This window comes from Condylostylus longicornis, unplaced genomic scaffold, assembly GCF_029603195.1.
Source record: "Condylostylus longicornis isolate FDR11 unplaced genomic scaffold, ASM2960319v2 ptg000001l, whole genome shotgun sequence".
Classification (NCBI taxonomy): Eukaryota; Metazoa; Arthropoda; class Insecta; order Diptera; family Dolichopodidae; genus Condylostylus; species Condylostylus longicornis.
The window spans coordinates 5,256,317-5,314,037 of NW_026577970.1; the positions used below are offsets into that span (position 1 = coordinate 5,256,317).

The following is a 57,721-nucleotide window of genomic DNA, read 5'->3' on the forward strand; positions in this document are numbered from 1 at the left end:
TAAATAAATAAATACAATACATATATGTACATACAGGCTAAATATAGTATTGGTATATGTATATATACATACATAAGTATATAATGTAGATACATGTATGCTTAGTTATTTTTGGGTTTTCCTTTTTAATTAGAATTTTAAATTGAATTATAAAAATTTTAATACCTTGTCATAAATGATATTATTGTTATTGTTATTATTAACGTATTATAAAGCTTGAATAGGAACCTAATTAAAAGAGGTGTATTGTGTAATCAATAATAAGTTTATTCGACAGAGCACTTTTTGTTCGATAAATATTTAAAATAATTATAATTACGTACTTTTTAATAAATATTAATTAAAAATATTCATAATTAATCAGAAATGTGCTTTCAAATTACTAAAATGTACTTATGTACTTACGCGTATATATATACATATGTTTCCATGTACGTATTGGGATTTAAGTTCTAGGAAACTGCTATAGTATTATTAGCAATTGAAATGAATTGGGAAAAAAATGCAATGGCGTTTCGAAGCATAAATTTTGGTATTGAACAAAAAATCAAAGAAATTTATAATCAAAATAAAATGATTTCGCTTTGCTATTATTATTGAATGACATACTGTTTACAGACGCACATACATAATATAATATAATTTTTTAAGTATGTGTGCATAGAACGTTAAATTGTATAGGTATAATTTAAAAAAAGAAGCTCGATCAAAAAGTTCAAAGGAAGTTTAAATGAATAAATGCTTAAAAAATATGTTGAATATCGTAAATTGTTCATGAATATCTACACATTGTCTTTAACCAGCTAGATTTACTTAATCTATCCTGGATACTACAAAATTTGGATATAAGAGATAGTCCAACGAAAGAATATAACGATGTGGAGACGAAAACTTTTTGTAAGTTTGATGAAAAGCGCAATGTACTTGTTTCTTCCTATTTGTCCCTAGTCATTTAATTGTAGTTGAGAAATTTTGACAGAAATTTTGAATTTTATTATTATAACAGTATTCATATGTTATAATATTAAAATTCATAAGAACACATTCTTAATTCTTATAAGAAAGCTTTTCAATACTAAAATTTAAAGCTATGGTTTTTGTTTTTAAATTACATTTATTTTTTTTTTATTTTGTTTTTGTAAAATTTTGAAGAAATGTTTGAATTATGTAATGTAAACAAAATGTAGATTCAATAAAATAAAATTTTAAAAAGTTATAATAATTTAAGTTTTGCGTTTCACATAAAATATATAGAATGTAAATAATTGTGGCGATTACTGTATGTACTTATGTAAATAAATTTTAAATTACGTAAAAATATTGCGTCGCACCTTATAGGTACGATTTTTCATATAAATGTACATTTGATATTATGTATATATGTATGTATGTATGTATATATACATATATATGTATATTATTTAAAAAATTCTGTTCCCCTTAAATTACGCCCTAAAATAAATCGCGCAAATAAATGAAAACGTGAAAAAATAACATAACGTAAAATAAATAAAATAATAAATTTTTTCGCATATGACTCTCATTTATACTGATTCGTTTATGGAAAATCACAGTTCAATGTTATTTCATTTAAAAGTGGAGCTATGACATATTAAAATAATACTTTGGAAGCTATTTTTAAACTCAATATTACATCTAACTAATTTATTGCAATTAAATTAATGGATTCAAAATTTGTAGATCAATTATGTGGTTAGAACATTCACCTTAAATCATTTTTCTCAAACAACCAAATTTTCTGTCCAACTTTGACAAACATGATATCAGACGTTAATTCCATTCCTAATAATGATAAATTTATCAAATTCTGGCGAAAATTTTACATACACACTTCATTTTCTTAAAAATAACAAAATACCTGGTAAAATCCGACCTCTGACTAGTTTCGACACATACACAGATAAGAGTACAAATGAATATTAGTTGCATATACTTATGTATCTGCTTATGATGATGTATGGAGATGAATAGGAAAAGTTTGAATACAAAAATAATTATATGGAAATATTAATTATGATAAATAATAAAATCTATTTAGAAAGAATATATGTATTTATATAAGTACATATGTATTTATTTACGAAAAGTAGTAATATCATACATTGCGAACATGTACATACATATTTCTTATTTATATACATACATACCTATTATATCTTTTTACTAAATTATACGTAACGTACATATAAATTTGAAGTAGGTGTCCAAATTTTTCAAGAATTCTAATTTTAGAACGTCACTAATAAAATACATGACGCAGGGCAGAAATAGATTCTTTTTAACTGATTATCGTATCATCAACTTACATACGTATATAAACACATACATATATCATATTTACGTATGTTTGTTGCGTATGCAAGGTGTGCAAATTCAAATCAACAATAACAGTCTACTTCAGTAAAATGAGAGCTTAATTAAATCAGACCAATCTAAACTACGCAGTGCAAATTCGTGAAACTTTTTAGAAAATACTCAACTATGAATGGATAGAACGCTTATAACAGTATTTTCTTTCTGGCTGAGTTTTCAAATATGAATAAATTTTTATTGATTTTTTATTGCTTTACCAGAACTGATAAAATTTTTTAGTTTAATTTATTTTATAATTTATTTATTTAACAATTACACACAATTTAATTTTTTTTTATTCGCTTTCTTTTATTCTTTAATGTAATTCACGTTTTTACCATTAAAATGCTATCAAATTGGCGCAAGTTTAAAATATCAATAAATTATTTTAATGACCAATAATAATAATTAGTAATAATTAACGATTTAATTTTATGAACTCTCCACTAATATGAAAAAAGGCAGAATTTATACGAAAATCAAGGGGTAATTGAAAGAGTTAAGATAATTATTTAATTATATTTTTTGACGTTTTGGCGTTTGCCGTCAGATGATGAGTGTGAGCTCTCTTAAATAAAATTGGAAAAGCTTGTAGTTTCGTAAACTAAAGTTATCAGCAAAGGTGACAGCTTTACAGAAAATGGAGGTGAAAAAAATGTTTTCCCCTACTGAAATAAACTGTTAATTAATATTTAAAGGTTGGTAAAGTTTTCGACCCTCATAACTTACGGTGGAGAAGAAAAGCGATAGCAAAAATAAGAAAAAAACGGGTTTAAGATAACGGTTAATTTCAACAGCCATTTTGTCATTTCCATGCTCAATTATGCTATATTGAGGTGGAAAAGGTCAGCCTCTACAATTCAACGTTTGCAGAATTTAAAAAATATTTGTGGTTTATAATTGAAAAATAATTGTGGTTTATAATTGTAAAAAATAGTTGTGGTTTAGAATTTAAAAAATATTTGTGGTTAATAAATAATCAACAAATGGCATTTTTTTGGCTATAAATTTCAGAAGCTATAAGTTCTAAGGTAAAAAGATTTTTTTTACGGAAATCAGTTCCTAGAAGTTCCTAGTTTACTAAAGATCTATTTATATGTAAATAGGGTAAAACTAATAAGTACTTTCTATATATATGAATAAGTCTTTACTTACATACTGAATAACTTTTTTGAAATATTATTTTTTAACTATTATATTAACTATTATTAAATATTATTAAATTTATTTTAAGAATCGTATGCGATCCACGAACTGCAGTTTGGATATTCTTCCTCAAAAAGACCACAGGTCTTTTAGTACAATGTCTTATAATCTATTCTTTATAGTGATTTTAAATAAATCACTATAATGTATACATTATGATATTTCTAATATAATTTTATATTTATATAATGTTGTATTAAATAATTGCATAAAAGAGTGGCAATTGAAATAAAATTTTGTAATTTTAATATAAAAACTAGACAAAGAGAAAGTAAAAATGCACTTTGAAGATTCCATAACAAATAGAAAAATACTCACTTAAAAGATCATTAAATTTTAAATTATTAAAATGATAATTATAATTTAACAAATTTATATGCCATCCACACATGTACAAATAGACATAAAATATGCATGTATTTATTATGTATGTGAATTTAATATTATCATAGTATACCAAATTTCCTTCCTTCAACTTGTCTGTTGTAGGTATGTTATGTATAAAATTAAGAGAAGATACACAAAATAATATAGTACAAAAGGTGTACATAATAAATTTAAAAAATAAAAATATTATTTACTTACTTAAAAAAGGGCCCTTAAAACTTTTTATGTTTTTTTTTATCACAAAACCATGATAATACGAGTAATAAGAAGTGAGCTTGGTTTGTATATACATTGTAAGCAAAATATCATGGTAATTTGGAGTTATTTGTTGATATTTTTTTACAGCTACATTTGTATATATATACATACAAACATATATATAACTATAAAATGTAGTACCTATACATTCTTCCTTTTACGATTTCTGCTTGTTGGGAGTAAATATTGCTAAATATTCTACATACATAAATTAATACAAACAATATATTCTATTAAGTTCAAAAATATTGAAGGTTTGTTAAAAAATCAAATTTTTGAATACCATCGCAGATTATGTATGTATTATGTACACACATAATCCTTATATAGTCCTACTACCGCAAGTCCAACATAAACTTTATCAATATCCCTCAGGTATTGTAGCACAGCTTTTCAACACTTATTATCATCTTTTTTATACGTGAGTATGTATGCATATAAAAATTATAATGAATCAGCAAAGAAATTTTATAAGGGGGCTGTTAGCACAAATTTAGCATACATACATTCGCATCGTAAATATTTTTGCGCGTTGATAACGAACAGAACATTTTGTATTTAAGAGAGGGTGCTTTAATTCCAAATTACAAAATGAAATAAGATCCTTATTTTTATATTATTATTGACTAACTATGTATGTATTACTTTTATAAAATTTTTGTGTCTTATACATTTATATGTATATAGGTAGCTATGTACATATTTTAAGAATATAATTTGAATTAATAAATTTTCCGAATGGTTACAAGAGTAGCGATCAATACACATAAACATAATACAAATATAAAATTAAATACTAGTACATATATTTAAAACTCATATGAAATTTAATTTGCTTACAGTTCTTTCATACTTTATGCAAAGATAGTAGAACTAAAGGACAAAATAGGTAAGACATCAATTACCAAGGTTTAAACCAAGGAATCAGTATTTTTTTTTATTGTAGACGAATAATTTTTGTTTTTAAGATTTTTAAATTACTTTATTTTCCTCACTAGATTTTTAATTTTCCACATGTACATGTATATGAATTTGGGACTGTGTTTAATCACCATTACTGGGACATGTATACAACGGTTCATTTTAGATTAAGATCGGAAAAGTTCACAAATATTAATTTGTGATTAAATTTAAATTTAAAAACTAAAGTATTACAATCAATAGCAGTTAATCATATTAAAAAAATCTCGAATTACTGCGAAAACAATACTATTAATGGTTATGCATAGTCACTTATTTTATCATAAAAAAACTATAAGGAATGTCGCGCTGCCCTAATATTAACCGTTATGGAAAATAAGTTTCTCGCTAATTTTCGGAGCAATTTTTCTCTTACATTGCAAATTGGATGTAAAAACAAAGTTTTTGCAGTTTATACTTAGATATACATATAGATAAATATTTGGCTATCCCTCTAAATTGGCAAAATTTCATTTTTTTTTACATTTCATTTCATATTTTTTTCCTCATTTCACCAATTTTTCCAAGAAATTCGAAGAGAAAAGAAAAAAGATTATATATGTATGTATATAATGAAATAAGGGTGTTCAATGAAATGTAATTCGTTTCAATACAATTGGAATGACAATTTATTTCTATTTTTATTGCGATCAATTCTTATGATTTTAGTAAATGCTACTACCATTTTTCGAATTTTCGAAACACATTTTTACATAATATGTATACGTAACGTGAGTATGTAATTATTTCAAAAAAATTTAAGAAGTACAAATTCTAATTTATACTGTTCGAACCATCTATATTAAAACGTATTGAAATTAGTCCGTCATTTTGCAAATAAAAGACCTGAAACAATTTTTTCCAAATTAAAAGCATTCATTTGTCAATTTCGTTATATGAAATTTCAACAGAAAATCTTTGTTCACATTATCGCAATTGCACATCTTCTAAAAAAAAACTATAAGTTCCAATATAAATTACATTTGAATAATATATATTGTGTAAGAATATTATCAGAATATTGTAATATATTATATTATGTATTAAAAATGCAATTTGTTATAAAAAAAAATTATAACATTTTATAATGAAAGTGATTGCAAATTCAAAATATTTACGTAATAGTAAATAACAATATACCCGAATAAACTATATAATAATGAATAAGTATATATTATGTATGTTTGTGTATAAATGTATATTTACTTATGAATAAGTAAAGTTTCAGGAAATATGTATAAACGTATATATATATATATTTTAATATTATTATATGCATCAATATCTTAAAAATAACACTCTTGTAAACAAACATATTAACGAATGTAATAACCGTAAAATTTTAATGCGTTCCTTATAATATAAGCAAGTGTATAACGTATATATGTGGGTATATTATTTTCTGTTATACATAATCGTACTTGTAATACATATTTAAGTATAAATAATTGTACTATTTTTATGTATAAATATGTTGATATTATGTGCATATATGTATAAAATTATTTTTATATAAATACAATATAGTATTATACTCGTATTGTAGTATAGTTTCTTCAATATTTTATTGATAATGCAAAAAAAAATCGAGGATACTTTTTTCTTCCATAAGTTTTTGTTCACCGGGGAAAATTTTCATGAAAACTTTAAATTAAAAACTTTGTTGTAAGTTTAAGACGTTTGATTGATCATTTTGTTTTTTTATTTATATTGTAATTTATTTTTGCAAAGTATTAAAAAAAATGTAACCAATCTTTGTCAAAATTTAATTTATAATTAATTTAATGTTTTAGGACATTGATTAAATTTGAAAAAATTTAATGTGTATAATAAAACTATCTAAATATTATATTTCGCTTTAAATAAGTATATTTAAATTTTATTTAATTGAAAATATTTTCGAGAGAATTGGGTAACCTAAGGTTAGATCAGAAAGTGCATTTCCATGAATAGTAACTTACATTATAGTAATTTACGGGAGCCTTGTAAACGCTTGCATATTAATCCTACAAGGAGTGCTTTTTAAATAAACAAAATGGAAGCAAAGCGGCTACCTGAGCAAAGGAAAATAATTATAATTTAAAAAATAACTGTTCCGTATAACTATATAACTGTTTTAGATAATAAATGTATTGTGTTCGTATTAATGTGAAGAAGCTTTATAATCACAGAAATTGAGGCTATGTGGAATACCCTATGCTCCCAATAAAGTGAAGCAGGAATAAAAAAATGTATAGCGAATGAAATGTTATAAGCACAAATTACTCCTCTACTTTATCATGTGATTCGTTCCATGACAATTCATGTTGCTGCAATTCTATTAAGATATATTTATGGTTATCCAAATATTTATAGAAAATTGGATGATGTATAATTATAGACCCTTTCATAAACACAAGAAGTACATACATATATATCATGTATAGTAGAAAATGCACTATAAACATTTTTTTTAAATTAAAAACAAATGTTGCCAATCTAATTTTTTAATAAATATTGCTAAATTATCAATAACAATATTGAAATTATTATGAATAGTGCATATGAATTATTTGGCTTTTATAAAATTATCCAAAATATATACATATATTTCATTAAACTTATGACCTTTTGTTTTTGCAATATTGTGTGTATTGAAAATCTCTTATATAATATGTAAGTATGAATGAAATGTGTAAATATATAATATGTAATTTCTATAACATCTCTAACCTGACGTACTTCCTAGATATATGTATACCGAATAGAGTTAATTAAAACAGAGATGAATACAGAAATGGTACTGGTAATAAGGAAATTGTAAATAAGAATGTTTCATATTGATTCTACGCTTATACCAAGTGTAAGTTCTAATTTGGTAATAACGAGAAAATTTTTTGTATCAATTACAAATAATTGATATTAAGTTAACTTGCGTTATTTTAGCTTAACACATAGATAATTCACTTTAGGTATAAAAAGTATGTATATATGTATAACATTGGTGTGTTGACTTTAGTGTAATTCCTTTTGGTAAAAAAAAACTTTCACTTTTTTTCATTTTTTCTGAATTAACTCGCTAATATTTTTTTTTATTAAAAATAATTACTTATATAAAATTTTTAAATCTTATTTTATTCTTTTTTGCAAAACCCCAATACATATGTAGTTTGTAATATCAGTATGCATGCATATACATATGTATATCTATCAAATTCATACATATATAGCAATAGATAATATACTTATATTTATGTGTGTATGTACATTATTTGTGTTTATATTGTTGTTACTTAAAAAAAATAATAATATTTGCAAAAACAAAATAATTTTTAGTCAAAAATAAGAAAAATAATAAAACAAAATGCAATAGTAAAATAACAAGAATAAAAAATAATAACAGTAACAATAACAGCTAAAATAATAAAGAAAAAAAACAAAATAAAATAAAATTGGTTCAAAGAACGAAAACAACAAAAAAAAAAAACAAAAAACCAGCTGCATTTGCTTATTATTTTTACCGCTGACTAGAAATAATAATATGTATCTATGTATATATGTACATAGAGTCAGTGTTATTATTGTAAAAAATTTTCTTATTTGACTTTTCATATACTATAAATAACTTAAAGTAAATGCATTTATATTAATACCAACATATGTACATACATTCATAATACTTCCATATATAATACTTATATATAAATGTATATATACTATGTATGTATATAATATATGTTGGTATGTATATCTGAATATATCCATATGTACATAATATAAAATAATGTTATTTTGCTGATCTCAGATGCTTTTTGAAAAATATATAGCAGTGGGTGGAACATTGCATGACTTTTTGTATTACGACATGATGCAGTCATTTATCAAATTTTATTTATAAAATTAAAAAATACAATACATACCGCGATCCATATATACAAGAATATGCATACATACTTATATAAATTTTCTACTTATTGTTAATATAGATGTTCATACATATTATATATTAAATATGTATGTACATGAGCAATTACCTATATATATGTATATTAAATGTGTATGTGTTCATATAAAAGTATTATTTTTTAAAATTAAAAACAAACATCTATTCAAATAATCTCTTAAATTTTATAAAATTATAAATTATATTATGTATAGTATATATATATTATTTTATGTACAGTATAAATTATATTATGTAATTTATATATTCTAATAAATTTTATTTTTATCTCTATTGGTTGAAAATAAATTTTAACAAATTTATATATTTATGTATCTTATAATGAAATTATATTTTTAAATGTACGAGAACAAATTTTAATTAAAGAAACAAAATTTAGTGAAAATTTTTTTTGAAAAGTTTAATTATGCGCCACAGAATTGCAAAGAATAAGTGTTGTTCTTGATGACTGTAAAAAATTCATTGTGAACAGGAAGAGATTTGAGAGAATTTCTGACAAAACTTTTTCTAATCAACTGCCCTTCAAAGGCCTTAATATGCAATTTTTTTACTACTTATTTTAAAGAAACCATAACCTTTTTTTAAATTTTGTAGAGTGGGGTTTTTCTACCACGGAACAACATAAGAAAAACATTGAATGGCTTCTAATTTTAACCGTTATCCAAAACCCGTTTTTTTTTAATTTTTAATATCGTTTTTCTATAAGACCATAAGTTCTGGAGTCCGAAATTTTTGGAGCTTTTAGATATTAGTAAATATTTCATTTCGTTAAAAGAAACTTTTTTTCGGCTTCAAGGTTTCCTTGCGTGAAATTTGGAAAATTTGAATTTTCTGAACTTCACCTTATATTTCGAAAGTGCAAGCTTTTCCAAATTTGTATAAATGCATTAAGTTAGTGGTAAATGCCATACCATCAAAATAATATAACTATTTTTCTTAACTGAATTAAGCAATTTACTCTTAAATTCAAGCGTTTGTTAATGCCTCCTTAAATGTTTTTTTTTTGTTGTATTTCAAAGATTGCATGCATTGCTCAGCCTAAATGTATGCAATCTTTAAAATATTTCGATATATGAGTGAAATTAATTTAAATAACGTAGTAGATTGCTTTTGAAAGCAGTATTTTCACTTGTTGAAGGGAGCAGTCCCTTCCACGCCAAGTTGTCGCTTCACAAAATTAATAATATTATAATTTCGGACTGTAAACTTTACGAAATTTCTATGAAAGCAAGCTTGTGCAGCATTAAATATGTGTTTTCCCTTAAAAATTGTAAATTATTTTTAAAAATTTGCATTAATTAATTAAATTCGACGATTAATGCTTCTTTTTTAATTTTTTTTCTCTCCCCACAAATATGCAATATAATATTTTGTTACCTCAATGAGAATAAAATTTTTTTAAGAAAAATTTTTTCTAAAAAAAATTCATCAATAAAAATGTGCTAATTTATACAAAATATAAGCTTCATCTAAATTTATTTCTTTTAATTTCATTCTTAAATAAGCACGATGCTTTTTAAGATTCTTTTAATAATACCCCATAAGACTATCATTGCGTTCAAAGCTAAAAACAAAAATTTTTCGTACTAGAGGTGATTTACTACTACGTTAAACGCTATAGCATCAATAGTTTTTAAAGCACTCACTGATTTGTCCGGAAATATCATTGATAAACGGATATGCCAAACAATATCAGATATTCACTTTAAATAAGTTTTAACGAAATTCTTAGATTTCAGATATGCAAATGAATTTAAATATTAAATTTACTTAAAATGAATTTAAGTATTAAAAAGTATTCATACAAAATTTAATAATTTAAGTTGAACTTCAATAATATGAATTTTTTTTTTAAATTTCTTTTATGTACAAAAGTCTACAATTTAAAAAAAGTTTTTTTAATGATGTATGTATGTAAAAAAAAATTTATTTCCTTCCAATTTTTATCACAAACTTCGGGCAATAATAAATGAAAAAGGGAAATATGAAAAAAACGCTTAATACTATAATAATTCTTACAATTTACAGAGTGTGTCATATAAAGTTGGACAAAATTTAAAGTTACAAATGATGATGATTTGCTTTTTCATAATTAATTATAACAATTATGTTTTACTGGTATAATTAACAGAGATCAGCCAGAAAATCTCTATGGAATTTCTACCTTTTATTGCTGCATATCTGAGAGGAAAATATCTTAAAATTGATCGTTACTCTGTGTTGAACGATTTCGAATTTATTAATACATAAATATTAATTATTTATTTGAAACATCACTCTGGGATCCATTTTTTAATAGGATTATTGCTTAATTATGTATTTACAAGGTTATATGTTTCAAATAATTTCAGGAATGATTTAAAATTGTAAATGTAACACTCTGTACAAATATGTAGCAGAGCTATATTCATATATATAAGGAAACACTATTAAATGTGTATAATATCCATATACATACATATAGCTACTATGTATACATGTTCTATGGCTAAATATTTAGATTGCAAAATAATTTTATACAAAAAATTTCTTAAATAATAAACTGAAATGATAAGAAAATTTGATAAGAAAGCTTAATTATAACAAAATGTTTTGTAATAATACATACTTATGTATACATACATACATACATATATTACATCAAATGAAATCACTTATAATGATAATCAAAAGAAACTCTTAAAATAAAATTTAATTGAACTTTTTTAGTAAGAAAAATATTAAAATAAAATGCTTTCGTTCAAAATTTGTTCAATTTACTAAAAACCACATCGTTCAATAGTGCGATCCATGAAATACTGTCCTGGACATTAGCTGTTATTTTCTTCATTTGAAAGGTTGAAGAAAATTTTAAAAATTATACTTCTTAATTAATAAATAAACGTCAATACTATACTCACAACTCCGACCAATTGTAAAATTTCTTAACGCACACATTTAAATTTGAAATTAACCATACATGTAAAACATAGGAAAACTTTAACCGGAAACTTATTTCTCCTTTTCCGGTTAGTAAAAAAAAAAAAATCATTTTCTATAGGGTGATTTTTTTTCTGTAAAGTTTTTCGTATTTATGATTTCAATTTGTTACAGTTGTTAGCGTCAAATTAATTCAGTTTGTTTTGGTTGGTATTTCACCATAGAGAGTATGATGTCCACAAGTAAGAAACATTAAGTAAGAAAATGGATTAACTTTGATCTAGCAACGATAACAGTTTTAGAAAAAAAAGGGTTGGTCATGTAATCGACTATATCTCGGCGGAAATGTACGCAACAAATTTAATGAATTAATTCAAATAGAAATTTCGTGAAAATTTACATTTTTTCGGGATATTTTTTTTAAATCCAAAACAAAAATTTGAATTAAATTTAGGAACTTCAAAAAATATTGATTGACATATCAAATCTATCCAAATTGTTTTTAAATTTGAATGGAGCGCTTTGAAAATTATTCTTCTTCACCATTTAAAACTAAGTATGTATTAAGAAGTTAATAGTTGAAAATATGTAAGTATTTAAACATCTATAATAGAAAATAAGTTAGAAAAGTCAAATTATGGAGTCTTAGTTTATAGGAAACGGTTTGGTTATTAAAAAATTATCGCTTTAATTCACAAAAAAATCTATAGTTTTAAAAATAATATCCGGAATTCGTTTTAACCAATAAAAATTAGTAATAATTAAGACATTTTTCTTCCTTTTTTCAGTTAGCCAAATGAATTACTATGATAGACGACACTTCTTGACTCATCTTAACAACAATGTGATTCAATTGACATTTTGCGATACTAACACCTGAAAAGTAAAATGTACTATGTTTCCGTATTGTTTTTTTTATCATATACACCTGAGCTTTTAATTTGTCCAAACCTACATATATAAAATAAAATAATTATAATAATAAAAACTTTAACGACAAAAGCTATAAAATTTTTTTTTTTGTATTTTTTATTATAAATAAATGGAAAAACCAAGTTATTTTAAAATTTAAATTATGATATGCCCATTTTTTATGAATTAACGGCAGAACATTATGAGGATAATAAGAAGCATTGTTATAAAAAAAACGTACTTTGATTAATTTAATTTTACTGGACTTTGAACAAAGACTCAACCAACACCTTTCGATCAAAATACCAACAACTATCCATCGCAGTTACATTTTGTCGCGTTAAAATATTTATAGATTCTATTGCACATAAACAAATTTATTATTTTTTTCAAAAAAAATTTTTTTCAAAATATGAAATCGAGATCATTTCAACATGAAAAATCTCAAACTTTAAACAAAGCTGATAAAAAACATTAGTACGAGGTGCTTCCGTTCCATGTGCATCTATAACTTCGATTGTTCTACAAAAATCTTCTCGAATTTCTCAATTTCCAACGTCCTTAATAACCCACAAAAATCTGTTCTCATTAATTAATTTTTACACTTTTGGAAAAATGAGGTCATTGTTAAATTAAAAATCGTGTGATTCCAAAATTTGAAAAGGTTTGAAAGATGAAATTGACCTAAATTTTCAAAATTGCATAATTAATATTTCTAACTTCCCCAGAAATGAAGCTATCAAAATTTTAGCCCGTTACTCTCTACACAAAATTAGAAACGATGCAAGAATTTTGCTTAATCATAAGAGTTTATGAACTGGTGTATAACAGTGCAAATAGAAGAAAAATACCCAATATAAACAAAAACAAAAAAAACGTGATATATGATTAAAGTTTTGTCGTCATATTGTGGTTAAACTTTCCAAATTTCAAAGCTTGAAAAAATATTTTTTTTTACAATAATTAATTATTATATAGTAAATCTGTGTGTAGAGAATGCAAAGAAAATAAAAATATAATACTTACTTTATTAGAATTGGTTCTGACTAATTCAATGACGATAATTTTAAAAAGAAAATTAATAATAAAAAAAAACCTTTTAACTTAAAAAAATTTAAGCACTCGCAACCTCACATTGGGCTTCCTTAAATAAATATGTACATACATACATACATATGTACATATATGTATACACCTGTTATTTTATTTTAAAATATGGTTATAAAAATCCAGAAATAATCATGAAATTCAATATATGTACCTATGTATATAATACTTAGATAATATTATATATTTTTTATTTTATCGACTGAGAAATACAAGAAAATTGCTGTACGTCTGGAACTTCAATTTTCCTTTATTACTTATTGAAAATAATTTAACATGTAAGATTTGACATACCGTAACTTCAACAATGCAGTAGTACGTAACTAATATACAATGGTACATTTATACTAAATTGTGCATAGCAATACATAATCTTTGAATTTTTAAAGTCACTGACAAGTGTACATTGATATAGTATTTTTGCTATTCTGAAACTAGGAATGCTAAAGTGTCATTTCCTCAATATTAATTATATGTATTATACATATATATATGTATTAAAATAATACATATATAAATATATATATAAATATATATATATATATATATATATATATATATATATATATACATATATATATATATATATATATATGAATTATTTTAAATTAGGGGAGATTTTTAATAATTATGTCCTAATTTAGATCTTAAATACAATGCGCATTCGGTAAATCTAAACTACAAAACCTGCAAAAATAGCATGTTTGAAAATGGCAGTTGCGTTTAAAGTTCTAAAGGAATTACTTAATCAAGAACTTTCAGTGTATGTATCTAATTATCGAAATCTTCCGTTACTCATTGAAAGTACTTATTGTGTAAAAGTATTTCAAACGCACTGCGAAATTTCCAAATCAAATAAGATGTTTGTGAATGTGTTGTGTTTCTAATAATCCTGCTATGTTATCTTGATCCTAAAACCAATTTAAACCAAATTTTAATCGCCCTAAAGCTTTAAGAAATATATTTGCAATTTAATTAAATTATAAAAGAAATTAAGTATGTATGTGTAAGTAAGTATGTATGTATGTAAATAAATGCATATAATTATAGAAACTTCAAAAATGATAAAACTAAATTAAGAGTCATAAATTTTTATTGGAAAACCCAAAAAATGAGAAATTTTACGAATGTGTTTTTAATTTATATGTGCCTGTGTATGTCTACATACATATGTATCTATATAGGTATGTAAGTATGAATATGATTAAAATTGAATTGATAAATATTCATAATTCTATGACATAATTAAAAAAAAAAGAAAACCTTGAATATTTAGGAAATTCAATAAGCTATTATAAAAAAAATTTATTAAAAAAATATACCTACATATGTACATAATAAATTAATAAATGTGTACATAAGTAGTCTGGTATGTATACGTTTTCACACATTCACGAGTTTATAAGTAAACAGATTAAAGTTAAAAATTATTTCAAATTTTTAAGATTTTCAAATATGTTCTTTAAAAAGCTACAATATTTATAGATATTTAATGAACCTTATAATTAAAAAAATTCGAACCTAAAATAATTTGAAGGTTACGCACTTTATATTAATTTTTTTATTAAAAGTAAACTATAAATAAAATAATAACTATGTTAAAGCTCTATGAACGGTTAAGATTCATACAAAAGATATTAGTTCAAGGTTTAGTAAATTAAATTACTTAGTGCATAAATAAAAAATAAAAGTTCAAAATACATATGTATATGTACGAGTATGTATGTATATGTACAAGCTAATTACAATTTAATTTTCCTATTTGATTAAGAAAAGTAGAAATTCCCATATAATAGAAATTATATTTATTTAAGTCTTTCTTTTTCAAAAATTTAGTTTTATTAACCAAATTTAACAGTTGCAGTGAGTAAACTTGAACTCTTCCTCCTTGCTCTAGATATATTCACATTAAAAACTATGTATCAAAAACTTCCGACGCGTTCTTGTAAATTTGTTATTTTGGAAGTTAGACCTTTTTTTATACAAATCTACAATCTAAGATTGGACTTGAAATATGTATGTATGTAAAATGTTAGAAAAAGCTAGTTTTAAAATTATTTTAAATACACAACTCGTATAAATATAGTACCTAAACAAAATGCATTTACCTTTGGTATTTACGGTTACTTCGGGTCAAGAGAACTTTAGTAGAAGCCCTTTTAGTTTACCGTCGATCGATTCGAATCGACCTGCTCCTTGACACAAGCCAGCACAATACATATTGAGGTCGTAAAGAGTAGTGTCAAAAATTATTTAACCTTAAACACCTTAACCATTTTGACATAAATTTTGGCATTCATAATAACGTTCCAAATATTAAATATGTATGTATGAACATATATGTACATATGTACGTTAGTAATCTATAAAAAAAAATACTTCAAAAAGATTGACAGGTGTAGTTTTTAACCATGTACGTCTATATTACTCGCCATAAACATAGGTACGTAAAGTACATACATGTATGTACATATGTATGTGGATCAAAAAATTTTTCAGTTTTTTTGAAAGAATTCTAAAATTCCTCACAAAAATTAAGACTTTTTCCACAACTTACCTATATAATTTTTATATAAAAATTAAATTTGTAAAGCAGATAAATGTGTATGCTTATGCCGTTCTTTTCACATAATATATGAATGTATGTACATCTTTTTCCCATATCCCATAATTCATATTTAAAATCAAATCTTGTTTCATTCTGCGCAAGTTCACAAAATAGAGTGGCGAAGCGCAGATAATAATTTCAAGTATATACATATGTAATTATTAACTGAAAATAATTTTTTTATAAACTTTCAACAAGTTTGATATTTTATCTTTATTTAATTTTATGATTTTTACGGGTTTACAGTTTTTAGTAGTAGATGCATATATATATATATATATATATATATATATATATATGTATATATATATATGTACATATTATATACTTTTCTACATTATATATATATTATTAAAAATGTGTAACCTAAATTTATTATGTCAAAACTTATTCCTAAAATTTCTACTATTTGAAATACAATTTTTCAAACTTTATTTAAATGTCAATGTTAATGAAAGTAGGCAAGTAATATTTTAAATATTATTTATAATTATAGCCTCGCCACTGATAAAAAAAGTCTACTTTATTTTCTGTGTATAAAAAAATTGACATCTGTCACTACATATGTTTTATCAGAATGTCATATGTCAGGTATTGGAACATTTTTTTTTAACCTAAATATTTTACGTATTATAATTGTATGATATTTTTAAATATTATTAGATGATTATTACTTTATTCAAGAGAATGCAACATCTGGTATTTTAACTAGAAAATTAGTCTGAATACTTACAAATTCCATTCTAAAAATTCTTTGTCGTTCATTATATTACATATTGATACTAACAAAACATTTGCACCAACAAAAATATTTATTGAAAATTAAATTAAAAATTAGTTAATTTACAAGAACAGTTAAGTAAGAATTATCAATACTTGATTCTGTATCGCTTAAATCACTTTCACTTTCATATATTTCTGGTTCTGCACCGAGTTTCTCCAAATCATTTTGCAATGTTTGATTTCTTAGCATATAAGAGAACTGAAAAGCTGTTATTCCTGCATATGTACGAATTTTTAAATTTAAGTTACATTTAAGACCTTCGCCTAATAGAAAATTAATCATTTCTTCATTTTTTCGTTCTATAGCTATATGTAAAATTGTGCGGCCAGATTTCCCTTCACGTGCATTAATATCTGCTCCACACTCAAGTAATTGGCGTAAAATTTGAATAAAACTTCCTTGAGCTGCTAAATGTATACATCGTTCTCCATCATAGTTTCTTATTTCTAAAGAATTATTAGTACATAACATGTTTTTTAGCGGTTCATTATTTTTATGGCGCTTTAAATGTATTTCCGTTTCTTTTAATTCACTCTCGTTTATTTTATCTGTCAAAGCCTTAACACATTTAAAAGTTCCCAAACTACATGCTAGATGCAATGGTGTATTTCCGTTATGATCTTGAATAGCAGGATCAGCACCAGAAATTAATAGCAATCTAATAATTTTAGGTTGATCTGCGATTGCAGCGATATGTAGTGCAGTTTGAGCATCATCGTTTTGTATATCCAATAGACACGGATGTGGAACCATACGGATAAGCGCAGCTACAACTTCTTCATTACCCATTAAACAAGCCCAGTGTAATTTTGTATCACCATTGTCATCTTGTTGAAAATAAATTTCCCATTTATCTTTCTTTGATTTATTTTCAATATTTTTACTTTCTTCTGATGTTTTGATATTTAGATTACAAAATTGTTCTGTTAATGTACTGTCAATATTTTTTTCAAGTGCATCAATATAACCTGAATCCATTTCTTCTTGGTGACATTTTATATTTTTATCTGATGTTTTTGGTGTTGGTCGAATATCTGTCACTTCAATTATATGATTTGAACCGGATAAAAATCCTGAATCTGATTCGTTTTCATTGCTTAATAATTTTTCAGTACTTTTTATTTCAGATTTTTTATTTTGATTCATTTTTTTCTAGTTTATTTTAATTAAAACCACGTTTTCAAAATATTTTAAACTCCACCAATTCCAAACAAAAAATTGAAATCTGATCAAAATGAAAAACTCTACTGAGTTTCTTAACACGCAAATAATAAATCTATTTTGTTATATGCAGTAAGCATTAAATATTTTGTTTATAAAAATGTGAATATATAAATTTATATTTCTTTAATGTCTTTGTTTACAGCAAATACATATAACTTTTGTGTTGTATAATATGAAAATGAAACGCGAAAACACTTTGAATAAAATTTATTAAAAATAATACTAGATTCAGACTGCTGCTAACGATAGCGAAACACTCGACGGCAGATAAGCAATCGATTCTGTTTGAAAAAAATAAAAAATATTTTGTATATGGATACGAAGCGATGTGCTTTTTATTATTGTATTGAATAAAAAAAAGTTATAATACAAACACATGCTTACGTATACATGATTAACAGGTTTCTAGGGAATTTTTGTTTGCAGAAATATATATTTTTAGTGGGATAATTTAAAATTAATCTGTCACACAAAGGCAGACGAATGAACAAGGTGCTTTAAAATATCAAATGTATAATTAAAAAAAAATTTTGTTCCGTATATTATGAAATTTACATACATAAATAATACATATGTTTAATACAACAAATCAAATTCGTACAATCGTTTGTGTATAAACTTGGAATGAGTAATATAAATTAGGGACTTTCCAAAAAACCAAAAATAAAATATGGAATTTTTCTTATTAAATTATTTACTAATATGTGTTTCTTTTGTCTTAAAAAAAAAAAAAAAACAAAAAGTGAACCTAACAAAAATTAGTGAATTGCATTGCAATAATTTCGTACATGATAGACATAATATCGTAAATTGTTACACATTTTACATGTACAAAAGTATTGAATTTATTTTGCACTGGGATGCAATTTCATATTTTTTTTTTTGATTTCTAATGGTACTATAGCAAAATTTTAAATTTTTTGCTTACAAAATATATTTTTAGAGAGGTTATGTTCAGACATTAGAATTTAGAATAATGTATGTATTCATTTATTATATATATAGTACGTACACAAACCAATTCTCACAAATCTGTATTAAATACCGTAACAATGTGTGAGTTACGTAAAAATTGCATGTGAATCTATAATTGAGGCATATTTATATATTACTCTGAAAAGAGTTATTATTTTTTACCTTTTTGAATTGGAGAGTGTAAATATTTTTGTTATACATTTTTATTTTACATATGTATATGTAAAATAAAATGTTCAAAAAAGTTTTTATAAATATGTATCGGTCTCTTTTTTATTTCGTGTGTAAAGTTGTTATTCTTGCGCTCTCTCATTGTCATTGCTTATATTTTCATTATTTCAGAACGCAATAATATGTATGAACTATTTGACATGATGAGTAGGTAATACATACTTAATACAATATGTATGTTTGTATTACATTTTCGATTTCGATGTAAGAGAAGTTGACTGAATAGGTCAAGTGATTTTCAATAAATTAAATTTTATTATGTTAATTTTATGCTATTATGCTATTTTATGCTATTGGTTAAATTACTAGTAATTAGTTAAATCTGTATTGTAAATGAATTATTCTTTCTTTAGATAAACATTTGAATAAGGAAAAATTTGTAAGGGTGTAAGCACAGGTTCGCTGAATTCTTTACTCACTTTACGTTCTTTGCTTCAGGCATAATTTTAGTTAAGGTTATGTTTTTTTATATTTTGGGTACGCAAGAAAATATGCAGGAATAATTTGGCACCTTTTCAGCCCCCCACTCATACAATTTTTTGCTGGAAATTGGTTTAAGAATCATCCCTGAAATTATTTGCCACCTTATGCGACACACTCTGTATATCCGATCGTGTATTTTGCTCAAGTTCTAAAAAGTATATTAACATAAGTATGTACGTTACGTGTAATCTAGAAGTCTAGAGATTCATGAAACTTAAATATTGTCTTTTGTGATCCCCATAACAGCGACAACACAAAAAAGACTACAAGCTCTCTCTCTTTCCTAATGATCAAAACTATATTTTTTTAAATTTACAAATATTTTTTTGAATAATACAGTATAAATACAAATATTCATACATATGCAACGGATCATTAATACAAAAAAGAAAATTTTAATAAATGTATATACATATAGGTGTATACATATAAATGTATATACATATGTATGTATGTCTGTACATAATTTAAAGATGATGTCACTCTTTTTTGTTAAATAAATATTATTTACGACTTAAATCAATGTAATGTTAACAAAGTGTATTATAATTTTTAATACCTATGTATGTATGTACATATTTTTTAGATGGATATTTATACATATAATTTCATTAAGGTTCTCAAATACAGTATTATGTTGATTAGTAAATACTCACACTTATTACATTTTTATATAAAAAATTATTAATACGGAAATACAATAGTATTGACAATTCCGTATGTAATATACAAAATGTAATATAATGTAATATGTACTTACATAATATGAACATTACGGCAATAGACACAACTAGTATGTTCCCTTTGACGTATAGAGCTCATACCAACCGATAATCAAACCTTAATCTAAAAGCCTCACCTAATCAAGAGAGTGGTTAAGAATTTAACTGTGAACTTTTTTAGGAATTTGAGCTTTTACGGATATGTGACTTCATTTTTTTTCATGTAAAATAAATGTGTAATTTACAAAACGAATATAACACAATTTTCAGGAGAAACGTTACATAGGCAAGTTGCCAACTGTTAAGCAAATTTTTCTACTTCTTTGATTTTGGATTTAGACATTTGTGAAGAAGTTGTGAGCTTGCGATTCTATGAATGTGACATGTAATTCCAGAAGAAGGGTTATAAAAAAATTAAAAATCATACTGCTGTAATAAAAATTGGTAAGAGAAAAAATTTTATTTTTGTTTATTTAGAGAATTTCTGTAAGAAAAGACAAATTATCCGTCAGTTAACAAAAATGCATTTACATGAACATACATCTCTACATATGCATATTCATATGTACATATTTTTATAATCTATTGTAAAATTTCCATCATACTACATTTTTGCTGAATTTTCAAATAAAACGTATAAATAAAAGATTTCTAACAACAGATCTAAGGCACTCTAGGCTAGATTTATTATACCATTTAAGTATATGGATGGATCTGTATAGCATTCAACCACAAAATATACAGCCGTATACATAAATTATAACACACAATATATTTCATATGTTTTATTATATATTTACGTACATATATATATGATATTATATATATAAAAGTTATACTATATGCATACACATACATATATAATATAAATTTATATATTTCAGTGTATTTAATTGAAACCATATACACATATCTATATACATTATGTACGTATATGCATTCATACATCCATTTTTATTTTTTACTCATTTGCCTATAAGTATTCATTTTTATTTACGAATGTATAATAAATGTATACAATCATTGAGTAAAGATATAACAAATCTATAGTACAAACAAGCATGTGAAAATGAAATAAAAACATTTTACTATACAAAAATAAAATTTTATCTGAAAGGGAAATAATCTAATGCAAGGCCCTGAAACGAAAATTTCAGTGTTAAAAGGTTCTGCGAACGTGAAACAACTATACTAGAAAATTAAAGCTGCTTTTCTCTTTGCCGTTATTTTTTTCTTCTTTTTATTGGAAATAAAATTAAGAAAATAAAACAAAATGGAAAAGTAAATAAAAATTTCGCTCGAGGCTTGTTTGACGGTAAAAATATCTAAGTACACACACACTATACATATGTACATCCATATATACATGCATACGCACTTATATTATATACATATAATTAGTATATATAATAAATATACATAATTTTATATATAACATAATTTTACACAAATATAAAGTATGTACTCGTGTATATAACAGAATATAAAAAATGAAAATCACTGAAATGCTATGCTGCTAACCTAAATGCTTTCGAAAGTTTTCTAAAAAAAGAAAAAAAACTTTGAAATTTCGTGTAGGATATTTTATACTTGATCAAAACTATCTCTAAAATTTTGAAAATGTAAACATAAACGTATGTATATGTATGTATGAAAGTATATTGAACATGATTGCATGAGATAGTTTTTATTGATATTCACACATAATATGCACATTATTTTTAGTTTGCAGTCATATGCAATTATAGGTGAACGTCACTGTATATATATATTTATGTACATATTTGCATGTTTATTTACATTCTTCAATTTACTTTATCTAATACGCTTTTACGTACATACATACAATACCTATTTACATATATAAACAAACATCCATTTACCTATGAGAAAAACTGCAATCTGTTAGGTTAATATCACATCAAATCTTGTGAAAAGGGATGCATCTTGAAAAACACGATTGGAAACTCAAAGTTTGTTCTCTTTTTGGACTAAGCATATTTTTACTTTACCTAAAACATTAAGATATCCATAAAGTTTTTCTCAATGGTTTTTTTATATTGAGTTTATAGACAAGAGAGTGTGAAATGAACTCTAAAGTGTAAACAGACCAATTAAGCAAATAAATACAATTATATTAATGGGAGAGTTATACGAGTACTAGCAAATTGGAAATTGACATCTAACAATAGTATAGCAAACTTAACCCATGCAGTACTGTCAGTACCGCGACAAAAGAAAAAATAGTATCGGGAAAAAAAAATTGATAATTTTGAATAAGTCTAATGTAAAAGTGACAGTTTTGTCATAAATTACTGCACATATATACAAAATATTTTTTGTTTCTACTTGGATATAACTGTATCTATTTGGAACACTGCTTACTACATTTGCTTCAAATTTAGCTTGGCCACGAAGATACGAAAATCTGCTAACATGTCGAATTTGTCTACATTTGAAAATTTTGCTAAAATATGGATACATTTATTTCTCAAACATTAAATAAATACAAAACTTTTAAAATGCTGCTAATATTAAATCGCGAAATGGCTTTATCTTCAAAAAATGTCATTTGCTAGTTTTTCTAAGCAGATTTCCGAATTTATAAGAAGAAAGTAAGAAAGATACTTTATTAAATGAGTACTAACTCTTCCTGTATTCATATCTACAACACAAGAACGTACCAGAAATATTTTGTGTAAGCTAGGTGTAATAGAAAATGCATTGGCTGAAGATATTTTTTAAAATTTGTCCGTTTTCATGGTGAATCGTCTTTATCGCATAATTCTACAACTACGGAACATATACTATGATTTTCTCACCTTAATTTTTACATTTAAAATGTAATAGAAGTTGTATATGATTTCTTAAAGAATTCTATAAATAACAAATCTCACATTGTGGAATAAAGCAAATTAGTATTAATTATGGGTTAATTTGTACAAAATAAAATGACTTAGTATAAAAATTCTGCTTTAAGAGGTTGGATACATTTTAGACATTTTTTTTCTCGAAATACGAACCATTTCGTTTTTACCGAATGAGAACACTGGTAATACGTTCGTCGTACATCGAAATTTTACTTAACGCAGAAGTGACATTTCAAATTCAACAAATTTGACAAATCGATGACCAGCGGTGAGATAAGACACTAATTTTAGATTTAAAAATTTAAAAGCAGGTTTTTTTATCAATTTATATGTTTACACTTTTGTGACTCTAATTGGTTTTTCAATCTTCTTGGTTTCTTTTCTTACTATGTACTTTATTAAAAAAATTAGAGAATTAATCAATTGAAAAAAATATGTATATCGTATAAATATTTATTTTTGAAATATGTACTAAAATTATAAAATTCTAAATTTCGAAGTTTTTTAGTAACATTTTTGAAAAAGTTAATTGTGTTGAAATTTAAAATTTCCTTATAAACATGTATGTTATTTTGGAAGATAGATAAATAACGTGCATAAATGCAATATGTTATTTTGGAAGATAGATAAATGACGTGCTGTTATTTTGGAAGGTAATATTACGTTTTTAAGAGTGTATATTAATGAATTCATGTTTAGTTAAAAATTAAAGATGTGTCGTTTAAACTCTGACCAAATTTGCTTTGGAAATGATATTTAAAAAAAATGTTCATAATACATGCATAACTAAAAAATTTTAAACATTAAACAAGGCATAATAGTATGTTCAAAACAAATTAGGACATAAAAACAGATCAAAATGTACAATTTGTACTTTTTAAAATATATTATTTGAAATTTTAATGTTATAATAAAATTCGAACTAAATTTTAGAAATAATTGTCGGCTGAATGGAAAATATTTTTTGGAAGTTCTAGTTAAAGTAAATTTTAGATAATTATAAAAAAATATAATAGTGAAATTAAAATGGTTTGTAATCAATCATATCGTCGGCAAAACTGTGATACCACGTAAGTGCAAATATTTCCAAAAGTACTTTACCAATTTTCTGTTTAGGAAATGTCAAACAATCCATCTTTTAAATTTATGAAAATATGAAAATTATTTAAAGAATATGTAATTATTTATTAGTTTTTACTGTTTCGTAAATTTTAAAGATTGACTGTTTGAGATTTCATAAACAGAAAATTGATAAAGTACTTTTGGAAATATTTGCACTTACGAGGTATCACAGTTTTGCCGACGATATGTAATTAAAATTATTTAATTTAACTTGGTAATGACATAACGATCACACTTTTTGCATATAATAATCATGTTTTCAGACCATTTCATTTGTTGCAGAATGAAATTAGTTATATTTCATTTTCAATTTGTATTCTTATTAGTTTTTTTGTCAAAATGCCATTCATATGAAAGTGTTTGTGTTTATGTCTAATTCTAATTTGTTAAATGGTTGGTTTCGATTTTGGTGTCATCTGAGCAATTCAGCTAAAAACTATTTAGTTATTTTAAGTATGTTATTTTAAATATTCGATAATTAAGGAATTATAAAAAAAATTAATAACATACAAACATACTTAAATTATTGAAACAAGTTTGATTGAAAAAATTATGAAACAATGCTAAAATAATATTAACGCTATTATATCACATTGTAAAAATACTACGTTTACATATATTTTTTTTAAACGTCTTATTAAATTTTGGTTTTAAATTTTATATTAAACTTTCATAAAATAGCCATATTTATTTATTCTTATATAAATTTTATAAAATAATATAAAATATAAATGAAAATTTTGTGATTAAAATATTATATTGGAAAATATGGGAAGGAACAAAATTTTCTTTAATTTGACGGACGTATGGCTGTTCTGACTTTTATGGTGACACATATGGAATTGGTACAAAATGTTGGTGTTTTCATAAGAAAAAAAAAGTTAAATTTTATTGAAAAATAATACATATTAATAAGGATATTAATTAAAAATATTTAAATTTAATTTTTATATAATACACATATATTTTTAGATATTACAAAGTGGAATATTGTGAAATAATATATTAAAGTTTATAATTTTGATGTTAAAATCGACTTAAGCATATGTCGTATTAATGACGAAACTCTCTAGAGTGTATGTACGAATGGTGTAATTTGTATGAATACTTGATTTCAAAATTTTAAAAATTAAATAGAAAATGTAAAATAATTTAAAATAAATATAATTTTTCAAAATTTTAAAAAATTTAGAAATTAGTTGAAATCACACATACAAATTACATAAAAAATGAAATATATAATGTCAAGTCAACATTGTTTCAAAATTCTACAGCATATGATTCATTTCAAATTTTGACATTTCACATTTTTTTTATGTACCAATTTCACCAACAATTAAAATAATCACAACCGTCGTGTTAAACGTCAAAATTTTTGAAAGCTTTTTTTTAGTATTTTTTTTTTTAGTTAATGATGTGAAATTCTATTTAAGTATCAAAACATAATTTTTAAACTAATTAAAAGAAAAGATATAAATTTTAAATAAATAATGGATCTGAAGAAAAATTGTTAAAATAAATAAATGTAATAAATATTTCAAGAAAGAAATTGATAGTAAAAAAAAAAAAATATTTTAGTAACAAGGAGAAAAGAAAATTACATATAATCTAAGTTATATTTTTCTAAACTTGAATTATTTTTATACATTTTATTATTATATTATTGTATTGTAGATAAAAAAGAAATTTTAAACAAAGAAGCGTGTATATATACATATATGAAATTAAAAAAACAGCAAGCAAATACAAGCAGCAACAACAAGATATATAAAATATAATAGATATAAAATAAATTTTATTAAATTATATACATATTTAAATATAAATCTATCAAAAGCAAAAGAAAAAACACTAGAAAAGCTAATTTGTGCTATTCAAAATTTAGAGAGTGTACAATTATTTATAATAACTACATATACACATATATATATATTTAAATAATACAATATAAAAGTCGATTTTTTTTATTTTTCCTGTTAAAAAATTTTATTACAAAATAATTTATTTGATTTTTTTTTTAATTACTCATTCGATACGAAATTAAGCTTCATTTAGTATATATATATTCACAAAAGAAAATATTACATATACAACATACCTATATATATATATTTAATATATATATATATAAAATATATCTGTGTTTTAAAAAAGAGAACATTAAATAAGAAAAAGAAAAAAAAACAAATAATACTTTTAGTTTAGTGATTTTGTAGTTGTTTTCTGTTTTTTTTTTTGCAATATTAAATAAAAAAAAAATTTAAAATGGATTCCGATGATGATAGCTTTGATAATAATGTTGATTCTGGTAATGTTTCAACCGGTGACGACGAAGATTTTGCAATGGAAGTTGATGCACCAATTAGAGAACGTAATACAGAAGTTGAAGAATATCAATATGAAGTATTAACAACCGATCAAATTGTTCAATTAATGAATGATCTCATAGCAGAAGTTGTCAATGTCATTAATGTAAGTGGTAGTATAATAATAATTTTTACCTTAACACTATTAAAATTGAATTGGAGGCACAACAAACCCATAGTTAAGTAGTTTTATTATAATTTTTTAAAAAGTTAATTTGTCTATAAGTAGGAAGCTAATAAATATTCATAAGTGAGATATTTTATGTCTTTATCACAGTTCAACTTGCTCTTAGAAACTCATGCTTTCAATATCTAAATTAAATTATTATAAAATATTTTAGCCATCCCATATTTCGTTGTATGATTTTTTATTAATTTGATTCCAGTGTTTAAACAATTGAAAAGTTTTCCACATACCTATAATTCTTTTGAATAAAACAAAACAAGCTCTTTCTCAGTTTTTTATTAAATTTAACTTGGGAAATTGTAGTTTGATCTTATTAGAATATTAGAATTATTTGATTAGAATTATTTGATTTACCTTACTTTTTCTTTTGTTAATCTATTAAATTTTGCGAGGATTGACATCAGAGTTAATAACAATAGTTATAAAATTTTTATATATCTACAGACGTATAGTTATTTGAATATGTACCTATATCTACATATGTATGTATATAATCATTTTTGTGCATTTACGGCAGCACAAGTACAATAAATATTTATTGTGTAGTATAACAAAAATGAAACAAAAATGTAAATATATAATTGAAACCTTGAAAAGAAAAATCTATTTATTTAGAATAAAGAAATAATGTTAGTTATATGTACATATATTGCACAATATGAGTAGATGTTTATATATGTATGTGTTCATATGTATGTCATACATGCCTATGTATTCTATCTTTGAAACAATTCGTTTTGTTTTAATAATTTGATTGGTTTTTACCTTGTGAATCATATTTTCTTTTTTCTTATTTTGTTACTATTGTAAATAAAAATGATAACTAGGGAAATGACGTTAGTAAAACTCTTTTTTTTTGATTTACGAAATATAACTAAACTAAGTAGGGTAGGTATGTAGGAATGTACCTACCCAATAAGGTTTTCAAAATTTTTTAAATAATTTAAAATTGTTAAAATTTTTTTTAGCTTTAGTTTTTTTTGGTATTTTTTTATGACGTACTTATCTATCAGTTTAGTAATTTATTTTTTTTTTGTTTTATTGAAACAATGCCAAAAAAGATTACTCTCTGATAATAAATTTTTCAATCGTTGTTATTATTTTTATTTAATTCATGCGCAACACAAATTTCATACCAACTTATAAAACATTGTTTGTTTGGTTATTTATTTATTTGTTTCATCTTTTTAAAGAAATTCTTTTGCGAACCCTATAAAATAAATTAAAATAAAATTGGCACGTTGTATACTTATGGGCACTTACCGAAATAAAAATAAGAAATTTTATAATGTTAGTGTGTTTGAATATTCAAATTTGCACAAAAAAAAATAAACTTAATTTTATCAATAAATTTTTAAGATATTTTCCTTTAAAATTCCCTTTTAACAGCTGATTATCTTACAAATAACAATGTAAATAGGTAAGGAGGCAGGTATATACCTGTTTAACAGATTTTTTTTTGTTTTGATTATAGTTTCTCAAGATTATTCTTAAAAATATTTTGATTTCATTCTTAAAAATAAAATTAGAACCAAATCTTAAAAATAAAAATCAATGTTACAGTTGTACCTAGTTCACTAAAATTTTCATTTTCACTCTACTTTATACTTAAGACGAAAATTAAATAGGCACCAAACATGACATGACTTCATACAATTTTAGCAGATGAAGATTACTTTCTTTCTGCATCCAAGATTTCATTTGGTAAAAATTAATTAAAAATTTGTTTCTTTAATGTAAGTGTTGTGTTGACATAGTTTAAGTTGACATAGTTTAGTTCATTCATTATTATTTTATTAAAATATGAGAAACAGGGCTCTTAAATTCCAATTATTATTGGAAACTCATCTTTAATAACTATAAAAAATATGTACATTTTCACATAGCTTCTGATTTTATCGGATTGATTTTATCAAAATTACATTGTAGCTCAAAAATTGCTTTCTCAATTATTTACTAAATTTCGGTATTGAGCTTAAAATTTGTCTTAAAAAAGGATTAAATGCACGAACAAAAAAATTGTTTAAATTCGATTGAATTGGATTTTCATCTTCTTTTTTCGTCAAAAGTTAAAATTAACAACTCGATTGTGCATTTCGCTTTTTCTTCTGTCTTTTCATATACTTTTAAACCAGAATTCCCATTTCTTTAATTGCAAAAATTATTTTTCCAATAAGATTAACTTTTTCTTTAAAATACCAACTGGATCTATCATATAACCCTCAAAAACAAATTGAATTAAATTTGTAAGCATATAATTACCTATTTTATAAAAAAAGTGATAAGCAATATGAAAAAATTCTTTTCATCGAAGAATTACATTAGTACATTTTAATAATAATATTCACAAGAGTATTATTAGTCACTAGCTTTCTTCTCATTAGATTGTTACTTACCCACTACTTACCCTAAAATATTACTCAATACATACGTATGTGTAATATGTATGTTATTAATTGCAAATTTATTATTTAAAAAATTAATTTTAAGCCTTTGAATAGCATTTAACAGAAAAAAATTTTTTTTTGTATCATCAAAAACATTGGCATATTGTCCTTGATTTATTGCAGTTTTCAATATTTTTGTTCACATATAGACAGACCTATTATGTATTTTGTGTATTTGTGGCCATTGAAATATTTACGCAAAAATATAAAAATTTTATGTACTTACTTATATACTTATAAGTATATAGATACATTTTATAAGTGTTTGTATATTAAACAACAAATTATTTTATGCTCGTCGTAATACTTAAGTATTTAATAGGTGTGCTTGTTATATAAATGTATGTAGATAACTGTATATAAAATTATTATTAAAAATAACTTTTTTTTTTGTTTATTTTATTTTATTTTCAATAACATTCTTACATTTTTATATTATGTATGGATATGTACATATGTATGTACGTAGGTAGATAGATAGTTAGGTAATTTCGTTTAATATGCTTTAAAGCTGTTGTAAGAATTAAAATAAAATAAAAATATTCGTGTTTATTAATTATTATTGAAAGTATTAAAATTTTTTTTTACCTTGATAATGATTTGCGCTATTACAATTTTGTATTTTTTTCCTGTTAAGTATATTATATACGCAGTTAACAAAAAAAAAGCTTTAAAATACATAATTATTTGCAATTCACAAAACTTCTGTTTTGGTTATAAGATATAAATTAATATATAACTACATTCTTAAAATATATGAGTACAAATATTTTAATATATATATATAATATATATATATATATATATATATATACAAGTAGCTAATAATATTTACTTTTCATATTATGTACTTATACTTATTTTATAATTGCAAAAAAAAAACCATTTAAAATCACCTTAATTTAATTACTTTCTATTTAAATAACATTTTTGTTTCCAAAATAAAATTTTATTTAACTTTTCTTTTTTATGAATTTGGCGAATAAGTAGGTATTTTGAACAAATAAGTCAATAAAAATAAGAACAAATAAAGTTATAAAAAGAGATTAATAGAAAGAGTAAAATAAATAATTATTTTTAAAGTATGTATATAAAGGGGCGGCTTTTTAATAAATTTGGTAAATCAAAAATAAGTTATACTTATATTTTTTTCGGACAAGGTGTTAAATCTTAACAGTTTTTATGTCTCCTGTTAATACTGTCACAAAAAAAAATGAGTGAAAGATAAAATCTGCCTTTCACCAAATTACAAAGCCTAATTACAATAATTTCTTAAAGTTCTTTGATATAAAATCAATGATTAGGTTCACAAAAAAAGTGAATGATAAAAACAATGATGACACACACCTATGGTACAGGAATTTTTAGAAAATTTCACAAAACTTGCTCAAGTTTTTTTTTGCGGAATACAAGTTCTGCTGCAAGAATGGTAGAAGCACAGATTATCATAGAAAGTACACAAATTATAAGTTGATATTAGGTTAATATTTTTAACAACTTTTATTTGTTTATATTTTTTTAATAAATATATTTATATATTTACTAAAAATATACATGTATTTTAAGTAAATATTTGTTTTGAAAGCTTTTTTTTAGAAAATTACATATACAAAAGCTTTTGCCTGCTATTAGTGTGCTTGCTATTAGTTGTTTGGAAATTTTAAATTACTCTTTTTTTAATATCTTTTGCACATGTTAATAAAAGCAATGTACTCAAAAGTTTATTTTTTTTAATGACATATTTGTAGGAGGGGAGCTTAAAACAAAAAAGTTTTAGTAAAGGATTATTTTAAGTTGTTGTACTATAAAATATTACCCTGTTTTATGGGCCAGCATTCGAAACATGAAAAAAATTCAATTTTAAATTTATTTTCCCTGTTGCACCCCTGCAAAAACAATTGGAATTTAATTTTTCTTTGCCATTATAACTGTTCTTAAAAATAATAATTGCCTGAAAAGTAGAAAAAAAAATTTTAGCCTTCGAATTATTTCCTATAAAATTATTGGAATGAAGAAAATTAGATTTAACCAGAAATTTTGGTTTGGAACAATCTAAATTTTTTTTTAAATGTTTCAGGTCAAAATTTTACCCATTTTTGATCTCCTAGAAATGATAATTAACGGTTGAAGCACTTGTTATTTAATAACCATAAAGTATTACTAAAACTGACTAAATTAAAAAAAAAACATACGAGCGAAATTTGTTTGATATGATGAAAAAAAAAACCCATATTTATTGATTTTAAGTACCAAACCATGAGTATTAGCATTAATGCCGTGACTATTAAAAAAAAACCAAAAAAAATATTCAACCAATAAGAATATTGGTTAGTATAATTGAAATCTTATAAGTTTTTGATAACCTCACATTTACGATATGATTGAAATGACACTCATGTAAACAAAACAAAAAAATAACAGTAATTAAGAGTATAGAAAAGAAAAAATTAATTTTTTTTGCGAAATTGAAAGAATGAAGAGTTGCAATAAATGAAAAATTGTTAAAACAAATAAAATCTTTCCTAAATCTTAAGATCTTTAATCACATTAAATATTTTTTTTTACTATTTATAGCTCAGCATAAAATTATTTCAAAACGCTGGAACTAAATTAGCTGGGTTCATTTGTACTCATTTATATACTTAGTTCAGTAAAATTTTCTACATACTTTTATCAACACTTTACCAAAAAATTTTCGAAAAAAATGCTTATTAGTTTCACACTGTCCGTCCGTCCGATCATCTGTGAAATTCTTTACAAAACTTCTACACCCTTGAAGTTAAGCTTAAATTTCATATGTATATAAGATCTTTGCTAGAAACTTATTATTAAAAAAATTTTTACCTATCTCCCGCTCTAAATGTTATGTAGGAATCCCATAACCCTAAAAAAGACAGTTTTTAACTATTTATATCAGCGAAATCATAACCATTTTTCAAATTTTGCAACCGGAGAAAAGACGTGGCTGGTTTCTTTTACCGCGGCACATCACTTTAAAACTTTAAAAAAAAACAAAATGGCCGTTAAATTTTACCGTTATCTAAAATCCGTTTTTTCGCTTTTCTTCTGGAGCAGCTTTTAGTATTTCACCTCTAACGCCATTAAGTTATCGCCCTTTGAAATTTTGAGTTTTTAGCTCCTTATATTCCAGAAACTACAAGCATTTCTAAATTTCTATAAATTTATAAATAAATCTAGAAAGGTAACGGTAAATGCCATGAAATTAAAAAATGTAATTATTTTTCCTTTAACTCTCCTTATATTTTTCTTTCTTTCCTTTCAAAGAAAGAAACATATGTTGCTCATCTTAAACGTATGCAATCTTTGAAATATATTCGTATATGAATGAAAGTAATTTTAATATTGTAATACAAAGACACCACAGATTGATTTCAATATAAGCAGTATTTTCACTTGTTGCGGAGAAAAGTGCTATATTACAAACCATTGTAGTGACCCAACTTTATTTTTATATTTCCCATTTTGTGTTATTGCTTTATTTGGCATTCTAAAAACAATAACAATAAAACGATTTTATTGCTCGGGTTTTTAATAATGAAAGTAAGCAATTTCATAAGAATTATAATTTCGTCATTTGGATTAAATTTTGTTTTTAACTATGCTATTTATTTGATGACAAATAAATTTGTACATAAGTAACCACAACAGTAATGTAATTTAGCATTTCACTGTACCGAAAACTACTTTTTTTTAATTAATTATAAAAACTAATGAGATAAGCGTTTTATTATCCAACGTAGTTATGTTGAGTTTACTGAAATTAATTAATTTGAAAATTATGAAGAATAGTTAATTTAATTTCAAGTTTGTTATTTATTAGTTTCGTAGAAACTCTTAAATGATTCTAATTTCACAATGATTAAATACATATTACGAAAAATGATGTTTTAAATTTTTTTTAAAAACACTTTCTCTGGTTTCGTTTCCAATGTTTATCGGCAACGTATCAAACATTTGTACACCCTTATACATTACAGAATTTCGCTTACTAGTCTTATGATATAATGTAAGTCTGAAATCTTCTGTATTTCTGAATCTGCTGTATTTTCCCCTACGTAGTCGATGTGCTTCTGCATGTATTTTGGTAATAGTAATTTTTTAACTTAAATGAGAAACTATTATACTAAATTCTGTTTCTAATGGTCATCCATTTTGAATTATTTATCATCGTACTAATATGTGTCCTTCTATCACAGTTGATTACAATTCTTTTTGACTATTTTGCAATATTTGCAGTCTGTTAAGTTTACTGTTGTTGCTTAAGGATTGATTCACAATATTCACAAAATGTGGTGATGTAATTGTATTGTATTTTTATTAATTGCACATTCTCTATAGTTCACATTTGTTTTGTTCTACTAAAAAACGATATCTTTTTTGAAATTTTTTTAAGGTTTAATTGTTTAATTTATTCTCCAAGATTTTTTATGTTTTTTCGCTTATTTACTCTGCAACTTTATTATTGTTTTGTTTCAATAAAAAGTTGTTTAATATTTACAATTTATGAGTACTTAAATATGAGTGGCTCAGAACCAGTGTGAGACAAAAAATAATTTTATTGTTTTTGTTTGTTATGTAAAATTTTATAGAATTTTAAAATTTATAGAATTTTAAATTTGTTTTCAAAATTTTTATGCTAAATATTAATATAAGGAGCAAAATCCCTTAAATTCTTTCTGTGTAGTTATTTGTTTTATAGATCCTCAAATGAGATCCCTTGAATAACGTTTTTATTCAACGAAATATAATAATAAAAATTTATCATTAAAATTTATTTCAAAATATTAATAATATTTTAATTTTAAATATATTTAGATTCCAGCGACAACAACACGCATTCTTTTACATCATTTTAAATGGGATAAAGAAAAATTAATGGAAAGATATTTTGATGATCAGGAAGGAAAATTGTTTAGTGAAGCTCATGTTATTAATCCTAACAAGAAACCTAATATAATAAATAAACCAAAGGTAAACATAATTATCATATTTTAATTTTTCATTTTTAATAATTGCATTAATTAATTTTAGTCAAGTGCAGGAGCTGAAGAATGTGAAATATGTTTTTCAAAGTTTCCATCAAGTGTAAGTAATTTGTTTTGTTAAAAATGTTGGTCTTAATTAATTTTAAATAATAAACAAATTATTTTAGTTGGTCTTAGACAAAATACTCATTATGATTTTATATTATAGAAGTTAATAAATTAAAATCTTTATGAGCTCGAATTAGAAATAGTATTAATTATGAATTTTTGAGAATTTTCCATATTTTTAGTTTTAAAAGTGCTAAATTTAAGTATGTAATTGTTCACTGAATTTGAGTATAACTCAATAGAATAAGTAATTAATTTTTGATTAAAAGGCGATTTTGTAAATTCACTTTCTTGGAATATAAAACTCTATCCTAAAATAACCTTTTAAGATACAGTTTTATAAGGGATGTTTTATATAGAAATATCTATATATTGTTAAAGAAATTGCAAAATAATATTTGTTACGATTTTTGTATATCCTAACAGAGCATTTTTAATAATCATTTTAAATAATTTAATTTAAAATTACTATAATGAAAAAAAAAAAGATTAATTTATTAAAAAAATATTTTATTTTTTAATTTTTAGTATATGACTGGCTTAGAATGTGGTCATAAATTCTGTACCCAATGTTATACAGAATATATTACTACAAAAATTATGGAAGAAGGGCTTGGGCAATCTATAGCTTGCGCAGCACATGGATGTGATATTTTAGTAGATGATGTAACAGTTATGAAACTTGTAACGGATCCAAAGGTTAAACTAAAATACCAACACCTAATAACTAACAGTTTTGTAGAAGTAAGTAAAATGCGCAGATGTGAGCGTCAACAGAAACTGCTCACAAAAATTTTTGCTTATTGGATGTTTATTGGATTGAATAGGTGAATAGGTTATGTTTGTATTCAATGCATATCAAAAATTAACTCAAGATTTTGTCTACAATATGTTCTATAAGTAGTAATTCTGAAAATCCAAAAATATACCAAAAGTAGTACGTAGCAGCGACATTATAGTTTTAAAGCCACAAATATAAGTTATTCTAGTCTTTTTTAAAAGATCTTGCTGAATTTAATAAAATATATTTGTATTGCTTAATAATTTTTAATTATAAAACAAACGACATTAGAAACAAGAATGATAACTAGTATTTGTTTTTTGAAAAATATCTGTCGTACTCTAAAATTTAAATTGTTGAAAAACGCTTTTCAATCGTTCTTCATCAATGAAACACAAATAGATGCAAGTTTTTTTTTATATTTCAATTAAAACAAGTGTAGTAAATGCAAAATAGTGTTTGTACAATATAAAATCATAGTAGATTAATTCAGCTATCGAATTTAATTCACTATTAGCTTTATTAACTAGCCTATAAATAGAAAAAAAGGTATTAAGAAGTAACGTATACAGACATTATTTTACCGAGCAGTTTCTTTAACGCATAACATAAGTATATGTATATGTTTGCAACAATATGAATATTTTAAAATATACCACCATTTATATTTTTAGTGTAACAGATTATTACGTTGGTGTCCATCAGTTGATTGCACATATGCCATTAAAGTTGCCTACGTGGATCCCCGTCCAGTGCGTTGTAAATGTGGCCACTATTTTTGCTTTGAATGTGGTGAAAATTGGCATGATCCAGTGCATTGTAGATTGTTAAAACGTTGGATAAAAAAATGTGATGATGATTCTGAAACATCTAATTGGATAGCAGCAAATACAAAGGAATGTCCTAAGTGTAATGTTACAATTGAAAAAGATGGTGGCTGTAATCATATGGTGTGTAAGAATCAAAATTGTAAATACGATTTTTGTTGGGTATGCTTGGGTTCATGGGAGCCACATGGCTCTTCATGGTATAATTGTAATCGCTATGATGAAGATGAGGCAAAAGCGGCTAGAGATGCTCAAGAAAAATTAAGATCATCATTAGCGAGGTATATTTCAATTTAATTTTTTATTTGCTTTCAAGTTTTCTTAGCGAAGTATGAGCTTCTTGATTTCTATTTTCTCTTTTTTTTCCAAAAATAATGAAAGTCGTAACAAAAAACAAATCTAGATTAGTTAGAGTAACTTTCTTGAAACTACTTCGATTAATTTTGCAAATCCTTGTTTACGGAAAAAATTTATCGGATACAGTTATTTGGCATAGCTGGTACAGTTCTAAAAGTTTCGTTTAGGAATTTTTGGAAATCAGTTTTGAGCGTTACATTTTCAGTCTTGAACGTCTTCTGTCCAACAAAAGCTCATATGTCGCAGATTTTGAATTGCCTCCGAGATTTGGAAAATAAACATGTTTTTAAGTGTTTTGTTATGTCTTATTTATATATAAATTTCAATTAATATATTTTAAGGTATTTGCATTATTACAATCGTTATATGAATCACATGCAATCACTTAAATTTGAAAATAAATTATATGCTTCTGTTAAATATAAAATGGAAGAAATGCAACAAATGCAAATGTCATGGATAGAGGTACATACATAAATATTTTTCATTAATTATATAATTTTTAAATAAAAATTTTTCTCATTGTTTTATTTCATATGTAGGTTCAATTTTTAAAGAAAGCCGTCGATATATTGTGTCAGTGTCGTCAAACTCTCATGTGCACCTATGTATTTGCATTTTATTTACGTAAAAATAATCAATCAATGATTTTTGAAGATAATCAAAAAGATTTAGAAACTGCTACAGAAAAATTATCAGAATATTTAGAAAGAGATATAACATCAGAAAATTTAGCTGATATAAAACAGAAAGTACAGGATAAATATAGGTAATAGTTTTGTTATATAAATATATAATAGCCTTAAATGATATTAAATACCTAATTTTAAAATCAAATTATTTAATATATTTTATTTTTAGATATTGTGAAAAACGCCGTAAAGTTTTATTAGATCATGTGCATGAAGGCTATGAACAAGATTGGTGGCTATATACAGAATGATAATTTTATAAATTAGAAAAACTGTTAATTATTATTAATATAAAGAAAATAATAAATATATATGTATATTTATAAAAATGCATATATATGTATAAATTTGCATATATATATATAATTGAAAACAAACATCCAAATTAGTTTTGACTTGGAATTAGAGTAAAAAAAATGAAAATAGATATGTTATCAATAAAATCTAGAGTATAAATTAAAAGTGAAATACTTAAGGGTCAATCGTGTTATATTACAATAATAATAAAAAAAAAAGAACACAAATAAACCAAGAAAAATTTATATATATTATGATATATAGAAAAACTACGACGTTATAAGGAAAAAAATAAAATTTTTATTCTAGTTACAAAAAATTTTTCTAATTTATCGACCCAAAAAAACAACTAGGCAGTGTAATATTAAAAAAAAACAATATAATTAAAATACAATAAAATTTAAAATAGAGATGCATATTTAAGAAAACAAAACTTTTTTTTTTTGTTGAAAAATTGAATTTGAATTGATGAAAATATTGAAAAAATTATTTAATGAGAAAAGAATGCAATGCAACTAAAATTATATACCATTATTGTTTTTCCTTCAGCAAAAAAAAAATAAAAAAATCAAATAAAAAAAAAACAAAAATAAAAGAGATTTGAAAAAATTACAACGATTTTTATTTAATATTTTGTATTTTTGGCATCTTAATATGGAAATTAAATACATGCAATGATGCACGTATCGCACCATCTTTTTGCTTCACAATTACTAATTTTATGAGCAAAATTTAAGAAAATTACGTGATGGTAAACTCGCATTGTTTTTTGTTCGTCGTTTCTATAGTTTTTAAAGTTTATTTAACTATGTATGTAAATAAAGAACTAAATACTTCTTTTCAAAATTCAAAATGTTTTTATTTTGGAGAAAATGCCCAAAAATGTTAATTTTTCACAACCATAAGCATCAGGATGGGAAAAGTATCACTTTCCCGAATCAATGCAAATAAATTTGCCATATTTCAAACATATTGATTACAAACATAGTGATATTTAGTTATTTCTCAAATTATATAATATTCTGATGAAATTAGGAATTAAATTTTTGTAAAGACTCAAGAGTAAGAGAAGAACTTAACATATTGGCATAAATTTCAAAACAACATTTATTACATTATATTTGCTAACACCTTACTTAATACTTAAACATTTTTTAGACATACGGTGGTTCGATTGATTTTGATTAGACGCATTTGATTTGATTAGAAGTTTTGTAGAATTATCGAGTGAAGGTTTTATTGAAAATACAACCTTGAATTTGAATATATGTATATTGAAAATATTTTGGCAATCGGCTCTCTGCGATAAAACACGTATTTTTATTAATTGATTAAAATTTAAAATTCGCAAAATATTAAGCAATGATTTCGAAATGTAGGTGTATCAAAAATGTGTAAGTAAAATGCATGTATGTATGTAGTAGACAGTTCCAAAACCTTTAGGAATTCATAGTTATTCAATGCACAAACCATACGAATTTTTAATTGCAAAAAATGTATTGCTTACTTATCAGTTTTCTGATAAATGCCAAAGTCAGCTGTAGGTCGAGTAGGGCAAGTTTTTGAGTTTGTGTGTGTATTTGCAATTTTCTTTTCGCTTTAGAAATAGGAATTCAACGCTAAAATTTATTTTTTATTTCTGATTTTACGAAATTTGAATAATTTTAACTTCACCTGTAATATGTGCATTTAGAAACAAAATTTTCAATTTTTTTTAATTTAAGTGTTTTTTAATACATATTTACTTGATTGTTATTTTAATCGAAATTTTTGTGAACGAATCACAACTTTTTTTTTAGGTTGAAAGGAAAAGATAATTTTCTTTTGAAACAATTATTTACATATAAACATACATATTTAAATAAAAATTAAGAATGTTCGCCAAAAATCATTCGTTAAAAAACATTTGTATCAATGCGCTACAATATTCAAAACGGGATATTTGCATAACATCAAAATTATCAGAATCAGAATCATGGTTAAGTAAATTCCGAAAAATTGAACCAACAAGCGAATCGCATAGTCGGATGCTTAGTGATAAAGAAACGATTTATTCGCTGTACACTCACAATGTTAAAGCTAATTCGATGTCAAAATATTTAACGAACTACAAAACTATTGTGGATTTAATTACCTCAAACGAAAACTTACAAAGTAACCTCATAGGATCTTGGACTGTGCAAGTTGGTGACATGGATCAGTGTCTTCATTTGTGGAAGCATACAGGAGGCTTTGAAAAAATTGACCAGTTAACCAATTTTCAGAGTGAAAGTAAAGATTATGAACGTTTAATGACGGAAGTTGGAAACAATTTAAGATCTCGACATTTGCAATACTTATTAGCTTTCAGTTATTGGCCACAAATTGATTTTAGAAATGGAAATAATATTTATGAAATTCGTTCCTATCGTCTTAAACCAGGCACAATGATTGAATGGGGTAATAACTGGGCAAGAGCAATTAATTTTAGAAAAAACAATGAAGAAGCTTTTGCCGGATTCTTTTCACAAATTGGCAGACTGTACAACGTTCACCATATTTGGTGTTACAAAAATTTACAGTCCCGTAAAGAAACACGTGAATCTGCATGGAGATCACCCGGTTGGGATCAATGTGTTGCATATACTGTACCATTGATTAGAGAAATGCATTGTCGTATATTGAAGCCTACTGAATTTTCGCCAACTCAATAATTACAGAAAGAATTTTATATACATACTTATAATTGAAAAGCTTCTCGATATATAAATATTATATTATTATATATACAAAAATGAAGTGCATTATTTGAAAGTGAAAATATATTTAAAATTTTCTACATGTCAAATTGGAATTTATTTAATATATAAGTGTAATGTATTTTGAATTTATCGTTTGTATATTATTCTATATCGTTATTATTCTTCTTTTTTACTTAACGTAGAAATCTAAATTACAATTATAAAAAAATATAATACCAATGTATATTGTTTGCCATTTATCCTGTATAAATATTATTTAAAATTTGTTTGTACATTTTATATTAGTTGAATTTGTAGAATTGAAAGCTGAATTGTACCTACTTTGAAGGATTAAATAAAATAAAAAAATCATTACGTTTTGTTCAAATAAAGTCTTTGATTTATCTTACAACAGTGGAGACTGTTACATTATTAAATTGCTTGTTTGTCAATAATGTAAAACTGATATTAATTTATTATTCTCATTGGAATTTGGGAAAATTTTACTGAAATCTATTTGACGTGAAAAACATTCTCAAATAATCATCTAATTCATTATAATTTACGGAATAGATATGCAGCTCTTATGATAATGAAAATCCTTTGACCATGTAAATTTAATTCCTTTATTTTAATTTATTATTCAAAATTATTTATATACGCTCGTATAATACTCTTCTTCTAAGTCATAAAGGTCCATTGCCATTTCATCACGCAACTGCATTAATTTCCTATCACATTCTGCTTGAGTTGATCTAAACAATTGAGAATTTGCTGTAATTGCTTCATTTACAGAATGAAAATCATTTAATATTAGATATTGTTTTATATCTGAAACTAATTTCATTAAAGACTCTCCTGCTCGTACTAAAAGGAATATTTATTTTTTTTAATTTAATGTAAAAGACCTGCAATCAACAAAAAAAAAATTACCTATATTTGCAGCACGTACTTGCATTTCATATGTATCTTGTTCACACTGTGTTATTTTAGATAATTGAGAATCACTTTCTGCTCTTGCCAGTTTGATAATTTCTTAAAATAATTTAACATTTTTCATTTAATTATTGTATAGCCATATTTTTTTAAAGAAAATGAAAAGCTAGGTAAGTACCTTCAAAGTTCTCTAGCATACTCTTAACATCTTCTTTTAATCGTAAATTGTAAGATTTTAAGAGGGCTTCTTTTGACTGCGGTAAGTTTCTTTGAGCCATGGAATTATTGATTGTTAATTAATTTCTTTTAATTATATCCTTATTTCTATTTTTGTTTATATTTTTTTGTTAAGCTTATATTGATGCACTACATGAAATGTTTTGATTTGACTGAATAAAATCGAAAAATAAAAACAAAAAACTGTCATTCCTTATTCAGCAAAATATCGAACGAACTGTCATTTTTTTCGCCGTATTTTTCAGTTTGTGTACAAAGCGTGTTCAAATGGTATGCATAAGTATATTCAAGGTTTCATTCGTTATGTATTGATTTCACCTGGGAAAATGATTTTCTGATTTTCATTTTCACTAGTGTTAGATTTATTCATGCATATATGAAATATATTTTCTTATGTTAATTATTATAATTTCTTTATACACAGTAAAATTAATTTATTGAAACAAATTACGCCCAAAATGAGTTTGGTGTACATTTACATTATCAGTCTAATAGTGTAAGTCGCTTTTTTACACACTTTTTATTCACTTGCAAATCAGAATTCTTTACTTTTCTTGAATGAATATTCCATTTTTCCAATAAGATTACTCATTTTTTCAAATGGTTTTTTTTAATTCTTTCTCAAATTATTAAGTGAACGTCTCGATTTCAAAAACATAGTGAAAAATTTTTGTATAGATATTAGAAAAAAACGAGACACACAATACAGAATAATTTTTCTCACTCGAAAATTACATTTTACAAATAAATCATAGTTAGTCACTTTCTTCTCACAAATAAAATAGCGGGATAGACGATTAGGCTCTATATGTAGGTTTACTAAGGTGTAGGTAGGAAGATTGAGTGTCCTTGATCCCATAAGCTTGCATTTGTGTGAAATTTTTAAAGTGCATTAGAGAAGAAAAGTTTTTACATGAATGTATGTATTTACGCAAGTACTCGTATATTAAATAAAATTTTGTTTATTGAATAAAATATATGTAAATATGTACATGATTTAATATGCTGTTGCATAAAGTGAATAATGATTTATTGGCGAATGGTACGAGAATAAAAGACGTAATAAAAGACGATAATAATCCTTTTGCCAATTGCTTTCACGATTAGTTTTAAATTTAACACAATTTAAATAAATACATACATACATAGGTTTTTCTTGTAATCACATATTTTTATAAGTACGTTACATGTATTTACATACTTATGTATTTAAAACATTTTTGATACGTATTACATTGATGAATCCGTAATTTGTATTAACAGTATAAAGATCAAACATTTAATTGTAATAATACATTTAAGAAAATATTAAAATATAACTGGTAAGTATGTGTATATAAATAGTTATCACAGTATATACATAAATACTTATATAAATCTAAATATACTCGCAACACACGTTCTTTTGATTGAGTTATTTATATATGTATGTATGTACAATAATTGTTTCAGTGATATTGTTTTAGATAACTTACATTTAATAAAACTTTATTAATTTATGAAAATTAAAAATGAATTAATTGGTTTTGTTACAACCGAATGAATTCCTATGATCTTTAGTTTAAATATTAATAGCTTTATTTTAAAATTTTATTATAGTATTTGAAATACATTAGGAAAGTTTATACATTCAAAAAAGCAAAAAAAAAAAAGGAAATGAAAATTTTAAAAAGCAATTTAATTTTAATTGGAATTTCTTTGATATTCCAAATCAGGATTATTGAAACTGCAGTAATTTTATTTTTTAGAATTTAATCCTACAAAGCTATACATATGTATGTGAAAATAAATTTTCTAATTTTCTAGAAACGTAATACTTTTGTAGCAACAAAACTTATATGTCAAAGTAATCCCAGTATTGTTTCAAGTTATTCATGTTCGATTGATGTTGTAACCCGTCGAAAAAAAGTAATAAATTTATGGTGCAATTTTACACAACCAATTAAAGCATTTTATGTAAGGAAATTTAAATTAAAAAAATAGTGAATTTATTTATCACCTTATAGATTGATGCAAGATTATTTAAACGTTATAATGGATGGCAACCACATTGGATTAAATTAAAATTTAATTTTTGTGACTTTTTAAGGGGGGCTAAAGTAAATCCACTTATAAAAATGTTTGCTCCAATATTTGAGAAATATACAAATATGAATCATCCGTGTCCTTATGATGTAAGATATTTTAATAAAATTTTTACATAGCCATTAATTCTAGAGAGCTAGCAGAATTTAAATCTCATTTAGCTACATATCAATTTGGATAATGATAGATTATTAGTTTTGCAATATTCTAATAATTTTATTCAAAAATAATTTTAATTTGATTTTGTTTTTTTATTCTTTCAATTTTTAATATATGTAGCATCCACTATATCTACGTAATTTGGATCCAAGTGAAAGTGATTTTATTGAGACTCATGGTACTTTGATTGACAGTGGTCGTTATAAATTAGATTTACATGCGAGTACAACAAATTCAACAAAATTAGGTTTTATAAGCTTTCAAGGGGAAATCAAAGAAATATAAAATTGTAAATACATAATATGCGTTTGCCAAATAAATTGGCCATGCATGTTTTTAAAAATAATGCAAAAAATTTTTATTACATTGTACATATGTATACCCATAAATAAATTTAATTATAAAAATTTATTTATTTCGGTATAATAAAATGTTAATTTCACCTCAAAATGTTATAATTGTTTTATTATTTTATTATCTGATAATTATAATTATAAATTCAAAAAATTTATGAGGTGAGTAAATATTCTTACATTGAATTAAACCAAATTGGTGAAAAAAATATTTAGGGGAGAGTGGGGATATGATGAGTATATTTTATTATCGACCGCATTGTGTATGGGATGGCAACAAATTTTGGATGTCGAGTTTTCGGTGGGAACGTAATTCTCCACAGTAAGAACACATAAATAAAGTATTTTTAGTGAGGCGTCGGTCGGTCTGTTGGTCTGTTTGTCTTTGTTTATCTTTTTTGAGATATACGCGTGCACAGACAGTGCACGCGTATATCTCAAGTTCGGCTGTCTGTCACGGATTGATCAACTTTTGAGATATATCAGAGCTCGAGAACTGGATCTTTTAGCGGCCCGTTTTACATTTTTGTTTATTTTGAAGAAAATATTCAATAGGTTTACTTTAAATTCCATATATAAGCTTCATCCGTCCGTCCGCATTGCGGCCGGTTATGTGCTGACCAGATCAGATTTTTTTATGTCATTAGAACGTGAAAAACTTATCATTTTTTTAAGTAAAAATATTTTAATTTTAATAAAAAATTAGTCCTAGAGATAAACGTGAACTTTTAAAAAGAAAGAAAAAAAAAACAAAAGTTTTGTTGCACGTTTTTTGATAATATAAAAGCAAAGGTTTTAAAATATGAAAAGTCTAAGAATTTTAAACACGTACCGCAAACATAACAATCTTATACATCAAACTCAAGATTATAAGTGAAAACGCAAGATAGCTGTTTTGGAATCCTGGTTACTAATGGGTTAATGATATGGGATAAAGTGTTCTACAAATTTCCCTAGTCTATGACATCTTATTGCTAAAGTTATATTTTATTTACAATGTTATTGACTATTTTAAAATTTCTCGTATTAAAGTTAAAGATATTTACGAGTATAAAAGCATTTGGACAAAAAAAAGTTTCATCTAAAAAATTAGTTGAATTTAAACAAAAATCTGGTTTCAATTGAACAAAAAATTATTTCAATCAAATAAACTTCGTCTATCCTTTTTGACTCTTATTATACTGCCCACTCTCTGCCTATTTTGAAAATTTGAACCTTATGTGGTAACACTAGAATTAGACTACCAATAATTACATTTATGCAAAATTATTGAAAATTAAGTCATTATAAAAAAATTTTGCCTAATTATTTTTTATAATAATAAGTAAGCACTCTTGCTTATTTTTGCAAAATTTATATTTTATTAAATTCAGTACACATTTGCGAATTCTATGAATTTTAAGTATAATTTTAATTATATCGCGCACCACATTAACAAATAAGTTTTTATTTAAATAGATGTTATTTTTATTTAAATAGATGTTTTGTACAATAAAAGATGAAATTTTTCCAGAGCTCATTTTTTATCACTATAATATGCATTTTGTTGAATGAAATACAGGCATGGATAGGTCGAATTGTTCAATTCCGAAAGGGGAATCTATAAAATTTGATTACTTTCCTTTGTGTACATATTTACGAAAGTAACGTTATATCTGTAACTTGATTGGAATGTAATATTAATTCAGAATATTTTTTTCAAAATTGTATGAGTAAAATTAGACCATTATAATGCCAAAAAAAAAATTAACATGAGTGTCGAATTAATTATATCTATTTGGAATTTATATGAAAGTATAAAATTTTCGATTAATTTTGATTATAAAGGATATATGTATGTGTGTAAAATATTGAAGAATTTATTTTAGGAAAATTCAAAATTATATAAAAGTTTAAATGGCTGGCAATCCTATATTCTTAATTTTCTAAGTGATCTTTGTGAACCTTTTAAGAATGGAAAAGGAAATTAGGCACTTAAATACATCGGAATACTTAAATACTTAAATACTTAACCATGGAAATCATGGGTTAAACTATTTATATGAAATTGTGCATGCCCTTTTAATGTAAAGGTCATTTTCATTTTATGTATTTGGTTAGACCGCTGACTTCAAATTTTTAGTAACATATAGTAATAATACAAAATTCATTCTATGCCTGCAAGAAAATTTTTTTATTTTGCTGCAATCGGTTATGTACAGCTTCTAATAGCAGTAATATTAGTTTCCAGTTTCGAAATAGTTTTTTCCTATTTGTTTTTCACAAAAGTACTTTTGCTTTCGCAATAATTTTCTGATTTTGTAAAAATTTTCTGATTTTTCTTACGCCACTCTGCTTTTGAGCTCCTCATATTATATACGATTCAACTGCGTTATTTAGATAAAATAATAAAATTAGTCGCAGTCAGTGTTACAATTCTGATAAGCGGTTATGACGAGTTAAGAGTCATATTACGACATATAACGAAATAAAATATTTTTTGGCAAAATAACTTTACAACTAGCTATCAAAGAAAAGGAATAATATGTGCAAGTATATAAATAAAACATGTCATGTACAATATATAAAAGAAAAGGAGAATATTTTATGTATATAGGTATATAGATAAGTAAATTCAGAATTAAGAAATTTTACATTCAAATACAAAAGAATTTAATATAAAGTAATAAAATGATCAAATTAAAACAAGCACATTTTATTTGTTTTAATCGAAGGTATACAAATCTGTTGCCGAACACTACTGTTCTGAAAAGATTTTTTTTACACCAAACTACAAAAATTTTTGTATTAATTAAGATATGTAATATTCAAGTATGCGCAGAACTTTCAAATTAACGACATTATAGTAGATTTTTGCTATACGATAAATATGTGAACAAATACGTGAATTTATCTGATTTGAAAATTTTTAGCTAAATTATATAATTTATATAATTTATTTTTTTTTTTTTAAATTTCAACGATAGATTAAACTAGAGCTTTGTATATAGAAGAACTGTTTCCATAATTTAAAATCAATTATAATTATATATCAAAAATTTAGACAGCATTCTTATAGGCTGCCCGAGTAAAACGATTGATGCTTTATAATGTCTATGCTCATAATGCACATATAAATGTACATAACATATTTTGTTCAACGTTTTGACGAACAGTGATGTGAGATGGTTGGTTGGCTAAATAGTTGATGTTAGGGGTGGGAAGAGACGCATTTTCCTTAGCACAAGTGTGCCGTTTTGATACCACCACATCGATTTGGCACGAATACACCGCCAACGACTGTCTGATTGCAAAGCAAAGCACTTAAGCTTGCTCGGATTGCCTAATGAAAGCTATCTGGTTTCGCTTAAAGCTTGCACAGATGATGAAAAAGGTTTTTTTTTCGTCCATCTGTCGGCAAATCCCATGTGCCTGAATCAAAAGTACTTGAAGAAGCGTATTCAACCAATATTAGCAGCCTTTTGAATTCTGTCAGTCTTATTACAGTTGTATGCCTTCCCTATTGCCGAACATAAAGTGCTCAATAGAGACTTTTTGGTGATATACAGAAAAATGAGCAGTTGAAAGAACTAGGTAAAGATCGGTAAAGATTATAGTCAAAACTGTTGTGTGCAGCTGCGTAACCATGCTGGATTTAATCGTCACAGCTTCCAAACCTTGTTTCTCCAAAAGCATGGAAACAGCTAAGCACAAAATCCAAATACTTAATTAAATTCAAAAACAGTGTTATCAATAAATACGTACCTTATAGTAACGGGGAAACATATAGGTACGTTTTTTTGTTCTGTAGAAAAAATTATTAAATCATTAACAAAAATATTATTCAAAAAAACTCTCACACACAACATTACTGTAAAATATTTATAGGAATAAAGTTTATTTTATAAAAGCATTGGCAATAATGATCTTATCATAGCTAATTATAATTACACATAATGTTATATATACCAGGGAAGAACTAAGAGTGTTTATTATTCAAAAAGTGCCAAAAAATTGTAGTCAGTTTTGAAATGCTATTATTGCTTTGTGGATTACTTAGTACTTTGATATTTTTTAAAAATTGAAAATATTTATATACATATAAAAGAAAACTCAATAAGAACAAGCGAAGGAGATGAAATTTGTTAGCATAATAGTATTTATTGTTGTATCACAAGTCTTACTGGTTGAAATTCTAGCTTGGGTAAGTAAAATTTTTAAACATGTTTTGGGTTGTTGTTGAATATTTTCTGTTTCAGGAAAAAAATATTTTTGAACCAACTCGATTAGAGTGTATACGGAATCCAGAAAGGATTTCTAATTGCACAGGACTTATTAAACACGAGTCACGAAACAAGAAAGTTATATCTTTTCAAGTTGATTTAGTGAAACCAATTAATGCTGCATTTGTAAGAAAAATTTTCTCTTTTTATTAATTTTAATAAAATTTATAACATTTTATTAAATAATTTTTGTTCACGAATAGCAAAACATGCTAGTCTCTACTTAAAAGACCAAAAAACCTGGTTCAAATTTCAAATCAAATTAGCGAAAATAAATTGTTATTGTAAACTCGTGATATTTATGATTTAAAATTGTTCGACTTTTTTCATTATCTACATAATGTAGCCATTCTATCCGGCATTGAAACAATTTAAATTATATAAGTTACAATAATTTTTAATTCATAACAGGATTTACGTATATAAAACTGCGATTCATTTACAAGCTTCTCCCAATTGTTCGGAAGTATTTCTGGAAAAGAAACGTATTATAATATGTTAAAGCTGTATAAAACTTCCAACTACTCTCAGTTTCTATAAAAAGGAGAAGATCAGGATAGTAGTTCTGCATATTCTGCATATTTTAACCAGGGTTGTTCCACATTTTTTACGTGAAAAATGACGTGAACTTTTCCTTATATTAATTAATAGTTATTAGTTACTTTGCATAAATTATGTTATCCCTGTAAAAGGAGTACATCAAATGCATAATTGTAAATATTGAGAGTTCTATTCTATTGAAATAATTAATTTGTTAATTTGAAATTAAAAAATATAAGTATAGTGTTTAGAAAATAAAAATTAAAAATTGATAAATAAAATATTCTCGAGTTGGTGCAGCATATAAATTGTAAATTAATAAATTTATTAATTTAACTGTACTTTTAGTTAACTGTACAATTATACAAACGTTTTAATGGTTGGCAACCATACATGGTGAATTTTACAAGCAACTTTTGCGAATTCATGAAAAGTGGAAAAGCAAATTATGTTGTGAAACTTATGGCACCAATATTTTTTGAGCATAGCAACGTTAATCATTCATGTCCCTATAATGTAAAAAATAATCATTTTTATATATTGTTATGTATAATAATGTAATTTTTTTTTATATTAATTAAATTTAGCACACACTTATATGGCATGATATTGATTTTAATACAATTAACTTTCCAGCTATTAAAAATTCAATTCTTCCAGGCGGTTACTATAAAATTCAATTAATACTGCGTGAGTCTAAAGATGAATGGTTATATACGACAATCTTCAGATAATTATTAAAGAAAAAGATTAATTTTTTGTAAATGTTATTGATAAATTTTCTAAATTTAATAAAAATTTTTCGAAAACAGGGTTTTATCAATTATTTGAGAGTTTTAAAATTTTGTTTGAGTGGTATAGGTATTTATGTAGTCACATAAGTTTTTCGAATAAGGACGTAAGCTGTACGGAGTGTTTGTTTATTTGACAATGATTTTATAAAAATTTTTAAAGAAAGTATAATAAATTTTCTTATATTAATCAATATTAATGTCTATTAATATTGCCAACATCTTACTGAAGTATAAATGGTAAGTTACACGCGAAATATTTTCATATCGTTTTTGAACTTTTGATGAATTTTGATAAAAACAAACGGATTGTCCCTACTGGTGCATTAGAGGTAATGATTGATTTGCCACCACTGCACCTCCATATAATGAAGGAAGCTCGACTAATGACTTAACGACTTCTTTGTGGCAAAGATGAAGGTTGGCACGCGTATATATGTGTGCCTGGACCAATATTGCACAGTGTTTCAGACTAAAATACATGTAATAGAAAATTGTTTCAGATATAATTTAGAACGGGAATATAAAAACCATTTATGTATTCTCATACAGCAGCACCTCAGTCGGTCCAGGCCACATCCAAGCTACTTTCCTTAACTTGTGGAATTGGCATCGGTAAACGGAGTTACGCTTATTTGGATGCCTGGTAACAATGGATATGGGGGCAACGAGGTTGTCGATGGGCTGTCGCGGCAACGATCTGGGGCTTACTTCGTTCAGCCGCTGTCTTTCAGTGGTCTGCCTTCTTCCGCCGTGGAGACTAGGCTTGCCTACCTATTCGAGACGGAGTGCGACCTTCAGAGTGAATGACTTTCACAGAATGCCAGTGAAGTATTGCCTGCATAGGCTGAGAAAATCGAATTCATCCCTGTGCAGATTTCTGTGTCCTGGTGATTTCCCTGTGTGACTGCTCGGTACTGGCTGTCCGGTATCGCAATTGTTTTCTAAGCGATCGGGGGGAACCGCTGTTTAACTTACTTAAGGATATCTCCGGTTTTATACTTGAAACGGCGATATTATAGGTATAATCAAAGTATATACAAGTTACGAATTTTGTGTCAAAATTCGTTTAAAAAAAATAATTTTATTTCGATTTTAAAATTACTTTTATAATACGTTTTATTTCTTTAAGATTACTTTTACAATACGTTTTATTTCACAACACTAGGTTAAAATTTAATATAACTTTACAATTAAATTTTAAGACTATTCTAAGACTTTAATGCTTAGTTCAATTAATGTCTAAGACTATCTAAGACTAAATTCTTAATCTAAATGTTACCTAATTTATAGTATAAAATTTGCTTATTTAGCAAATTTAATTTTATGTTATTTTCCTAACTAAAAATTTCTCACAGTACAGCGTAGACATGTCGTCAGCACTTTTTGTGGGAACATATTTTTGCGTTAAGAAATTCTCATGCTGAAATATGATGTTTGCTGGAAACGTATTTGAACATGTTTTAATATTAATATTCAGCGTAGAAGAATTCTCACGATAAAATATGTCTGATGAAACATGTTTGAACTTGTTTTAACATGCCCGCTATTTGATCCCTCGTTAACTCTTCCCCCTCTAAAGATCTACGTCCCGTAGATCAACGTTGAGTTTGGTAAGATTAGTAGCTAAGTCCTTAGGGGTGATCTCTGCTACGAATGTCCTTTCTGTTTGTGTCTTTTTCTTCTTGAAAATTATTATCGCTATTATAATTAGAACTACCGCAATGGTGATAACTGAGTTGATTGATGTTGTGATATTGTTTGACGTGGCTAGTTGCTGCACCTTTCTTATATTGTTCTGTTGTAAATCATGAAGATACTCCAAATTGAGTTTCCTATTTGCCTGGGTTAGATTTGTTTGAAGGAACGCTGGTAGTACCTCTGGAGATCTTACTTCGTTGTTGGTGAACGTAAGTCCCTTAATGCGTATAGTATCGTTGGAATATTGTAGGAGAAAACTTCCTGAGAGCTTCCTTGCAGTAGAGGTGGTTATAACATCTCCATGGAAATTGGATAAGAAGATCATATTCTTGGTAATTTCCTCTATTATTTCTTTCCCATTGTATTGAAAATCACATCTTGCATTAAATCCCCTGATGAGTTGCGTTACGCAATGTCCGGGTTGCAACGCTGTCAGTCTGTTTTTCTTGCAAATGGTAACATCATTAAAGTTTTCACACTTGCCTATTACGCCATAGATTTCCTCGTTAACGAGCAGTTCTTCGTACTCTAGATATACCTGACTCTCGTTTCTAATAGTTGGTTTGATCAAAATATGGTCGTATAAACGCTCGTCTGCTTTTGGTAGTGAAATTACGTAAAGGATTGTAAGACCATTAGTTATTACTTTTGGTTCAGCGTATTCGATTGCTTCAATGTCGTTAGAATATGGTAGAGTGTTAACCTCCTTCAGTATGTTAAGAATTTCATCACTACTCAGCAAGTTTGTATTGACGATTTTTTGCTTCGCGAGTTCAATTGCAAGGATGATTTCGTTAATAGCTTCCTTGATGATTACAAGCTTGTTAAATACCATCTGTTCGAATCTATGATCATTGGTATTGCCCAGTTGTTTTAGTATCTTATTGTACCGTTCCATGAGTTTGTTTGTCACTGACATTATTTCACTGTTTATTCTGTACTGTTGGTTGCTATTATAGGTCAGCTGATTCTGGTTTTGGAGTATAGTTTCCCAGTCAGTGGCGTCTGGTGTGCCTGCTAACCATTTCCAGGCTGTTCCAATCCAATTGATGGATCTCCGAGATCTTTTAGTTCCTCGAATTCTGGCTATAGATTCCATTATCTGGTCAACTTGATATTGCAGCTGTGGCTTGATGGTGCTAGAATCATTGACGTTATTCACCAATGGTATTAATTCTCGCAATATTTCATCGTAATTTTTGAGGTTTATTGTGTGGATCAGGTTAAAACTTCCATTTAGTATGCGGGCTTCTCCCAATTTAAGTGTGGCTATTGTGTCTGTAACCTCGAAAATTTTGAGTGAGGCTGCCGTCATATAACATCTGAAATAAAAAAGGTTTTAGTTAGGGGTGTTTTTGATGTGGGATTTATGAATCCGTTTTCCCGATATTGTAGTGATGGTAGCTTTGTTGTTTTTCAACACTGTTTCTTTTCTGTATATAGGTTTATGCTTAGATTTTATCTGTTTATCTTTTACATAGATCATTTGACCCTTTTTGTAGTCAGTGGGTTCATTTCTTTTTTTGTTCTCCCGATTGAGCTTTATTTGCTGCGAGCGTTGGATTTGCTGCGTAAGATCGCTATGTATTTTTTCTCTGATATTGAGTAAATTCTGATAGTTGACGCGAGAAGTTCTTCCGTAGAATATATCGGCAGGTTTCTTCTTTGTTACTGAGTGGTATGTGTTGTTGTATCGATCTACTGCAATTGTAATTAGCTCCTTATGTGACAGTTGGGGATGCTCTTTTCGTAGACACCTAATGATTTCCAAAATCGTTGAGTGAGCTCTTTCAATAGTTCCATTTACTTCACTCTTCTGAGATGGGGTATTGTACATTTTTATTCCTAGTGCCTTGATGTAAGTTGACACAATAGGACTGATTATTCCGCCTTCATTATCTGTGACAATTATTTCCGGTACGGTGAAATAATGAAGTACCTTTGTGAGTTTGTCTCTGAGATGTAATGCTGATTTATCTTTAATTCCAAAGAATTTGACAAACTTGGAGAATTTGTCTATACAAGTGATATACTTTTCACCCTGTATTTCCATTATGTCTAAATGAAGTATCTGCGTAGGATACTCAGGAATGGGCGTGGGTTGAAGCTGTGGGCGGAGTGGATGTCTATCATATTTATTACAGTTGCATATTTCACACACCTTGATATACTCCCTGATGAGTCTGTTCATGGAAGGGAAGTAATATTTTTCCATTATCTGTTCCCGGTTTTCTACAGAACTCCTATGTGCTCTTTTGTGTTCTTTTTCAATTATGTTGAGCTGTCTTTCTTCGTTCGCGACATCTTCTACCATTCTTTGTGTAATTCTAATCTTAAAATTACTGAAGCATTCCTTGTAAATTTCATTAAGCATACTTAGATATTCTTCGGGTATCTTGATCCCATTAATAATGGTAGGATTGAGCCTTTGTTTCAGCGCAGTTATGAGTTCCTGGCGTGTTATGTTTGGCATTCCAATGGTGAATCTTCGATATCCTGGATGAGGTTCCTCATAGGCTGTGATATCTTTGCTGCGTTTGATGATTATTTGAGTTTTAAAGACGTTAATCGGAGCTTCGCAATGTGGAATAAGATCACTACTGTCTTCGTCACAACTATGGGCTGTCTCTGTGGAGCTAGTTGATAGTGAATTGATTTCAGTCGGCAGCCTTGATAGAGCGTCGGCCACTACATTGGTCTTACCAGGCCGGTAGACTAGCTCGTGATTATATTCTTCAATTCGAGCTTTCCATCTTTTGAGCTTCGCATTGTAATTGCGGTTGCCTAGAGCAAATGTGAGAGGCTGATGGTCCGTCAGTATTTTGATTTTTCTTGCCCCATACAGATAGTTGCGCAGGTTATCAAGTGCCCATACGATGGCTAGCATCTCCTTCTCATTAGTAGCGTAGCCTTCTTCTGTCTTGTTTAACGATCTAGAGATGTACGTAATAGGCCTATCCTTTCCTATCTCGCCTTGAGATAAGACAGCACCAATCGCTTGATTCGACGCATCTGTGGTCAGTATAAATGTGCTCTCGAAATCCGGAAAGATGAGAACTTCAGATGACATTAGTAGCTTTTTCAAATTATCAAATGCTTTTAGTTCTGCTTGGTTTAGTTTTACTATCACCCGTTTGGACTGATTGGCTTTTATTTGCGCATTGTTACCTCTTGTCAAGTTCGTTAGAGGTTTTGCAATTTTGGCAAAATCTTTGATGAATCGCCTGTAGTAAGATGTTAGTCCTAGGAATGACTTGAGTTCTTTAAGATTTGTTGGTGGTTTAATTTGTCTGATGGCTTCGACCTTTTTGGGATCCGGTTTTATTCCTTCGTGAGTAATCAGGTGTCCCAAAAATTCCACTTCTGTCTTGAAAAAATGGGTTTTTTCCAGGTTAACCCTTAGATTTGCCTTTTCCAATGTAGAGAACACTTCCTCGATATTTGTTAGATGTTGTTCTTCGGTTTCTCCAAAAATGATGACATCGTCTATATAGACGTAGCAGCGCTTTCCTATGTGTTGCTTTAGCACGTCGTCTATCATTCGCTGGAATATGGCCGGTGCATTCCTCAAGCCAAAGGGTAGTCGAGTAAACTCGTACTTCCCATTCATAGTGGAGAATGCTGTTTTGGGTATATCTTTTTCCGACATTTTGATTTGGTGGAACCCGGATGTGAGGTCAATAGTTGTAAAAAACCTAGCTTTTCCCAAACTTGAAAGCGTGTTGGTGATGTCGGGAATCGGGTACGTGTCTGGAATGGTTACAGCATTTAATCTTTTGAAGTCGATCACCATTCGGTATTTCTTAGTTCCTGAGGCATCTGGTTTCTTGGAAACTATCCAAATTGGAGAGTTGTAAGGACTCTTTGATGGTCGGATGATACCATCTTTTAGTAAATTCCCTATTTGCTCTTCGACCTCTCCTCTCATGTTGCTGGGATACGGGTATTGTTTGGTGTAAATTGGTTCTTCATTCGATGTTTTGATCTCTGCCCTTACTTCCGTGTCTATAATTTCGCTATCATTAATTGGCCCAAAAATCTTGCTATACTTGCTGATAATTTCTGAGATTCGTCCCTTTAGTTCTTCAGACAAATGGTCTGCCTTGATTTCAATGTTATTGACTTGAACTGATGTTTTTTCCTTAAGAGGTATAGTAATACCAGGTTTTATCGTAATTAGGTTGTTCTTTCTGTCTATGACGGCTTCCAAGGCTTTCAATGTATCGTCGCCCAAAATACCGTCGAACGATTTTAATCCTGGCAGGACGAAAAATTCCAAGGTACTATTATTACCGATGCATTTGAAGAATTTGGCGTTCATTTTTTCTGTAATTTGAACATCACCACCCGCAGAACGAATTTTAAATGGTTTGTTGGTTGGTTTTGTGTCGACAGCAAGCTCGGGTCTGATGAAGTTTTTATTGGCTCCCGTATCAACTAGGAACTTTAGGATATCATTGTTCCTGGTATGGTACTCTAGGTAAGGAACGCTAGAGAGGCTCCGCTCGTAAAATTTATCTCTTGCGGATCATCTTCTTTTTCTTCATCAAATTCATATTCCTGATATTCATCTACTTCTGGTGTTTCTTGATTAGAATCGTCATTTTCTTCCTGCTCCAGGTTGAATAGCCGTTGCTTGGATTCAGGCTCGTTGTTTCTTGGCCGGTTTATATAGTTGACTCTCTTGCTATGTAGCGATGGATCAACATCCATCGGTGTAGGTGGTTTCGGATATGTTGGTCTTGGAGGTGCGTAGCGATTATTTTGTTGGTAATTTTGTTGTTGGGGTTGGTTACCACCTATTGGGTGACGTTGTGGGAAACTTTGCTGATACGGATTACGTAAACCATCTTGGTATGGTCTGAACGGCATAGGGATTCTTGGTTTGCTGCTTATGTTATTGATAGGTACCGAAACTCGATTATTGTTATTTTTTTGGTGCACTGTTATGTTCCTAAGATTTAAATTCTGCATCTCCAGGCAAAACGCATACGCCTCTGGCAGTGTTTGAGGCCTCTGAATCATTAACATTTTTGCTAATTCACCATTTAAACCTCGTATAAAGACGTCCAATGTTTTATTTCTGTATGTCTCGACAAGCACAGCAATTGTTTCAGCATTGTAGGTTTCCGTTTTTAATTTATTCACGATGAGTGAAAATTGATGATTGACGGTAGCGTAAAATGAATCTATGCTAGAGTTGCCTTGTTTAAGCATGAACAGTTGGTGCTCGAGGGTACGCACATCTCTTTTATCGGCGTAATGCATCGACAAGCATTCCTTGATTGTTAACCAGTCTTCGTCATAGATGTTATACGATATCAAGGCCAGATCAGCCTTGCCTCTGATTTTCTGCCTGATGCTTTGTAAAATAGTCCGGTATATGGGTCTTTCTTTAACGATTTCATAATCTTTTAGTATGCTTTCTACGGCGTGCACCCAAGAGATATATTGTACTGGATCACCATCGAAATATTGGAGCTCCTTCACTCTGTCTGGGAGTCTGCTTATTTCTTTGAGTTCGTCAACGGTTTTTGGCGTTGCTAGAATTTGTTGGCTTTGTGTTTGGTTACCACTAGATCCAGAAAATTCTAAATGTTGAATCCGTTGCTCCAGCCTTTTCATAAAACCTTCTTGCTCTTGTGTTAAGTCACTACCCGTTGCAGAATGTTCCAGATTTACGATACGTTGTTCTAAACTTTTGATTTGTTCTATTTGCCGGTTCACTATTCCCGTTAAATTATTGATTGCTGTGGTTAGAGCTTCCATTTTATACTCTTATATT

General features: G+C 26.1%; 5 protein-coding genes across 5 annotated transcripts; 3 read left to right on the plus strand and 2 right to left on the minus strand.

Moving 5' to 3' along the window:
• Positions 1–17,466: 17,466 nt before the first annotated feature.
• LOC129609922 (NF-kappa-B inhibitor cactus) lies at positions 17,467–19,129 on the minus strand. The gene has a single exon (XM_055522608.1). It carries the CDS (start codon positions 18,601–18,603, stop codon positions 17,512–17,514), a length of 1,092 nt encoding a protein of 363 aa, XP_055378583.1. The 5' UTR covers positions 18,604–19,129; the 3' UTR covers positions 17,467–17,511.
• Positions 19,130–26,508: 7,379 nt separating this feature from the next.
• On the plus strand, positions 26,509–38,713 carry LOC129609171 (E3 ubiquitin-protein ligase ariadne-1). The gene is made up of 9 exons (XM_055521396.1): positions 26,509–26,609; positions 26,759–27,556; positions 34,921–35,076; positions 35,137–35,190; positions 35,727–35,942; positions 36,654–37,087; positions 37,505–37,628; positions 37,706–37,932; positions 38,025–38,713. Exons 2-9 carry the CDS (start codon positions 27,350–27,352, stop codon positions 38,104–38,106), a joined length of 1,500 nt encoding a protein of 499 aa, XP_055377371.1. The 5' UTR covers positions 26,509–26,609; positions 26,759–27,349; the 3' UTR covers positions 38,107–38,713.
• A 993-nt stretch (positions 38,714–39,706) lies between these two features.
• LOC129613883 (protein NipSnap) lies at positions 39,707–41,144 on the plus strand. The gene is made up of 2 exons (XM_055528223.1): positions 39,707–39,724; positions 39,952–41,144. The coding sequence occupies exon 2, from the start codon at positions 40,027–40,029 to the stop codon at positions 40,843–40,845; it is 819 nt and encodes a 272-aa protein (XP_055384198.1). The 5' UTR covers positions 39,707–39,724; positions 39,952–40,026; the 3' UTR covers positions 40,846–41,144.
• A 340-nt stretch (positions 41,145–41,484) lies between these two features.
• Positions 41,485–42,186, minus strand: LOC129618438 (mediator of RNA polymerase II transcription subunit 22). The gene is made up of 3 exons (XM_055533178.1): positions 41,987–42,186; positions 41,806–41,907; positions 41,485–41,739 (listed from the first exon to the last, which is right to left on the minus strand). The coding sequence occupies exons 1-3, from the start codon at positions 42,084–42,086 to the stop codon at positions 41,522–41,524; spliced, it is 420 nt and encodes a 139-aa protein (XP_055389153.1). The 5' UTR covers positions 42,087–42,186; the 3' UTR covers positions 41,485–41,521.
• A 6,570-nt stretch (positions 42,187–48,756) lies between these two features.
• Positions 48,757–50,325, plus strand: LOC129619020 (uncharacterized). The gene is made up of 4 exons (XM_055534082.1): positions 48,757–48,825; positions 48,881–49,030; positions 49,793–49,960; positions 50,239–50,325. The coding sequence occupies exons 1-4, from the start codon at positions 48,757–48,759 to the stop codon at positions 50,323–50,325; spliced, it is 474 nt and encodes a 157-aa protein (XP_055390057.1).
• The last annotated feature ends 7,396 nt before the right edge of the window (positions 50,326–57,721 follow it).

What these genes read in the sequence shown, in the direction of transcription:
- LOC129609922 (XM_055522608.1), bottom strand. Translation starts at nt 18,603, where the DNA reads ATGAATCAAAATAAAAAATCTGAAATAAAAAGTACTGAAAAATTATTA.
- LOC129609171 (XM_055521396.1), top strand. Translation starts at nt 27,350, where the DNA reads ATGGATTCCGATGATGATAGCTTTGATAATAATGTTGATTCTGGTAAT. An exon ending in TTTCAAAGTTTCCATCAAGT is followed by an intron (nt 35,191 to 35,726) that starts GTAAGTAATTTG and finishes TTTAATTTTTAG; the next exon opens with TATATGACTGGCTTAGAATG. An exon ending in TAACTAACAGTTTTGTAGAA is followed by an intron (nt 35,943 to 36,653) that starts GTAAGTAAAATG and finishes TTATATTTTTAG; the next exon opens with TGTAACAGATTATTACGTTG.
- LOC129613883 (XM_055528223.1), top strand. Translation starts at nt 40,027, where the DNA reads ATGTTCGCCAAAAATCATTCGTTAAAAAACATTTGTATCAATGCGCTA.
- LOC129618438 (XM_055533178.1), bottom strand. Translation starts at nt 42,086, where the DNA reads ATGGCTCAAAGAAACTTACCGCAGTCAAAAGAAGCCCTCTTAAAATCT. An exon ending in TATGCTAGAGAACTTTGAAG is followed by an intron (nt 41,908 to 41,986) that starts GTACTTACCTAG and finishes AATTATTTTAAG; the next exon opens with AAATTATCAAACTGGCAAGA. An exon ending in AGTACGTGCTGCAAATATAG is followed by an intron (nt 41,740 to 41,805) that starts GTAATTTTTTTT and finishes TATTCCTTTTAG; the next exon opens with TACGAGCAGGAGAGTCTTTA.
- LOC129619020 (XM_055534082.1), top strand. Translation starts at nt 48,757, where the DNA reads ATGAAATTTGTTAGCATAATAGTATTTATTGTTGTATCACAAGTCTTA. An exon ending in TGGTTGAAATTCTAGCTTGG is followed by an intron (nt 48,826 to 48,880) that starts GTAAGTAAAATT and finishes TTTCTGTTTCAG; the next exon opens with GAAAAAAATATTTTTGAACC. An exon ending in ATCATTCATGTCCCTATAAT is followed by an intron (nt 49,961 to 50,238) that starts GTAAAAAATAAT and finishes CTAAATTTAATA; the next exon opens with AAAATTTTTCGAAAACAGGG.